Here is a 72,089-nt window from a genome sequence, read left to right as displayed (position 1 = left end):
ATATGATTTGCAACTAATAAAAAAATAATCAACTGGAAATCACATATAAACCCAAATGAATCTGAACCCAGCAAGCAAAACTAAAAAACACCCTAAATAGACAATCAATCAAACAGAACCAAATGGGGGCTTACTAGCTTCAAAAATTTTGTAATAAAGCCAATTACAAAGCACAAAAAGTCACCCAAAAATGGAAAAAGAGGTAAAAGCGAAGCAAAAGTCGAAGAAAAAGAGATGGATACCTTTCTTTTCCACTTTAGATTTCTGGGTACTTTGTATTTCTACGTACAAACCAATAATATCAATCCAATTTTTCCTGTGTATTGACTACGGGACATAGATTCAGGGCCGAAGGGGTAGAGGAAGACCTAGGAAAACTTTGAAAGAGACCCTAAGAAAAGACTTGAGTACTTGGATCTAACGGAGGACATGACACAAAACCGAGCGCAATAGCGTTCTAGGATTCATATAGCCGACCCCACTTAATGGGAAAAGGCTTTGTTGTTGTTGTTGTTGTATTTATAGTAATTTCATCAGAGGTCGCACTTGGTGCGATGGCAAGTGCCTTCGCCCATGAGCGGTAGGTCTCGGGTTCGAGACTTGGAAGCAGCCTCTCCATTAATGGGAGTAACTCTAGCGGACATTCACCTCTCCCAGACCCTGCGTAAAGCGAGAGCCTTATGCACTGGGTACGACCTTATTTATAGTAATTTCATCCCAAAAAGTGACATAGCAAACCAGCATCCATAACGTACTCATAAGAATATATAACTTCTGTAGCTAATTAGTAATATAGTTACCACCTGAGATCCTCTGAAAAAATTAACAAAAACTATAATTTTAAGAAGAAAAAAAAAATTTTCTCCTGTAAGGGACCATGCCAGTATCCGATTCAATCGAGGGTTTTTACAAATCCAAAAAGGTCGTACCCAGTGCACAAGGCTCCCGCTTTACAAATCCAAAACTATAAAAAATTGAGAAACAAATTAAAAGTTGAGATTGATGAACACCATACCTTACTGTTAACACACAGAGCTCTTCAATGAACCCTTAGTAAAAATTCTTTAAATAACCTTCTTGCATAACACGGCCCAAGAAGAACCAAACCATTTGAAAAACTTATATTCCAAACATAACAAAACTAAATGAAATATCAAATCTCAAAAATCATAACGCTTCTATACAGTGAATGATATGAACCACAATTTGTAAAATCCTAAAAGCTTATCACTGGAAGATGGGAATTACACATTTCCATTTGACCTAAGGATCATATACCCAACATCAAACACCTCATCGTGATCAAACCAAACTTTCATTCAATTAAGTCTCAAACACTTTAATTAAGTTAAAAAAAACAGTCCAATTCTACCAAAACTATATACAGAAACCGAGAAAAACAGAATGAACAATGGTGCAAAGGTGTATAATGACACTAAATCTTCAAATGAAATTTAAAAAAAAATACCCAAACCAATATAAAAGCCAAAATCATTCTTAGCAACTGTAAAATAACAATTAAAAAACGAAACCCATATAAGTTCACAACAAATTAAAACACCTAGATCAACATTAACATTAAATTAGCTACAAACCTAGATAAACCAACACTAAATTAGACTAACCTAATAAGACATAAGCTTCAAATCATTCCAAATGAAAAATTTGGATAAAACCAACAACAAAACCACACCTTGTTCCTATTCTATCTCCCTTCTCTTGCTTTTCTCTTTTGCCTACCCCCCCCACATTAAGACTTTTTTTCCTCATTTTTTCTCTTTTGGCTGCTCACTTAACCCCCCTTTTTTTTTCTCTTCACCTTCCTCGATTTCCAGTCCCCCCCCTTTCTTCCACATCTATCTTTTTTTCCTCATTTTTTCCATCTCTACTCTTGACACTAATTCTCCACTCTTTTTATCTCTTAATTATTTCACTCAATCAAAACATGGGATCACATTTTCTCAAGCAGCCCAAAAAAACTGACCAACCCAAAATCAGAAAAACATCCAAACTAAAACATACAATCACCATTGTCCAGCAGCAAACGATAAATTAGAAATACAAAACAAAGAAAGAAAACAAAACAAAAACCCAAATGCAAAAATAAACAAAAGGGTGTTGCTTTGAATGTAAACGGGGAAATACCTGAGCATCAGAAGAAGAGGACTTATCATTTTCTTCATTTGGAAGCGACATGACTGCTAAATGGGATTATAAACCTACACAAAATACAGAAAATTTAGTAGAATTCATCGCCAAACAAAAGAAGAAATCGTCTTTCAAAAGCAATTTTGATATTAAATCAAGAATTTAAGAGTATATGTATATCAGCTCAGAATTTATAAGTATACAGATAGTGTAATTGAATTGATTGAACTGAGAGAGAGAGAGAGAGAGAGAGAGAGAGGGAGAGGGAGAGGGAGAGGGACTTACTGATTATTTCGAAGGGAGAGAAGGAAGTGATCGGAAGCTGCTCCCTTACTCTTTCTCCCTAAACCCATACCTCCCTTGCTCTTTGTTGAAGGGGGAGAGAGAGAGAGAGAGGAAAGGTGGGTTCGTGGTGAGTGAAGGGGTGAAAAGAAATCCCTGGAAATCTGCCGAAAACCCTCTCTCCCCTCTCCCTCTAAATCCCCTCTCCCCTCTCACTCCAACCCGTCAACCCTTCTGTCCCCCTTCCCTCTCTCTCCCGGACTCAAAGTCCAAATCCAGCCCAAACACTGAAAAACCGTTCTTAAGCCCAGTGGCAATCATGTAAATAAACCAATTGATCGGAATAACCGGGGCATTAGAGCATCAGTATTATTTCAAGGAATAAATTTAATTCAATCATCGTTTTGTTTCATTGTATTTTTTTCACATCAAAAAATGGAAAATGAAACTTCCAATGAATTATTTGTGGCTTACTTTAACCCAATATGTTGCAATGAGTTCCAGTGATCTTATGATGCATATCTTTTCATTAACACGTGTACCAAATAGTAATGATAAACGGGCCATAACACTTGTTTAATCTTGTATTTATTGTGTAAATTTCAGCTGCTTTCTACTCATGCATGTCTCCTACAATTTGATTGCTGGACCATTTGCTCACCTGATCCCTTTTATATCTGTAGGTCCATTTTCAAAAGATCGTATTCCGCTGGCAACATTCTTCGAGAAAGCAGCTCACTTATGTCATCCCCACATGTTAACCAGGAGAAATTTACAAACCCTTGTATGCCTGATCGATCACAACAAGAAAGCAAGATTCTTTCAAAGTCATCACCTGATATATCAACTTCTGCCACCCTTTTTTTTTTCCCACATGGCAGACATTTGGCAGCCACGTGGCACAAATGTGGCAGCCACGTCAGCGCTTAACGGTGTTTGGGATAAAATCTGAACTTTGGGCTAGAGAGAAAGTCGGCCCAAACCCAAGGCCCAGAGGAAAACTTAGGAGGCAGGAAAGAGGCTTTCGGCTGGGCACAAGTTACAAAGGCCACCTGCTTACCTGCTCAAAGACCACAGGGGGTAGGCTATTCAGTCACTACACAGCCCAATAAAGTACTTTATTGGTGGCATTCATGTAAAAAAGCTAGTGAGTCATCACCAAACCGCATTCGGGCACCGCTATTGCTACAGGAACCCAAGCTGAAGTCGTCTATAAAAGGAGGAAGAGAAGACATAATTAGGGACACTCAAACAAACAAACAAAAGCCAAAACTCTGCTCAAGCCAGATTTGCCTTCAACGAAGCTGTAGTCAGCACAAGCCTTCATCCCATTCGGGATAAACCTTCCCAAACCCCTGTAATAGCTCTGCTACCTTGTTCATGGTGGTATCGATTCATTTTGTATCCTCTTCTCCCCCGTCAACCCCTCTAAAAGCTTTCAGACCTCTGACAGAGCCACAAAGATAGATTTTGTAAGAAGTTCAGCCTTGGCCAATAAGGTTCAAACTTACCCGACTATCTTTGCTCTGTCTTTGTCTTTTCTTTCTTTTAAAAGCACAATAACATGTTATATATTCCCAGTTATATACAAGTTATTTCTAGCAAAGTCATAATGAAAATGAGTCTTCAGCACTTGAATCCGATCTGAATCGCGTCAGAGTTCAAATCAGATCTAAGTCTTAAGCCCGGCGGGCATGTAATTTAAAGATCAGTTTAAAAGTCCTTGGCCTCAAGGCATAAAAAAGAACTCTATGTGGACTCAACCCATCCACGACAATCCTTGATAAGCGAGAAGTCCGAAGTTACTTGGGGCGCAAGTAATCAATCTATTTCTCCGTTTTGTTGCTATTATATCTTGATTCGTAGAAAAGGCTTAAGCATGGAGTGGATTCTGATAGAAAGCCTCAAGGCCTACACCTAAGGCCCCACGAAGGCATCTATTTAGCTTCATTTCATGTTGCGGTCTAGTTGGTCCGAGTATAAGGATTAACTCTGATGGGAAGCCTCAAGGCCTATACCTAAGGCCCTACAAAGGCACTCATTTGGGTTCGTCCTACCTCTTGGATTCAGATAATCAAAGGTATAATAGTGATAAGACTCTGGCAACCATAAAAGACCAAATATGATACATCCAAGCGCTGGTTTAGTTTGACAGGAAGCCTCAAGGCCTATACCTAAGGCCCCACAAAGGCACCTGTTATATCTAACTTGGTTTCTCGGGCGTATACATATTCAATCAAAGCTTAACACCCATTCAACATCTGCCATACTGAAGATGGCAGTGGCACGCCTGAGCACGACAAAGTTAATCTTGATTGTGAGCCTTAAGGCCTACACCTAAGGCCCCACAAAGGCGCCCTTTCAAATTAACTTTGTCCTTCTCTTTCAGAACTGCCCGACGAGCCTTGCCCGAAGTGTGTCTTGCCCGACCAAGATCTGCCCGACAAAGGCTTGCCCGAGCGAGCCCGAGAAGAAAGCAGAAGTACGACAGATACCCTCAACCGACGCCATTCTCCCAGGGGAGCTGTGTGCTCATCCGCCAGGAGATTCCTGCGACGAACATAGTTTTGGCACGCCCGGTGGGATAAGAAACAGCTACACTTCTAAGATCTTACATGTCCAAAAAGAGAAGCTATAAACTTGCCAAAAAAGAAGCCAAGAAGGATCTTTTCCAGATGACAGAACAATCAGAAAATCCTTTATCCCCATCCGGACAGGTGGTCTCAGGTAGTTCGACTGCATCTGAGAAATCACAGGGGAAAGGGATTAATGAAGAACTGCAAGCTACAATGATCCAAGTGTTGAAAAGCATGGAAAGAATTTCCTTGGAGACTAAGGGAGAAGTAAGCAGACTCTGCATGCTTACAGGAAATCTACAAAGGAGGCTGGACTTGGAGTTCTCTACTCCAAAGGGTGCTCAAGGAAGTGGAATGAGTCCAGTTGTTATAAGAAGTGAGCCAATCATTCCTTTGTTTCCACTACTAGAAGAAGAAAAGGATAGGGGAAAGAAGAAGGTGATACCTGAAAGAAGTCAAGCAGTGATGGAGTCAGCTTCAGAAAAGGAGTTTCCCAGCTTCCCATTATTATCATTCAATAATAGGAGGCAGAGCGAACAAGAAAGAATGAAGTTTGGACTGCCAGCCACGGCTGGAGAAACTAGCGGGAAAGAAACAACCACTACTACGTCAGATAAACCTCTACCTTATAGGCCACCCCCGATGGTCAACAAAGGTGGAGGATCTAACTGGAGAAAATCTGAAACCAGGAGGGAAGCAAACGCGGGCAATGACCGGAGTCCGAAGATTGAGTCAGCTATCCATGGCCAGAATGATAATTTAGCTACTCAGCAACTAAGAGAAGAATTGGCTGAGTTAAGAAGAACGGTGATTCAAAACGCCCAGCCTCGAGTTCGTCCAGTATTCAGGGTTACCTACCAGAAGCCATATCCTGAATATATCGATGAGTTAAATCCATTCCCTCTTAATTTCAAGATGCCCGCATTCCCGACTTTCACAGGGGAAGATAGCAGTGTGTCCTCCAGAGATCATATTTCAAATTTTCTAATCACTGTGTGGCGTATGAGGACAATCCAAACTACAAATTGAGGTTGTTTGGAAATTCACTAGCAGGATTGGCATCTCAATGGTATTCTCTATTACCCCCCAATTCCATTGCTAACTGGGGGCAAATGGAGATGGCTTTCCATGAACAGTTCTACAGGATAGAGCCAGAGCTCACCATTAATGATCTGGTAGAAGTGAAACAATATGATCATGAGTCCACCGAAGATTTTATGATGAGGTTCAGGAGGACAAGGATGAGATGTCAGTTCCCTGTCAACCAGGCACAGCTCATATCCATTGCTCAAAGGGCTTTAAAATTACCTTTGAGAAAAAAGGTTCTATGATGCACAGTTTAATGAGCTACAAGAGTTGGTGATTGCTGCTACTAAGTATGAGAGGCTGTTACAGGAGGAACAGCAGGTAAAACATACTTCCAAAACTCCTCCGTTCTACAAAAATAAAGCTACTATTCACCATGTAGAGGTAGGGGAAGCCGGACCCGAATGCAAAGATGATCATGAGGAGAAGAGTATAGATGTGTGTGCTGCTGAGATGACCACACCCTTCAAGCCATTGACGATCAAAGGGTTAGTCCAACCAGTCAAGGACCAGAAGATCGTGATGAATGATGGTGGGTTCGTACCCATGAAACCCCCAAAGTATCAAAGTTATTCTTTCGATCTAACCAAGGCGCCAGAAATCTATAAAGAACTTGTGCGGGCAAGAGTCATTTTGCCCGACAGCACCAAAAAGATGCCCAAGCCCGAGGAACTCAGGGGGAAGAAGTATTGTAAGTTGCATTATACCTTCAACCACTCTATAGTCAATTGTGTCCAGTTTAGGGATTGGGTACAGGATCTTATAGTGAAGGGGAAGTTACTACTCGATTCACCTCAGGCTAGTATGATGGTGGATACTAACCCTTTCCCCGAAGCTCCTATTAGCATGATCGACCTCGTTTTCAAGGAGTCGGGGTTATCAACAGAGTAAAATGCCATTGAAAGGACCCAGGGGCAGTGGCTAAGATTGCCAACAATAAAGATAGAGGAGAAAAACAGGTAGGCAAGGGGGCATAGAGTTGCCTGAGGCCTATCCAAATGGAGCAGAACAGGAGGAATGTTACATATCCATTCTAAAACAAAAAGAGATTACAAAGTAATTCTATTCCAAAAACTTTACATCTTCACATAAGGTGATTATTCTAGAATGGTATGTTCGCATGATGGTAAAAATCCTATTTGGTTCAGCCAAGACAGTATGGCTGTTTACAAGTTCAGACTTGGTTTGCTCTAACTCTGAAGTCGCTTTTTCCACCCCTTCGATCTGTTGCTCAAGGTTATCCAGAAGAGTTGTTTGCTCCGCCTTAAGGATCATCAGTTGTCTCTCCAACTTCTGAATTTCAGAAGAAACAACTTCAATTCGTTCTTTGGTCTGCATAATCTCTTCCATCAGCCGACTAACTTGGGTAGAGGAGCTCGATTCTCTCTCTATGAAGCATTTTGCCCGGTTAGCCAGCCGGTCTGCTCTCTGATGTTGCTCCCTGAGGGCCCTCAAGTTTTCAAAGAAAGAAAGGAAAGAATCATACTGAGGCTTGGATAAGCGATCGTTTTTAAAGAACTCAGTAATGACTCTCTCGAGGTCATAGAGAGCCTTGAGGATAAATGATGCAGTGAATTCTTTCTTTGCCCATGTTTGAAAGATTTGTTGCTGCTCCGAAGACATAAATTTTGTTGAAGCCTGCTTTGAAGACTTCAACCGCGTCTCAAGTCGCCCGAGTGCTTCGAAGAGTTTGGGCAACTTGGCAGGATCAGAGGAGGAAGGAGAAGGGTCCGGCATAACAGTTTCTTCTGGTGAGATAATGCCTATGGAAGGGGCAATTTCTGTTTGTTCAATCGGTTCATCTCTAGACAGGGAGATGTCAACATCTCCAGAGGAAGAAGGAGGTTGAAAACACCTTGGGTTACGGGCCATTGGAGGAGGGGAAGTTTCTTTTGGGGAAGCTCGCTACAAAACTTCAGGATCAGGACAAGATGAACTATACACAAATCAAAACAAAAGAGGCTTTGGAGAGAAGGAAGTTACCTGACTTAACCCCGGGGTTTCACCAGAGAATGCACTAACTCCTTGTCGAGGTGAAGATTTTTCACCACCAGCGACAGATGGGAAAGTTGTGCCTGAACCTGTGCCTACATCCTGGTTGTATCCGAAGAAAGTAGTGATGATCAGCAAAAGGTCACCAGAGGAAGAAACAAGAAGAAAATATTCCAGCACCTGAGGTTGATCTTGAGGAGAAGAAGGAGGTTCATCGACCGTCTGGCGAGTAAGCGCTTGCGAAATAGTTGTGTCTAAAGCTACAGGGATCTCAGGAACTATGGGTTCTTTATCCAAGGCCACTGACGGGGAAAGGGGTTCATATCCCGAAGATGGCTGCAAAGAACATGGATAGGAGTTACTTGGGTAGCAATGTGCAAAGTTGAAATGAAAAGAAAGAGTAATTCACCAAAGTATCATCCTCATCCACAAAATGCAACATGATTCCTGTGGAAGGATCAAATTGAGAAGAAGGGGTTGCATCTAGGGCAGGTTGCGGAGAAAGACTTTCTTTCCTTGTAGCCTAAGCCAAATTATTCAAAATTCAGAAAGGTTTGAAAATAAGAAAGTATAAAGATAGAAGTCATACCTCTTTAAGCGTAGCAGCCATTCGTGATTCCTTCTTAGAAGCAAGGGTTGACCTTTTAGAAGCTTGAGGTCCTGTTGAGTGATAAAGGGATAATTAGATAAGGGAGAAAGGTAGCCATTTGATCTAGAAGAGGAGAGACTCACTGGAAGATTGTTCTGTCTCTTTACCCGCTTCAGAAACAAGAGCAGATGGGGCTGCTGGTTTAGGAGGCACGGTGACTCTTGCCCGCTTACTCTTTCGGGTAAGAATTGGTCGTGTGGTTGCTGAAGGAAGTGCCGGATCAGAGATTGTGGTTTTAGTTATGGCCACCCTCTTTCGTTTAGATGCTTTGGTCGTATCTTTGGCTATTTCTTTAATTGTTTCTTCGGCTCCTGAATCCCCAAGAGATTCTGAGACGTCTGTCCCTTCCCCGGCTTCCCGCCTTTCAGCTTCTGCTGCAGCACCATGAAGAACTGCGGCATCAGCAGAATCATTCTCTGATTCGATGGCTTCGGATTCAGTATCAACTGAAGCTGCAGAAACAAGTAAGAGTGAGGAAAGTAAACAACAAGGAAAGCAAAATCGGATGGGAAGAAAGTCACCTATTAGGAGTAATCGGTTTTTCTCTTGGATCATATCTTTCCAATTTTCAAGCTCGCTCGAGCTAGGATATGATTTAAGAGAAAGCTGGCTGAAAATACGATCGTGGTTCACTTTCAAATCTCCTCCGTATTTTCTAGTCCACCTTTCCTCCCACCAAGAGGAAAACAGCGAGGTACATTCGAAATTAAGAACAACGGAATGTCGGGCTGCTTGGCTCATCACGTCCAAACTACGGCGGGCAGCTCGAAATATTGCTTCAGAAGGAGTCTGTAACCAAAATGAAGTGCCACAATGGATTGAGTCGAAGAATGGGACAGGTATGGATTGCCTAAATCCTAACTGCCTGCTGCAGAAGTTAGGATGATACACCTCCAAGCCTCGATCATACCGATTTCCCCGGACCCCCCAGGCCAAGTCTCTTGGCTGAATACAGCTGATAAACTTTTCCCTGCAGAAGGGAGCAGCATCCTCACCAGGGGCATCTTGGAAGGCTTGGTCAGAAAACCAAGGATATCTCCTCAATACCGATGCACCCCATTCCAAGTCTGACCGAGTCCTGCAGACTCGGAAAAAGTAGAAGCATGCAAAGGTGGAATGATCTACAGGAGGAGCTTCAGCCAGGATTCGGGCATGAGCCACACCCTCTGGAAACTCTAGATTGATAGCCCGAAATTCTGGAAAATACCATTGTAGCCAAATCTGTATCATCCAGATGGGGCCGTTCAAATTGGTCTCAAAGGGCTCATCCCGGGTCATGTCAAAAAGAAGGTGATAAAGATGGGAGAGAAGGAATGGACCTGTGGCAACGTCATCAAAATTGTGAAGAACCTCTACCAAGGGGATCCATTCTACCCGTACCCCCTTGGATTTGTTGGGGAAGACGTGCTTGTTAAGCCAGTAAAGAAGAAAGTACATATGTTCTTGATCTTTGTCGGCTTGAGGAGAGCCTGCCCCGAAGTTCTTCTTGACAAAAGGGATGAATCCTTTAAAGGAGGTCCCATAACTTTTGAAAGTAACTGAGTTATAGCTGAGAGGAAGGAAGTAGGTGGAAGAACTTGAGCCCCCGGTGGTAGAGGATGGAATCCAATCTTGAGTAACATCTATCACCCTGCCCGATGGCCTCAACCCGAAGACTTGGGCCATATCAAGAATGGTGGGAGACATGGGACCCATACGGAAATCGAAGGTGTTTGTGCCCGTATTCCAAAAGAGGAGGGCAGAAGCAAGCAATTCGGGCTTAGGGGTAATTGAAATCTTCGAAAGCATAATCAGTTCGTAGATGCCGTTACTCATCCATTTCTGCTTGAAGGAAGGTTCCAATTCGTCAATCCACTGGGCCCAGGCAAGATCATTCACCAAGGGAAAGCCTCGACGATGAAAAGACCACTTAGAAGAAGAAATGCCCGAGTCGGCCAAATAAGGATTTGGGGTAAACCAGTTTCCCCTAGGCATATTACTTTCTACTACTGAGGGAACCCGAGAAATCCAGGCAGGACCCAAAGATTGAACCCCATGTATCTCAAAGAAGAGTTCAGAATGCAGACCTGCCCGCGGACGATGCAGCCCGTTGAGCAGACGGCGTAGAGTGGCAATTCCTTCACCAGACTCGTAGGATGGTAGGGTTTGGCCGGATCCTGAGGCCATTTAATGAAGGCCGTGGGGAAGAAAAACAAGGATAACGGTAAAGATGCAACCTCGTCGGACAACGAGAAAGAAATGATGAAAGAATTGGGGAAGTTTTGTTGTATCAGAGAAGGTTTTCTTTTTACGAAACACAGAGAACGGAGAAGTTCACTCACAAGGGTTCTAAGAGTTTTAAGGGTTTAAAACAGGGGTCTCTTTCAATTAATATTGGCGCCTGGGATCCCAACCTTAACATCAATTGAAGGGGGCACTGTTTGGGATAAAATCTGAACTTTGGGCTAGAGAGAAAGTCGGCCCAAACCCAAGGCCCAGAGGAAAACTTAGGAGGCAGGAAAGAGGCTTTCGGCTGGGCACAAGTTACAAAGGCCACCTGCTTACCTGCTCAAAGACCACAGGGGGTAGGCTATTCAGTCACTACACAGCCCAATAAAGTACTTTATTGGTGGCATTCATGTAAAAAAGCTAGTGAGTCATCACCAAACCGCATTCGGGCACCGCTATTGCTACAGGAACCCAAGCTGAAGTCGTCTATAAAAGGAGGAAGAGAAGACATAATTAGGGACACTCAAACAAACAAACAAAAGCCAAAACTCTGCTCAAGCCAGATTTGCCTTCAACGAAGCTGTAGTCAGCACAAGCCTTCATCCCATTCGGGATAAACCTTCCCAAACCCCTGTAATAGCTCTGCTACCTTGTTCATGGTGGTATCGATTCATTTTGTATCCTCTTCTCCCCCGTCAACCCCTCTAAAAGCTTTCAGACCTCTGACAGAGCCACAAAGATAGATTTTGTAAGAAGTTCAGCCTTGGCCAATAAGGTTCAAACTTACCCGACTATCTTTGCTCTTTCTTTGTCTTTTCTTTCTTTTAAAAGCACAATAACATGCTATATATTCCCAGTTATATACAAGTTATTTCTAGCAAAGTCATAATGAAAATGAGTCTTCAGCACTTGAATCCGATCTGAATCGCGTCAGAGTTCAAATCAGATCTAAGTCTTAAGCCCGGCGGGCATGTAATTTAAAGATCAGTTTAAAAGTCCTTGGCCTCAAGGCATAAAAAAGAACTCTATGTGGACTCAACCCCATCCACGACAATCCTTGATAAGCGAGAAGTCCGAAGTTACTTGGGGCGCAAGTAATCAATCTATTTCTCCGTTTTGTTGCTATTATATCTTGATTCGTAGAAAAGGCTTAAGCATGGAGTGGATTCTGATAGAAAGCCTCAAGGCCTACACCTAAGGCCCCACGAATGCATCTATTTAGCTTCATTTCATGTTGCGGTCTAGTTGGTCCGAGTATAAGGATTAACTCTGATGGGAAGCCTCAAGGCCTATACCTAAGGCCCTACAAAGGCACTCATTTGGGTTCGTCCTACCTCTTGGATTCAGATAATCAAAGGTATAATAGTGATAAGACTCTGGCAACCATAAAAGACCAAATATGATACATCCAAGCACTGGTTTAGTTTGACAGGAAGCCTCAAGGCCTATACCTAAGGCCCCACAAAGGCACCTGTTATATCTAACTTGGTTTCTCGGGCGTATACATATTCAATCAAAGCTTAACACCCATTCAACATCTGCCATACTGAAGATGGCAGTGGCACGCCTGAGCACGACAAAGTTAATCTTGATTGTGAGCCTTAAGGCCTACACCTAAGGCCCCACAAAGGCACCCTTTCAAATTAACTCTGTCCTTTTCTTTCAGAACTGCCCGACGAGCCTTGCCCGAAGTGTGTCTTGCCCGACCAAGATCTGCCCGACAAAGGCTTGCCCGAGCGAGCCCGAGAAGAAAGCAGAAGTACGACAGATACCCTCAACCGACGCCATTCTCCCAGGGGAGCTGTGTGCTCGTCCGCCAGGAGATTCCTGCGACGAACAAACAGATCAATTGATGAAAAATGTAATTGAGGTATTATTTTGAAATAAAATAGTACTTAAGGTATGAAAGTGAATTTTTTTAAAGATGTTGTAAGAAATTGAAATAGAATCCAAACATAAGGTATGAAAGTGTAATTTACCCATATTAAAATTTCTAAAAAGAAATGAAGATTTATATTTTAGTTTTTTTCAAGCTTGGATTCTTGTTTAATTCAGTCAACTCAATTCAAGTACTAGCATTCAAATTGTTTAATTGGAAATGTCTCTGGTTTTGGTACATATCTATCCAGAATTATATGTTTTCGCTCAGTTTATGGAAACATATCTTGTATATCTCACTCGATTTATAATTTCGTTATATAGCTAATGTTGATATATAGTTTTGCATACTTAAGCTTAGTCAATTGGCTAGAGCAATGCGCTTTCTCATTTGCACCCGAATTAGAATTTCCTCTGCGTAATTTTGAGAAACTTAGTGACCAAACATTTATACGCACACCATGCTAATACAAGGATCATACACGATTTCTTTCGCACCATATAGTGTATATCTCTCTTTCTTATTTGCTGAAAAGAACCACTCTAATCCATTTTTTTCTCTCTACAATTACCCTCTAATGAGTTTTTAGTGAATGAATAAACAAACCAAGGACCGCTAGAAGATTGAAAGATTAGTAAAATGTTCACTTCCGCCGAACAATTAAATCTTGAATAAAACCCGTACTATTGAGTTGAGTCGGGGGTAACATTGTAGTTGGACCCATCATTCTTAATTTTCCTTTAAACCCTTATGCTAGCTTTGCCAACCACTAATTAACTACATACTACAAGTGGGATGAGGAAAAAAATTTACAAGAGTCATAAATTGTTGGTCATCAGGAATTAGGTTTTGCAGACTTATACCATAGAAATCTAGACAGATCCAATAGGGAATTAATATGCATTTGTCAAATTTCCTTGCATATATGCAGGACCATATATATCAGCTGGCTCATAGGATCCTCTTAAATTCTGCATTATTTACTTATTTTCTATCTTGTGCTATACAATTCAACAATGTTTAACCAATTATTCACTTACCAAAAAAATAAAATAAAAATCATGCAAAATAATTGCCTCCTGCCAGTTGGTTAATTAGTGTAAATGGTTCATACCACCAAGTCAAATTCCTCGTTGCTTGTGTTTGCCATGGCTACTAGCAGGGGTTTCCTTCCCATCTTGAAGAGTGCAATCCCCTCTGTAATAACCCGTTCCAATTTTTAATGAAAATTACATGTTTGCCATCGGGTGGGTTTGTTAATTAGGCCCAAAAACCGGGCCCACACACTATTTTATTCCTTGTTTTCTGACCTCTCACACGTGACTCATGACTCTCTCCCTCTCATCTTTCTCGTTGGAGCTCTCTGTAACTCACCCTCACTAGCTCTAATTTCCCAAGCATCACCACTCACAACCACCATCTCTTACGGCATGGTTCAACAAAAAATCACCAGAAATAGATTATGGGCTTCCTGAGGATCTCAGCCGTGGCTCTGCATGGATCATCTGTGCATGGCAGAGTTTCGAACTCACTGAACCGTGAGCTTCGAGTCTTCCCCGTCCGTTCCAGGTGAAACATCTGCCCCATTTAGTGTTAAATCCAAGATTTATGAGTGATGTGGGGATAATTTCGAACTGAGAAATTGAAGGATTTACAGAATTTAATCTGTGTCTTTGATTCTGTAGTTTTCCGGTGAACTCAAGGCAAAATTCGAAAGGAATCGTTGTCGATTTAGTTGGACTCAACTTCTGCTGCTCTCAGGTTCAATTAAGGTACGCTGCGTGTCGAAATTGAGTGAGAATTTCAGGGTTTTAACCCTTATCAGCGACCTTTTTTGGTCGTTTCCCGATGAACCCAAGATGGAATCAGTCTCAATTTTTACATTTTGTATCCAGGTAATATTCTGGAACACTTCTATGTTGAACTTTAGTGGATTCGAAGTGAAGTTTGAGGCTCAAATCTGTGTTTTTCACGTTCAAATGCATCAAAATCGAACTCCGGAACATTTAATCGATTTCTGGGTTTTTCTCCAGATTTCGGCGACACATGATACCGCTAACTTTAACGGAATATGGTAATGGAGAAGGTATATTTTGTTAACCCCTTTATCCGACCCGGCCCAAACTTTAGGCCATGTGACCCATGAACTCAAGCTCAAATCCATTTACCCTATAGCCCAGGCCCAATCCTTTGGGCCTAAACCAAGCCTAATGCAATTACCCAAAACCCAGGCCTAAACTCGGATCTGACCCGGATCCAAACCCAGCTCCTTTGGGTCGGTACGTGGCCTGCATGTGGGCGCGAGTCATGGCCAGCGTGTGGGGCACACACAGCCGGCGACTTTTCCGGCAACCTATCCCGGCGTGTGCGGTGGTGCGTGGCCCTCCGGACCGCCACCTTGTGGCGGCACGTGGGGCAACCCGAGGTCCCTCCTTAAGTTATTCGATGTGCCGAATCCGAATCCGCTATCCAATTTCCCAAATTCTAATGTGTTAGTGGAGTTTTACTAAATGGTTTCTAATTGTGGTTATGTGCATCGAGTGCGAGTACCACCAACCTTGCTAGTTCGAGCGGCTCCCGGACAAGGGAAGACTTGTGAGTGGATCCCTCCTAAAATGACTATTTTATAAATCTTAGGGTTGCATGCATATCTTATTTCCAAGTTTGCACATGTTTTAAAGTATGTTTTATTTGCATATCTTTGAGATTTGGAGAATTTACTAGTTAGTTAAATTGCTTTATGAAATATTTTGGACCTATTAGAATTACTTTATATTGAAGGTTATCAACTAAGAGTTCATACATTCGAATTTATGGGGATTTATGAGTATAACTAGCATGGATTCATTCGACTTGGTTTTTAGATATATTTTCGGGTATGCATCTAGTGGGTTATCATACATCACATCCACACATAGGTATTAGATGTCTATGGCCATAGGACACGGTGACAAGGAGGAGTGAGATATATGTTATACCCCCAGCTTCACTGCCGAAGAAGTGTCAGACAGCTTCACTAGTCATACATAGGTATTAGATGTCTATGGCCATAGGACACGGTGACGAGGAGGAGTGAGATATTTGTTATACCCCCAGCTTCACTGCCGAAGAAGTGTCAGACAGCTTCACTAGTCATGACTAGTGTCGGTGTGTGATGTTATAGATTCTTTTCCAGTGTAACCCGGAGTCTTACAACTTCATCTTTGGGTGATGGGCTTACCATATTTCTTCACTGGCGTAACCCAGTGTTGTACAGCTTCACCTTCAGGTGATGGACAGGTACTGCCTTCGGACGACTATGATATTATAGTATTATTGAGATTTATGGATTTGCCTTCAGGCAATGATAGTACTAGTTTTGAGCATCAGTATTACGTACATGTTTTATGGATGTATTTCATGACATATTAGAGTTTTCAGAAAACCTATTACGTAGTATTATAAATGTTTTCAAAACATGGGGTTATTATGTTCATAAAGGAAATGATTTTCTTATTATTAGTATTATTATAAACTTTGGACCACTCACATTTTCTGTTTTGTGCCCCCTCAGGGTTTAGATTCGAGGCACATGATTCTGACGTCAGGACACTTCTGCTTAGTTATTCTCGAGTCCTCTCAGTATAGGTATTATTCCGTTGTTTGTATTCTTTCCTAAATATTCTTCCATATTATTCTTAGTAATTGTATGCTTTGAACAAATTCCTGCATTAGTAATTTTATTTTAAGTACATAATTTTATTCATAGGCATTTTAAAAATGGTTTCGTCACCCTTGGGTTTTAAAAATGGTTTCGTCACCCTTGGGTGTCGGCCAGCACGTGCCTACCCATGATATTCAGGGACATCGGGGTTGGGGCGTGTCACCCTCAGTAGAAAATTGATAGAATTAATAACAACTGATATTGAATGGTTCTATACTTAATTGCTCCGAGCCTTTTTGCGATAGAACTCTCTTTTCTCCAACATCCCAATTAGAAATAATGACATATGGGATAATAGAAGAGAAATTAAATATAGAGTAGAAACTTGATAAATTTTGGGATTACTTCAAAGTGGTGAATTTTCTTTACAGATAAAATATTATGCTTCTAAACCACATCGTAATACAACTGATCGAGCTAGAGCAGATGGTTAGTAAAAATGCAGAACATTGCTGATAAAATCTTTATTTTCTCGATCAATCCGAGTGCGAATGCAGATCACTCGAATAGTGTGTACTGTGTAGTAGTATATGGGAGGACATGCAGAGTCCAAGCATCCTTTCATGAAGATGATGAAGTGAAGTGAGCCTATAATTCCATACAATCTGCAAATTCTCATAATAATGGCCAGTGTCAGTTCTCCAAAAATTTAGATTAATTCCCTCTTTGATGGACATTAGAAGGTAAAAGTAGTTTGGTAAGTAGTTCATCACTTTTGATCGGAATAACTGGGGCATTAGAGCATCAGGAAATGATAATGTTAATGGTGCGCTTACAAATGATAAAGTTAATGAGAAGCGCTTAAAGACTCGAACCACAGAAAAAATTACCCTTCAATGGTGCGATAACAGTTGGGTCCCTGGATTTAGTTTTCTTCAAAACAGGGGTTTAAGCATTAACGGTAGTTTTAAGGGAAGCATTTGTAAAGAACCTTAAAATCCAATGCATAAAGCAGCCACAACTTCCACAAAGGAGATATTACTTGATTTTTTTCTTACCCCTTGAAGTGCCTTCGTCTAAAGGACTCTCGGATATCGGTGATGATGAGCAATTGCTCAGAGACTCCTTAGCATCAATCATCATTGCGATCGCCTCCCTCATCGTTGGCCTGTTAACTTGGGATGTACTAGTGCAGAACAATGCAATCTTGAGAAATAGTGTCATTTCTGTTTCCACTCCATTATGTATTGCCCTGGAAACAGATGAAATATTCCAGTCTAGCAAAAACATCTCTGTTCATTTTCACGGAGATGTTCTCCTGTTAGAGTGTGATTATGATTCACACGGTCTAGATATTTCAGATTAGTATAAAGTGATAAGGTCTCAGTTTGTTTATAAGAGTAATCCAGTTTTGGTTTGGATTAGAACTCTGTTTGGGATTTGAGTTTAGTACTCCTGATTGTACAAGGATTTAGTTTCATATTCCTTGTAGGATTGTTATAGGTGATCCGGAACTTGTAGTATAAAACCACAAGCCCCTGCTCTCGCAAAGATACACTCTGAATTTCGTTCCAGTTGCCTATAATCTGGAGAGTATCGAGCTTTGCAGAGAGGAGAAGGTTTTGTGCAGATTTCCATATCTTCTTCGTCTGTGAACATGTCTGCAGGTATGCACTGATGCAATTATTTCTGTTCTTACATTCATATTGCGTACATGATCAAGGGGTTGTGATTTAATTGTTTAATCCTTGTGTTCTTGGTTGTTGAGTTGATCGATAAGTATTTATCTCTTCTTACATGTGGTATCAGAGCCAATGGATTCTTCATTTAAATTCAATCTTGAAATCGATTTAATCTGCAAAACAAAACTGACCTATGGCAACCAGTCTGTTTAAATTCAAAATTGCAAGAAACGACGTCGTTTAATTTATTAACCTTCTTTAATATTATGACTGTTGGACTGGGTTTTTGACTGCAATCGAAGAAAAAAAAAAAAACCTCGATTTTCATTTTGTGTGAGAAAGATCCATAATCAGATATGGCAATATCGTTTTTCTCAAACATCATAAAACAAATTTCTTGTATAACTATTGCTTCCGCTGCGTTGATTATGATATCTGCAAATTGAGGTAATTTTCTGTTTCTTCTCCATCCATATTGCGTTAAAATATAAAGAAGTATTATGGAATTTTTGCTATGTTTGATTAAGATTGGTGAACAAAGATTATGCAATGCATTCAATTCCATGTCTGCAGATTATTAACATACTGCTCTTTTGTTTTCTTGTCACAAATGAAATTCTGATCTGCGATGATGAGTGAGTTTATGCATACACAAATGGGTTGTTTAATCTATATATGTTTTTCATGCTCATGAGAAATCTATATATATTACTAAATTGATTCATTAACATTGTGTATCAACTGGTGAAATCAAGAACTTTTGGTTCTTTTATTGAGATTTCATTTTGTCCATGTCTGCAGTTTCGCTTAAAACACTCAACCTTGCAAGTGTTCCGATTCTCACGGGGGGAAGTAACTACAAGAAGTGGAGGCGAGAAATCGGTCTGCTACTGACTCTTAATGAATTTGATATTGCATTAGACACTCCCAAGCCGCCATTATTGTCAGATAAAAGCACCAAATCAGAGAAAGCTGATTATGAGAGATGGATGAGGGCAAACAAGATTACTTTATCTGTTCTTGAAAGTGGGATGACTGACACAGTGAGGGGAGGTATAAAGAAACATGATCTTGCAGTGGATTACCTCAAAGCCATTGAAAACAAATTCAAAGAATCCGAGAAGGCGAAAATCAGTCTATACATGTCAATGTTAACAACCTATAAGATAGATGGAAACACTTCCATTAGAGATCATATTATGAGGATGACTGATGCAGCTGAGAAACTCAATTCAATGGATGTCACTATTGGTGAAAAACAACTTGTGTTCATGATTCTGCAGGCACTGCCATCTAAATACAGTCAATTGAAGGTATCTTACAATACTCAAGACAAGACTTGGACTATAGATGAACTAATTGCTCAGTGTGTGCAAGAGGAATCTCGGCAAAGACAAGAAAGGGGCAAGGAAGTTGAGGTGGTCAACCTTGTGCATACTGACAATAAACAGACCACTGATGTTTCTGGTATGAAATCAAAAACTCTCAATTTTTCTGATAAATTTAGTAGAACTGCCAAGAATACTAAATCCTCTAAATCTCACAATCTTAATGTTAAACTAAAAGATGTTGCTAAAATAAAATGTCATCATTGCAAACTTAAGGTCACTATAGAAAGGATTGTGAAAGATTTAAGGACTGGCTGAGGAGTAAAGGTAGAACTGATGTCTATGTTTGTGTGGAGTCTAACTTGATTGAAATTCCTGCTAATTCCTGGTGGTTTGATACTGGTTCTTCAGTTCACATAACTAACACATTGCATGGTTTTCAAAAACAAAAAACAGACAAGTAAAGATTCTTATAATGTTTTTGTGGGAGAAGGGTCCAAAGTAGTAGTTGAGGCTATTGGAATTGTAAAATTAAAAATGAAGTCTGGGTTTGTTCTTCAATTAAATGATGTTTTGTATGTCCCAGCCATGAGAAGAAATTTGGTTTCTGCATCAAAATTAGTCAAACAAGGTTTCGGTTTTATGTGTGATGATACCTGTGTTAATTTTTTCAAAAAACATGAGAAAAATTCCTTTTTATGGTCTGCTGTCTTACATGAGGAATTATGGAAATTAGATCATATTGTTGAAGAAAAACCGAGTTTTGTTTTTAATTCAAATGTCAAAAGAATGCATGAAATTGAGTTTTCATATGATTTATGGCATAAAAGGTTGGGGCATATTTCAAAGGATAGAATTTTGCAATTAACCAAAACAAATTTGATTCCTGCACTTGATTTCAGAAATGCAAAGGAATGTGTTGACTGCATGAAAGGAAAGTTGACTAATACTAGAAACTATGAAGCTAAAAGAAGTCAAAATCTTTTAGAAATTATCCACACTGATGTTTGTGGTCCTTTTCCTGTTAAAACCATATGTGGAAATAGCTATTTCGTGAATTTCATTGATGACTTCTCTAGATATGGTTATACTTTTCTCATTAGTGAAAAATCAGCAGTACTTAATTGTTTCATAATCTTTAAGACCGAAGTTGAGAAACAACTAAATAGGCAAATTAAGATTGTGAGATCCGATAGAGGAGGAGAGTATTTTGGCAGGTTCACTGAGGCCGGGCAACAGAAAGGTCCTTTTGCGCTTTACCTCCAGCAACAAGGCATCATAGCACAGTACACCACACCTGGAACACCACAACAAAATGGTGTCTCTGAGAGAAGAAATAGAACATTAATTGGGATGGTCAGAAACATGATCTCAAGGTCGAAGTTGCCTAGTTTTCTATGGGGTGAGGCACTCAAGGCAGCAAACTATATTCTGAACAGAGTCCCAACTAAAGCTGTTAAAGGTACACCTTTTGAAGTATGGACTGGCAGAAAGCTTAGCTTCGGGCATTTCCATGTGTGGGGATGCAAATCTGAGGGTAGATTTTATAATCCTAGTGAGAAGAAATTAGACTCAAGAACTACAACCTGTTACTTTATTGGATACTCAGATAAATCCAAAGGTTTTAAGTTCTATTGTCCACAAGCTCATTCAAGAATACAGGAGTCTCATAATGCAGTGTTCTTAGAAGATCAAGATGTAGCTAGCTTAGTGGTTGAAGAATTTGAATTTGAAGAATTGAATCAAACTGCCGCTGCCACTTCTTCCAGTAATTACATTCAGGTTCCAATTTTCTCCAACACCTCAACCATAATTGAAGAAGAAGACACTCCAATGACTGAAAATAACCTGCAGCCACATATTGATGATCATATTGAGAACGTAGGTGAAGAAGTTCTATCACACAATGATCAACCTGTGCAGCAGCCATTAAGACAGTCAATGAGGACTAGGAAACCTGCGATTTCTAATGACTATGTGTATCTACAAGAAACTGAATATGAATTTGGAGATATTGATGATCCATTAACTTTCCTTCAAGCAATGTCAAGTCCTCAAGCAGCCTTATGGAAGAAAGCTATGGAAGAGGAACTGGAATCCATGTCAAAAAACAGTGTATGGACATTGGTTAATTGTGATTCAAACACCAAACCAATAGGTTGTAAATGGGTTTACAAGACCAAAAGAGATGCTGAAGGAAGAATAGAAAGATACAAGGCCCGGTTAGTGGCAAAGGGGTTCACACAGAGGGAAGGCATCGATTTCAGTGATACCTTCTCTCCAGTCTCTTCAAAGGACTCTATGAGAGTAATCATGGCATTAACAACCTATTTTGACTTAGAATTACATCAAATGGATGTCAAAACAGCTTTTCTCAATGGTGAATTAGAGGAAGACATTTATATGCGACAACCAACTGGATTTGTTGAAAGGGGGAAGGATAATATGGTCTGCAAGCTTAATAAATCCATTTATGGACTTAAGCAAGCAAGTAGACAATGGTATCTCAAGTTTGACAAAGTGGTTACGGCACACGGCTTCACAGAGAACAAGCTAGATGACTGTATATATTACAAGTTCAAAGGATCCAAGTTCATATTTCTGGTTTTATACGTTGATGATATATTGATAGCAAGTTCAAATATGCAATTGATGCATGAAACCAAGACTATGCTCAGTGTCAATTTTGAAATGAAAGATTTGGGGGAAGCTCATTATGTGCTTGGTATAGAGATAATCAGAGACCGGAAAAAGAGGCTTCTGGGACTTTCACAGAAGGGATACATCGAGAGAATCCTGGCTAGGTTTAACATGGAACATTGCAACGGTGCTGATGTCCCTGTGAATAAGGGTGACAAGTTTTCTCGGCAGCAAAGTCCACAGAATGAGTTAGAAAAGGAAAACATGAAGTTAAAGCCATATGCCTCTTTGGTAGGCAGTTTAATGTATGCTAATATTTGCACCAGGCCTGATCTTGCATTCATAGTTGGTTTACTAGGAAGATTTCAATCAAATCCAGGTGAGGCACATTGGGTGGCTGCAAAGAAAGTCTTGAGGTATCTGCAGAGAACAAAAGGTTACTTGTTGACATATGGAAGGCAGAATACGTTAGAAGTTGTTGGATTTACTGATTCAGACTTGGCTGGGGACATGGATGAAAGAAAATCAACTGGTGGATACATATTCATGTTGACTGGGGGTGCCATCTCTTGGAAAAGTGCTAAACAATCCATTATCTCTACTTTTACCATGGAAGCAGAATTCATTGCGTGCTTTGAAGGTATGAAACAAGCAGTGTGGCTTAAGAATTTTATTAGTGAATTGAAGATTGTCGATTCAATTCAAAAGCCATTGAAGATGTTTTGTGATAATAATTCAGCGGTCTTTTTCTTAAAGAACAATAAAAGAACTTCAGCTTCTAGGCTTGTGGATGTGAAGTTTCTTAAAGTTAGAGAGAAAGTGAGAGAAGGTGCTATTGTTGTGGAACACCTGTCGACAGATTTGATGATTGCTGATCCTTTGACAAAAGCTCTGCCAAATGGGATTTTTAAAGCACATGTTACTCATATGGGAGTTATAGATGCTTTAGATAAGTGGGAGTGATTGAAGTTATTTTATGCAGCTTCTGGAAGACAGTTATAGGATGCTTTTCCAAAGGATGAGTGTCGTAGCAAAGTTTTCTGGAGCTAGGTATTGTAATTTATTTAGTTAAAACTTTCTTTGTGATTTAGCAGTTAGTTGAGGTTTCTTTTAGTTCAACCTTTTCAGACAAATCTGTGATTGGTTGTTCACAGGAAACATTTTTGATAGTTCAATAAAATCTTTGAGTCAAAATTTCGTTTTGATAAAGATAGTTTGAGAGTTGAACTTGGTTATTCTTATTGATGAATAGCTCAAGAACTTTTGTTGTATTTCTGGACAACATCAGTGGGAGTAAGTTTTGGTTTACTCCTATTTTGGATCACTTTGCTGAGAGCATGAGTTAGACACTGTGATTTGTAAGTCAATTCTGCATATTGTATTGTAGAGAAGATTATAAGTTCATTGTCTTAGCACATGTTTTCAGTTTTGTGGTTTTTGTTGAGAAACATTGTTATGAGATTTCGGCAATTACTATTGTGTTAATTTGAAATGATTCTTTACTATGGTGAATCATACTCAAGTGGGAGAATGTTAGAGTGTGATTATGATTCACACGGTCTAGATATTTCAGATTAGTATAAAGTGATAAGGTCTCAGTTTGTTTATAAGAGTAATCAAGTTTTGGTTTGGATTAGAACTCTGTTTGGGATTTGAGTTTAGTACTCCGATTGTACAAGGATTTAGTTTCATATTCCTTGTAGGATTGTTATAGGTGATCCGGAACTTGTAGTATAAAACCACAAGCCCCTGCTCTCGCAAAGATACACTCTGAATTTCGTTCCAGTTGCCTATAATCTGGAGAGTATCGAGCTTTGCAGAGAGGAGAAGGTTTTGTGCAGATTTCCATATCTTCTTCGTCTGTGAACATGTATGCAGGTATGCACTGATGCAATTATTTCTGTTCTTACATTCATATTGCGTACATGATCAAGGGGTTGTGATTTAATTGTTTAATCCTTGTGTTCTTGGTTGTTGAGTTGATCGATAAGTATTTATCTCTTCTTAAATCTCCTAGATTGCCATTTTCCATGTACTCATATATACAAGAGAAGATTTGAGTCTTGGTGGCAGCAGAAGCCATAGAGCTTCACGATGTTGCAATGCCTGATCCTCTTAAATTCTTATGTATATCACGACAGAAGCCTCTAAAAAGTGGGGTATTTCCCCAAGTTCTTATATCAAAACAAGAGACCAGCTTATATCAAGGGTATTCATGAATCAAATATGAATACTACTTATTCGATGTATTTATCAAAACGAGTCCTGTAGAAAAGACCTACAGAATAACGAATTCCTTGCAAGGAGTTGAAGGCCTTAACCTAAACCATATTTCATTTGGAAGCCTTTCATCTTTCCACTTGCACATAATTGCATATCCACGAAATATACGATTGACCGAATTATCAAATTAACATGTTACTTCAAGGTAATGATGAAAGGAAGCATAAACTTCTAGGGTGGAACGAAATTAAAATATTCGGGTGCTTGTTTTCTTGTTTTTTTTGGAAACTTATTCGGCTGCTTGTTAACACTTGATTTAATCGTTATCTTATGAAATATTTTATTCTAGTAATAATGAAAAAACAAAAACTTCTAGGGTTGGATGCTTTAATTGTAACATGAGTATGAAAACAAGTTATATATACATTCCAGCCCCAATGATCATACGTTCTCTTACTCCATTTGATATATTACGTGATAAGGTAGTTTTAAGAGTATCAGTCATCCCGTATTAGACTTTATGGTCAAAGGATAAAAGATAATGTTTGTTGATGCACAAAATCAGCGAGGACTTTGATACAATAGAAAGTGTTAAGTTTGTGACATTCGCTAGATTGCTCCGGTATGTAAATGGATAGAGATAGGGAAGCAAACACAAGATGTACGTGGTTCACCCAGATTGGCTACGTCCACGGAGTAGAGGAGTTCTCATTAATTGTGAAGGGTTTACACAAGTACATAGGTTCAAGCTCTCCTTTAGTGAGTACTAGTGAATGATTTAGTACAAATGACATTAGGAAATATTGTGAGAGAATGATCTTTATTTATAGAAAAGAGTTTCTAGTTTCATTCTGACATTGACACGTGTCGTGTTGTGATTGGCTTCTGATGTTGACACGTGTCGTGCTATGATTGGCTTCTGATGTCGACACGTGTTGCGCTATGATTGGCCTCCTGGTTGGAGGGAAACTCTTCTGGATCCTTAACAGTATAACGTTGACCGGTGCTCAGTAGTTTCGGGATTAATCAAGTATTGTACAAACAATGTTTAATTAAGATTTCAATAAGGTTCGACAACATCTTCCATATGGCTATGTCCCCAGAGAGAATTACAAGAATATAATATAAGTTACGGTGAAATCCGAGAAATGACAGTCAGCAGTTGGTGCGTATATGACTTTCACTCGTTTGGAATCTTATTAAAAATGATAACTACTAATATGAGATTCAAAGTTGAATTTTATGATTTTCTGCGCATTCTAAATGTTTCTCTTTCATATAGAGTTTGAAATCTCTCTTTTTTATTTATTTTATGAATCCAAATGAAAGAATTGGGTGTGGTAATTTGTAAAGCAGATACTTCTGTCACAATTCCAAACTTATTACCTACAAAAGGATGTGTAGTCATGTTTAGACTCGTGCAATGCTGAATTCCATAGTGGTAGTGATAGACAATAAGAATGAATTCCTATCGGAAGTTATCCTCTAGAATTATTAATAGAAAGTAATCCTCTAGATTTCCTCTAGAATTATCAATAGAAAGTAATCCTCTAGAATTATCTATAAAAGAATGAACTCCTTTTCAAAGATGTGGTCTCAAAATATGCATGCATGGTTAGGGATGACAACAATTCGGTTTGGGGATGAAAATGTTATATCTATCCTCATAACTATGAAAATTAACCATTGGAGATTGTCTATAACTATACCCAATGGTAACAGATTTCCTATCAGTTAACGGTTATATCCATCTTCGTCGAAACCAAAAATATATTCGTTCAATTGATACATTATAATATAATAAATAGTAATTTCATCATTATAATATAATGGCATTTTATTGGAAATAGTCTCTGAGATATGCATAACTCCTCATTTTGGTCCCTGAGATTTTAAATCAATAGAAGTGGTCCTTGAGTTGTCCACCATCCATCATTTTGGTCCTTCCGTTGGAGCTCTTGGCCGGAAGTTTGGGCAATTTTCAAAGCTTCGTAACTCAATCGTTTCTTAATCAAATTCGACCCATAATATATCAAAATGAAAATAGGAAAGTGTAGAATAAGATTATATCTATTTAGAAGCCCAGTGATTGCCGGAGATGGTCGGAAAATAGCCTCAAAGTTGATTGGTCCGAGGGAAAACTGGAAATCTCGCCGAAAACTGGGTAAACTTTAAACGTTCATAACTTCTTCAATACTCAACGAAATCAAGTGATTCAAAAAAAAAATCATACTTTTTGATGAGAAGAAGATAATGGTACCTTTTTCAATGGCTAACTCACCATGGTTTGGCCGGAAAACGGATCGAAAGAGGCTGTTGAAAAACGAGTCAGCAACTTTCGAGCCATTTTCCGGCCAAACCACGGTTATTTAGCCATTGAAAAAGATACCATTCTCTTCTTCTCATCGAGAAGTATGATTTTTATTTTTGAATCACTTGATTTCGTTGAGTATTGAAGAAGTTATGAACGTTTAAAGTTTACCCAGTTTTCAGTGAGTTTCCGGCGAGTTTTCCAATTTTCCCTCGGACCAGTCAACTTTGAGGCTATTTTCCGACCATCTCTGGAAATCATTGGGCTTCCAAATAGAGATAATCTTATTTTACACTTTCCTATCTTTATTTTGATATATTATGGGTCGAATTTGGTTAAGAAACAATTGAGTTACGAAGCTTTGAAAATTACCCAAACTTCCGGCCAAGAGTTCCAACGGAAAGACCAAAATGATGGATGGTAGAAATCTAAGGGACCACTTCTATTGATTTGAAATCTCAATGACCAAAATGAGGAGTTATACATATCTCAGGACTATTTCCGATAAAAAGCCTAATATAATAGATACATTAGTGATGTTGGCTTATATTTAATAGGTTTTTTTATTAGCACTCCACAAAATGTTGAATGCACCACACATTAAAATTTAATATTAAATGACTTATTTACCCCACTATGCAATGACAATTATGACCTTATTAGGTTTAAAAAAAAATCTAAATACACCCCAAATCACTTTTAACATATTATTTATCTTCTCAACTATCAAAACCCTCCCACCCTCCATTGTTGAACAAAACCCTAATGAAACTACAAACATGTTAATTGAGAAAAATTGCTTTTGATGAATGGAACACGAAATTGATGTTTCGGAAGCTTCACATGAGGTAAGACTTCATATTTTTCATTGTTTTAGTGATTTCGACGACATCAATAATTATTTAATCTTGCGTTTGCAAACTAAAACGATATGTCTTGATTGTGACTGATTTATGTTTTACAAACTGAACTGAGATATATTGATTGTCCGGCGAGAGTACATTTGTAAAAACAAGATTTATTTTTTAATGGTATCTAGCGGGCATGCAAAGCAACCTTGAAAAATATTTGATCAGACAATCGTATTCATGCGTTTCTCGTACGATACTGCTTAATATTTTGGTATAGGCTCAGAGGTGATTTTAATCATTTTACTTTCAACTAATTTGGTATAGGCTCAGAGGTGATTTTAATCATTTTACTTTCAACTGCAAGTCTGTAAGTGGTTTTAAATTTGGACATATAGTGACATATATTCAAGTTCCATTGATATTTGATGCTGTATGATGATTACATATATGACAACTGATCACACGTACATGACAGTCACTGGAGATATTGACCAAAACTGGCAGCATGAACACTAGTGAAGCCCTGACCTTCCTCTTCGGTTATTATCTTATTTGGGAAAATATTTCCGTAATTCCATACATGTTTCGGGTAACGATTTATTATCTTCTTAGATGTCTAGTTCAATTAACAGATCTCGTACAAATAATTAAGTTTAATCAACTCAGAAGGTATGCCAAAGCCCTAATTGGTGATCTGCTGATGTTCATTTAAACTGGCACGCATGCTAAAACCCTAATTGGTGATCTGCTAATAGTTGGTATTTCAAAGTTTACTAACTCAATACTAAAAATATATGGGTGAGAAGTTTTCTAACTTTATCATACCTCTCACTATCACTCTCAATAAAATTGGACAAACAAAAGAAAAGAAGTAGCAAACTTATTGATAACAAAACACTTTAAAATATTAAATCTTAAAGGTTACAAGCTGAAAATGAGAATGGGAATTGGAATGGAATGGGAATTCAAATGGAATTTTCTAAAGCCTTTAATTATACATGCAAAAGTTACAAACCACTCAAGTGCTTTTTAATAAATAAAAATACACACACATGCAATCAATGATGGTGTTTACCATCTTTTAATAAACAAACATCACAACCTTTTGGTTAGTAGCTCACATTTTCTGAAAAGTGACAATTTTTTAAAAGTGTTCCACCACTTTCTGAAAAGTATTCCAACAATTTCTGAAAAGTGTTCCACCACTTTCTGCCATTGTATTTGATTTGAACTTCCAACACTAATTACCCTTAGTCATACCGCGATGAATCGAACATGAAAGATCATAGATTAGTAATTAATCGCATTAATCTTGCAGTTGCGGATGTGTTGTTGTGGAGGAATATAAGGTGTATATTAAGAAATGGGGGTGTATAAAAGATGTGGGGTGTATGTACAAAATATAAGGTGTTATTGAGAATGTGGGGTGTGAGGTTATTATGGGAAAATATGTGGGGTGTATTAAGATAATTTCTATAATACTATAATAAATATAAATTATATTGGGAATTATTATTGGCACTCTAAATTTCTCATTCTACACTCCAAACTTTCTATATTTAGAAAGAAAAATACATTTGTAAGGAGTGTAGAATGAGATTTTTAGAGTGCCAATAACACTTTCCATTATTTTTTATAGGGAAAATTAGGTTCACATCCTTCTTTTTGTTACTCCATTGATTAAAATCCTATTCATTTTCAATTTTTTATCAAGGTCCTTGGTATTAATAACATCATTAATTATTTGAATAATAAAATATTTTTATTTTTAAATATATTCCTTTAGTGTTAAAAATGTTACAATTAGTATATTTATATTTATGGCTAAATTTTTTATCATTTATTTTTATTTTTAGTTTGTACCAATTTTTAATTTGCAAATATTTTTTAATTTGTACTAATTTTCTTTTCATTTTTAATTTGTATAAAATGTACTAGTCAGATCGATTTTGGGGTAGGATATGAACCACGACCCTTATAACCATATCCATTTCATTCGAACAATTATCCACAGTTTTCGGATTTTTGAATTGCCATCCCTATGCATGGATGAACATATCTAATTTCCAACAAGGAAAGTAACGGCACCTTCGGGAAGTAGCTAGGTGGAAGCAGTTTCACGTCACACCCTCCCAAAATCCGCCACATCCTTATTAGCCACATGCAACATCAAACCCTCCCAAAACTCGCCACATCCTTATTAGCCACATGCAACATCAAACACGTGTGTGTGTGTGTGTGTGTGTGTACATATATATCCTCTTCTGCAAGTGTGAATATCTATCTGGAATATTTTAGCATCAGGCTAAACACTATAGCCTACAGCTAGAAGTAGTTTTGTGTGTGTGTCAAAAATGGCGGATGAGGTTGTTCTTCTGGACTTCTGGGCAAGCATGTTTGGCATGAGGGCCAGAGTGGCGCTGGCGGAGAAGGGCATCAAGTATGAGTACAGAGAGGAGGACTTGAGGAACAAGAGCCAGCTGCTTCTGCAGATGAACCCGGTTCACAAGAAGATCCCGGTTCTCATTCACAACGGTAAGCCAGTCTGTGAGTCACTCATCATTGTGCAGTATATTGATGAGGTTTGGAGGTATAAAGCTCCTTTGCTTCCCTCTGAGCCTTACCAGAAAGCTCACTCAAGGTTCTGGGCTGATTTCATTGACAAGAAGGTAACTTAAATTGTCTGAGTCGTTTTTTATTCTAATTAATTGTTTGTTTTTTAGGTTCATGTTAGGATGTGATTTGGGGTTTTCATGATTTTCATTAAAATTTGATATATATGCGGTAGAGCCCACTTTCTTTTCTTTTGGATGAATAGTTAGATGAGGTACAACCGTCAAGTCTGTATCCTTAGCATAAACAAGAGTTTTACATGAGGATCAAAATATAAATTTTTATAGGCTATGTGTAGGTGAGGATTTCTAAGTCATGGGTTGAAGTCAAATTATAAAGGAAAATATCACAAAGTGTGGGATAGGAGGGACTAGGAGTAGGAAATGTATCATATAAGCATTTCAAAGGCATAAGAGATACAAGAGAGCTAATCCGTCCTTGAAAAGTGTCTTTTGTCACCTGCAAATCTCTCTTACATGCATACCTTCGTAATTTTCATGAACGGCTTTTGTAATCTCTGCTATATATTTTTTGTGATCCATTTCTTACTACTCGAGTTCAATCATTGGAACTTACAAAACCCTACCCATATATAGCCGCAGGAATTAGAAATAGAAGTCAAAATTTAATTAATCCCATTGAACTCGCTATAGCAATGATCTGATGCAATCTTGTCTTAAAATTGCAGCTATATGATGCTGGGAGGAAGATATGGTCCACAAAGGGAGAGGAACAAGAGGCAGCTAAAAAGGACTTCATCGAAATCCTGAAGCAGTTGGAGGGACAGCTGGGAGACAAGCCATATTTTGAGGGTGAGAAATTTGGGTTCTTGGACATTGCTCTCATCACGTTCTACAGCTGGTTCCATGCATTTGAGACCTGTGGAAACTACAGCATCGAGGCCGAGTGTCCCAAGCTCATTGCATGGGCCAAGCGGTGCAAGAAGAGGGAGAGTGTTTCCAAATCTCTTGCTGACGAAAAGAAGGTGTATGAGTTCGTTCTTAGCATTAAGAAGATGCTTGGTGTGGAATAGAGGGGGAGATATCGATAGGCTGCTAGCTAGAATGTCGAAGTCCTAGAGTGAAGTCTCAAGCTGTGTCCAGTTTAATTCGTCTAATTTCTATCCTTTATATGTCTTGTTTTAGTTTCTAGTAAGATATTATGGTGAGAAACTTTGATGCGTCTTTCGAATCTTGTGTGAGAAAGAGTCTAGATGTATGAGTCCAAGGGTGGAAATCAATATTTGGTGCAGGTCCACTAACAACCTTTTTGGACGTGATCCGGTATGGTGCAGTATAAAGTTGGGGACTCAAATGCGAGTCCATTATCATTGGCGGAAGGCGGAAAAAAATAAAGGAAAATTAATGAAAATGACTTGAAAATTTTGAGTTTTAATGATAAGGACAAAATAAAGGGTAAAGTGAATTGTACCATGATTGACTTTTTAGTGTAAAAATGTGGTTTTTCGTTAAAGTGAACAGTACCGGGTGTTTTTCGTTAAAGTTTTCAAAAAATAATTGACCTCATACATATAAATGAATAATTAAAAACAGTGAGACCCAAATGTGAGTCTCTCTAGGTCAATTTCTGAGTCCATTATCATAAATTGAGGACTCAAATGTGAGTCCATTATCATTTGTGAAGACTCGATCATCAAATTGCAAGAATAATAGCCACAGTAACAGCAATTACTATCAGTATTTCAGTAACAAATTGGTCAGTAAAAGTAGTCAAGTTTGAAACGAACGAATTGGTTGTGGGGGTAAAGGTGGAAATTCATTGGAGTTTGTATAAATAGGTAGTGCAGCAGCAGCAGTTTTGGCAGAGATGTGATTTTGTGAGGGACCTTTCTGTGAATTTAAATGTATATGAATCGGAGTTAAGCCATAAAGATTTATATTTTAATTTCCAAAAACAAAAATGAAGATTTTTTGTCTAGTCAGTAAACTCAATTCATGAATCTTCATTCAATTTATGGAAACTTATCTTGTATATCTGTATTGTTTTTCACTTACTTTGAGAGTTGCGCAACAGATAACCGCCCATACCGCACATGAGTCGTATAATTAATGTTGATGTGTGTCTATTAGTCTTATGGTGTGTCAACTCATTGTATTCATTACTCACGCACCACCCAGATGTCGTGACTATAGTATATTATCGCATATTTAAACTTAATCAAATTGGCTAGAGCAATGCACTCTTTCCTTTACGCCCGAATTCAACTTCCCTCCGCATAATTTTGATGAACTAGTGACCAAATATTTATAGGCGCACCATGCTAATGCAAGTACCATACACCATTTCTTTTGCACCCTATAGTCTCTATCTCTCTTTCCTATTTGCTAGAAGAACCACTCTAATCCAGTTTTTTTTACCCTACAATTGGCCTGTAATGAGTTTTTAAATTAATGAAAGAAAAATCTGATAGCAGCCCGTATGCAAAGAGTCCATTTTTCAAAGTATTTTGAGAGAATAAAAACCGGTTTTGCAGCCGGCCGTTCGTTTTTAGAAAAAAAAAAATTAGTTTTTGATCATTGGTTTTTCCTGCATTAAGTAAAACTCAATTATAAAAATGTGCTTTGTAACTTTCATAATTGATTGCTCTTCAAAAATTATTTCATCATACATAAATTCTACATTATTAAGTTAGGATTCTGCAAAATTCGAGGATATAGTGATTGACGGACGTATTAGTATTGTGCCACTCCCACTCAAGGATTGGAGAGATCGAGTAGCAAAAGTGTAGAGACAAAATTGTTTTCTTGTTGTGAGTCTAGTAAGATGAGTTTTGTAAATCTTTTGAATTCATTTGTCTTAGTACTGTTTGTCCTGGCTTTGGAGCCTAAAGATTTTTTCAGGATTTTACCTCATTAAATCCTACATCTTGTGTGCACATTTTATTTATCTTTTTAATTGCATATGTGTAAAATAGTTTGGTATGTGATGTGCATGTGGAAGTTAAATTGAAAATTGAACTTGAACTGGACTTTTAATTTGTCACTACGATCATCCTAGAACTTCCAGTCATAAATTGTTGGTTATCAGGAATTAGGTTTTGCAGACCTGTACCATCGACATCTAGACTGATCCAATGGTGAATTGATATGCATTTGTAAAATTTCCTTGCTGGATCATATGTCCTCTTGTATTCTGCATTATTTACTTATTTTCTATCTTATGTTCAAGGTTTTAAAATACGCTAGGCGCTAATTGGACGGCGGTTTAGAATCTAGCGTCTAAGTGAATTTAAGTAAATCTATCATATTTCGTGTAAATAAACGTCTGTTTATATTTAAAATATAATTTCATCATAAACTACAAAATAAAATAACATATATATTATGAGGTATTGGAACATAATGAAAACATAGAGAACAAGCATATAATGTGTGTTCATTTAAGTATTCAACAAGTCTCTTACAATTTATTGAAAAAAAATGCAAATGCAAATGAAAATTATCTATTTTCTGTGTAAACAAGTAGCAACCTAAGCTGGTGTCTAGACGGGTCTGGACGGGCTAGGCGGGCACCTAAACAAGTCTAGACGCCTTTTTTTTTCTTAAACATCTAAGCATTAATCGGGACGATGGCCAGCCGCCTAACGCCTAAGCAGGTCCTAGGCGGGGATTTTTAGAACAGTGCTTGTGTTATACAATTCAACAATATTTAACCAACTAGTACTGATCTCACATCTTGAGATAACATGCAAAACTATTCATTTACCAAAAAATAAAATAAAAATCATGCAAAGTTTTGCCTCCTGCCAGTTGATTAATTAGTGTAAATGGTTCATACCCACCACCAAGTCAAATTCCTGGTTGCTTGTGTTAATTTAGCATGGCTACTAGCAGAAGGTTTCCTTCCCATGTTGAAGACTGCAATCCCCTTGGCAGAAACTTGACAGAGTTAATATCAAGTTGCTCTTTGATGGAAATTAGAAGGTAAATGTCGTTTGGTTATGCAGTTCATCACTTTTAATCAAAATATTTGGGGCATTATAGCATCAGGAAATGATATTGTTATTGGTGCGTTTAGAACGATAATATTAATGAGAAACACTAAGAGACTCGAATACTGCCATTTGAACAACTCTTTTTTCCTTGTTTTGTTGAAGGAGCATTGCTCAAGCCTATTAGCTTCAGCAGCACCTGCACCACCAAAGAGAAGTTGAGAAATTACACGCACAAAAAATGCATGCATGTCCCCCGTTCCGTTTTTAGATTATACTAGTAAATATGCCCGACATTGCTACTTAAATACACCAACCTTAACTACATGAATAAGACACATTTAACCTGAAAAAAATTCAACATAATCATGAACTAACAAAAGGGATAGATGAGTGAACGGTGTCGGTAAGATAAGCAGCTTGACTTTTATATACATTCAACCGAGCTGATTACAAAAAGATGTGGTTGCAAAAAAAAATGCTCTGTTTCCCTAAGCAACATGCATTTTACACATATATTACCCTTGAAGTTAAGATGGCAAAATATATGCCATGCAGGCCAGCCACCTGTTTTAGCAGTTAAACAAAAAAACATAAAAAGTGTTTCGTTGTTGTTTCAGCAGCTAAGCAACTAAGTAGAAGAATGTTTGTTCAAGTTGATGCAATGGGAGTTCTCCTTATGCATCAACACCAAGCAAAATTAACTGGGTTAGTATGTGGATATGCAACCCAAAAGCGTATGATAGGGTCCCTAGAGACATTCTTTGAAGGATTTTAGAGAAGAAAGGAGTACGAGTAGCATATATCCAAGCTATACAGGATATGTATGAAGGAGCAAAGACTGCCGTAAGAACTCATGAAGGACAAACCGAAAGCTTTCCCATAACTGTAGGATTACATCAAGGCTCATCCTTAAGTCCTTACCTTTTTGCGTTGGTAATGGATGAGTTAACAGGACATATTCAAGGTGATATTCCTTGGTGTATGCTTTTCGCAGACGATATAGTGTTGATAGATGAAACTCAGGAAGGGGTAAATGCAAAGCTTAACCTTTGGAGAGAAGTGTTGGAATCTAAAGGTCTTCGCCTAAGCCGATCAAAGACAGAATATATGGAGTGCAAGTTCAGTGCAAATGGAGGCCAAAACGAGTTAGGGGTGAGGATCGGAGATCAAGAAATACCAAAGAGCGACCATTTTCGTTACCTAGGATCTATCTTGCAAAAGAACGGAGAATTAGATGGAGATCTCAACCATAGAATACAAGCTAGATGGATGAAGTGGAAGAGTGCATCCGGCGTGTTGTGTAACCGCCGTATGCCACTGAAGCTCAAGGGAAAATTTTATAGGACGGCAATAAGGCCGGCGATGCTATATGGCACAGAATGTTGGGCGGTGAAGCATCAACACGTACACAAAATGGGGTAGCGGAGATGAGGATGCTTCGTTGGATGTGTGGGCACACGAGAAAGGATAAGATTAGGAATGAGGATATCCGGGGTAAAGTAGGAGTAGTCGAAATTGAAGGAAAGATGAGAGAAAATCGGTTACGGTGGTTTGGACATGTGCAAAGAAGGCCTACTGACGCTCCGATTAGAAGATGCGACTATGGGACAGAGGTTCAGGGCCGAAGGGGTAGAGGAAGACCTAGGAAAACTTTGGAAGAGACCCTAAGAAAAGACTTAGAGTACTTGGATCTAACGGAGGACATGACACAGGATAGAACACAATGGCGTTCTAAGATTCATATAGCCGATCCCACTCAGTGACTTGGATTTTCCAAGTCTCCAACCGAGAAGTTTTCCTCACTCGGAAAATTAAGGGAACACTACCTCAACCTATATGCTTCACTCACAAAGCTTCAACATACAAGCTTCAACAAAAGAAAATTCAAAGAACTTAGCGAAGAAGGCTTTGGTGTATTTAACACAATACGTTGAAATGAAGGAAAACTTATTTATTGATATTCCCGATAAGTTACAAATATGTACATATACTTGAGTCAAAATAAACAAACAAGAGGGAGCCTTCACAAAGGTTGCTTAGGAGAAGTCTCAGCAGTCGGTAGAGCCCCAGAAAGAGAAGGCACCGGAGGGGGATCATTCGGAGCCTCAGTACTGGACAAAACCCTAGAAGGAGGAGGCATCAGAGGTTGATCATTTGGAGCTTCATTACGCGGTACAGCCCCAGAAGACGAAGACAATAAATGCCTTTGGAACAAACCCACAAATCTCTGATGATCAAGTAAAACCTGACCATCAGATTCCTTCATCTGGTCAAGCTTCCTCTTCATGTTTGTAGCATAGTCATGTGCGAGCCGGTGCAACTGTTTATTCTCATGCTTGAGCCCTCTAATCTCCTGTTTGAGACTCATCACTTCAGCCGCCAATGATTCAACTTGGTGGGTTCGAGCAAATAGGCGTTGGGCCATATTAGACACAGAACCTGCACACTGAACACTGAGAGCCAGAGAATCCTTAACAGCCAACTCATCAGACCGTTTGGAAAGTAGTCTGTTATCTTTGGGAGTGAGAAGATTCCTGGCCACTACCGCAGCGGTCATATCATTCTTCATCACGGAATCCCCAACGGTAAGAGGACCAGTAGGGGAGACGAAGGATGGGCGCCATATGTTGTCTGGAGAAGGCGGGGCTGCCTCTTCAACAAGGTTCAAGTCAAAACGACGGTCGGAGGGGCCAGACATTTTCAAAGGTGTTGAAGAGAGAAGAGGTCGGACAAATCAAGATCTTAGAAGTGCAAGAATGGAGCTTTTACTGGTGGATATTCAAGTGTGCTTTGGAACTTAATGTCAGCCCCTATAAAAATCTGCACTCGACGAAGCTTCAGAAATCGAAGAGGCGCCTGCTCAGAAATCGAAGAGGCGTTTGCTTTCTCAAAAGCTGGGCTGCTCAAAGACCACGAAGGCCGATCTCAGAAATCGAAGAGGCTTGCTTTCTCAAAAGCTGGGCTGCTCAGAGACCACGAGGGCCGATCTCAGATATCGAAGAGGCACCTACTTTTCCAGCCTTGTCAGCACCTGTCACACGCATACTCAGCTTTACGGAAATTATGGGCATTCTGTCGAAGATTTCTGGCGAAGTAGAAAGCACATGAATCGTACTGTTCAATCGCCCACTTCCCACACGCAACAGTAGCTCATGGGTACCACAGATAACTTTGCCAAAGTTCTCTGACAAAGTTGAGACACGTGAAGCTTGCAGCTCCCACTACATCGCTCTGAACAAGAAGGGTAAAAGAATTGCAAAGAAACAACACTAACAAAGTTTAGACACATAAATTTTGAAGGTCTAGCTACCATATTATTACCCACAAGGGTAAAGGAACAGTACCACTGCTGGATAATTGGAAAGTCCCGATGTGTCAACCTCTGTACTTCGTGGCAAGGTAGACTAGCAAACATGCCCAACCTTTACTCACATTCGAGAAAACACTCCCAACAAGATTGCTTGCTCCAAAATCGAAGAGGCACCGCCCTCCGAATCTCGAGAGCCAGACTCCCAACATGATTACTTTCTCAAAAATCGAAGAGAGGCTAAAGGAACAGTACCACTGCTGGATAATTGGAAAGTCCCTGTGTGTCAACCTTTGTGCTTCGTGGCAAGGTAGACTAGCAAACATGCCCAACCTTTACTCACATTCGAGAAAACACTCCTAACAAGATTGCTTGCTCCAAAATCGAAGAGGCACCGTCCTCCGAATCTCGAGAGCTAGACTCCCAACATGATTACTTTCTCAAAAATCGAAGAGACACCGCTCTTCGAATCTCGAGAGCCAGACCCCCAGCAGGATTGTTTTCTCAAAAATCGAAGAGGCATCGTTCTCCGAATCTCGAGAGCCAGATCCCCGACAGGATTGCTTGTTCGAAAACCGAAGAGGCACCACTTTCCCAACTTCAAGAGCAGGATCTCCTTGGATAAAGCTTGTCTGTAATCTTCACACGCAACATCAGCTTTCCAGATACCACAGACCACTTTTTCAAAGTGCTCTGACAGAGTTAAAACATGTGAAGCTGGCAACTCCCACTACCGTGCTATGACCAAGCAGGGTAAAGGAATAACATTATTACTTGATGTTAGGGAGACTCCTATATATGTCGACCTCCATCCCTAACGGACAGGCAGACCTGCAAAAATGCTCAACCCTTTCTCTTATCTGAGAGGGCACTCCCAACGAAGCCTTTCGAAATATTCAGCTTTCTTTCCCCCCGATAATACCTCTGTAAACAAGCTATACTAGAGCAAGAATATCTCATATCATCAGGGTTAAAAGCAAGAGTATCCCATATCATGCTTTTTCCCTGTCTTTTCCTTTGGCCTTGTTCTTACCTGCAAGACAAGGAGAAAGAGAGCAATCAGTCAGCACTTGGAATCAAGCTTCCAGCCAGGAACTGACTGCCTGGAACCCCTTACCTGATTACTTACCTGGCATTGCTCTCGAGTACTCATCTTCAACATCTTATGCTTCCAGGGAAGATACCGCATCTGCCTGAGGAACAGATAGGGCAAGTGAGAAGGATACAAGGAAGCATGTGGAGACAAGCGTAACAGCACACGTGCCGATACATCCACTATTCTGTCAAAAGCAAAAGTATCCCATATCAGCAGGGTCGAACGTACTCTAGATTTGATGGACTTGTTTTGACCCTCAAATTCTTCAGTCGGCCTTATACTCTGGAGGAAACCAGAAAACCCTCCAGCCCAGTTCAAGAATAAGCCTGTGGAAAGTTACTTCTTCAAAAGCAAAAGTATCCCATATCATCTCTTCTCATTTTTCTTCTCTTTATCCTTCATGCTGCCTGCAAGATAGGGAGAATGTGAACAATCAGCCGGAGCTCTGATTGCTTACCTTGTCTGTCACCTCTTTCAGCATATCCCCTAGCTCGGCGACTTGGAGGACTCTTACTACATGGTTTGTATCGCGCTTGACCAAGCATGAAACTACAAGTAAGCTTCAAGTGAAATTGATACATTACCTTGTGCATCTTCACCAGTTACAGATACCACCCCTGGATGGAGGAAGAGTACTTCCAGAGAAGATGCCACATCTACCTATGAGACAGATAAGGCAAGTCAAGACGATACCACACTCCGGTACTTAGAAGTTTCGTGGCTACGAGATCATTCTCCCACAATATTTCCTAATGTCATTTGTACTAAATCATTCACTTGTACTCACTAAAGGAGAGCTTGAACCTATGTACTTGTGTAAACCCTTCACAATTAATGAGAACTCCTCTATTCCGTGGACGTAGCCAATCTGGGTGAACCACGTACATCTTGTGTTTACTTTCCTATCTCTATCCATTTATATACTTATCCACACTAATGACCGGAGCAATCTAGCGAAGATCACAAAAAGTGACCGTTTTCGCTACCTAGGATCTATCTTGCAAGAGAACGGAGAATTAGATGGAGATCTCAACCATAGAATACAAGCTGGATGGATGAAGTGTAAGAGTGCATCCGGCGTGTTGTGTGACCGTCGTAGGCCACTGAAGCGCAAGGGGAAATTTTATAGGACGGCAATAAGGCCAGCGATGTTGTATGGCACAGAATGTTGGGCGGTGAAGCATCAACACGTACACAAAATGGGTGTAGCGGAGATGAGGATGCTTCGTGGGATGTATGGGCACACGAGAAAGGATAAGATTGGGAATGAGGATATCCGAGGTAAAGTAGGAGTAGCCAAAATTGAAGGAAATATGAGAGAAAATCGGTTCCGGTGGTTTGGACATGTGCAAAGAAGGCCTACTGACGCTCCGGTTCGAAAATGTGACTACGGGACAGAGGTTCAGGGCCGAAGGGGTAGAGGAAGACCTAGGAAAACTTTGGAAGAGACCCTAAGAAAAGACTTGAGTACTTGGATCTAACGGAGGACATGACACAAAACCGAGCGCAATGGCGTTCTAGGATTCATATAGCCGACCCCACTTAGTGGGAAAAGGCTTTGTTGTTGTTGTTGTTGTTCAACATGTACGTTTCAAGAAGAGACATACACTGGCACACATACAATGAAAATCATATGAAAAAAAAAAAGCCAAGAAATCACATAAAAGTATCAATCTTTGAAATTTTATTTTCCTTTCCCCCAATTATCACAGCCATCAAACAAAGGGTAAGTCTACAAATGTCAATTTTCATGCCATAAATTTGTGATACATTACAATCTAAAATCACACACATACATCATACATACACATACATCAGATGAAAGGAAGCAAATATTATCAACAAACGCGATGGAATTCCTTTCCTGGGAAAGGTTTGGCCCGGTGATGTGTACTATCCAGACTTCGCACATCCAGAAAGTGAAAAATATTTTCAACAAACGCGATGGAATTCCTTACCTTCGAGTTGTTAGAAGCTCTGATGGGTGTTTCTTTTCATCCAGCCCTCAAAACAGAACCCACAATTGTAATATAATATCCAATCATAGGTGAAGAATCAAATTAACCCAGCCCTGTGTATAGAAAAATTGAACAAATTTAGACATTTATATGTATGTATATTCCAGTAAAAAAGATTGAAATGCACTGAACCCTAAATTGCAAAACTACGTCAGACTGATTGAAGAAGAGAAACAGAGAGGGAGACGGAGAAAACCCTAGAAACAGAACCCTCTCGCAACCTAATACAAAATCAAGCCAACAAATTCCATTTCAATTTTGACAAAAGAAATCGAAGAAGAATAATGAAAAACTAAACGAATTACAGAGGAACTGATGGGTTTATGCATCAGCAACGTGAACTGAAGATGAGAATTAGAAGGGGAAGAAAAAAACGACATACCTTCCCGACGCCACCTCAACCCTTCACGTTGTCCCCATCACCTCGATCCGATCGAATCATAGACGCTCGGCCCGATCGAAACGAAGCACAGCCTCTCTCCCCCCTTGAAATCTGAAATCCCTAACCCCATGCTTTTCTCTGACTGTACCCCCTTTCCCACTCATGAAATCGAGGATCCCCTCTCCTCCCTCAGACCCGGCTTCTCTGCCCTCCCGCTTCTCTGCCCTCTCGTCTACGTTCACGATTAGTACATTAACCTTTTATATTAATTTTTTTATAAAGATAATAAAACAAAAAGCAATAATCCTCTCTCTTTGTCGCTCTGTCTCCCCTCTCCCACTATCTCTCTATATCGTATAAATGTTGAGAAATATTCATGCAAATCAGTCCCAAACAATAAACATAGGCTCCATCTTTCATCAATACCTTACCTTAGCCGATTTGCCATCACTTTCAACCGCAATCTGTTGTGGTATATCGAAAGGATGTGTAGAGCTCTGGTGTTCCCACCGGCACGGTTGTTCGCACCACCTCCTTCTCTTGGTCTGCCTTTGTTGGCAATGTCGCAAATGGGGATCCCACTAGCTTCCTTCGTTTTTTCTACCTGGTGGCTGCATTCGGAGAGGTTTTCTCTGATGGATGATGGCATCTTCCTTCCTTCAACCTCTGAGGCGTCGGTTGGTCGAATCTATGGATATTATATTACAATTTTTTTTTAAATATTGAAATGTGGAAAAAGAAAAAAAAAATTAATAAAAAAAAGAAAAAGAAAAGTGTGTCTCTGTCTCCTACCCTTTTTCAGCAATGACTCAGTGAATAAATTTTTTTGCACGCTTTGCTCTATTTTTATTAAAAAATTAACCTTTAATATTGTGACCCTAATTATTTAAGGGATGTGCTATCCACACACATTTTGTTAATTTTCGTCATTTGATCTTCTTTAATTCATCTGATCCGACTGCCGAAAATTAAAAGGATGTGAGAGAAATAAAAAGAGATGTGTGGATATCACACCCCTTATTCAAATCTTGAATCTACCACTATTGACTAACAATAACTCATCGCATATTTCAAACATTATTTATTTAAATAGTGTTGCTTGTTACTATCACATAAAGTTGATGGTTGAAAAAAAGAAGAAAACTAATAAAAATAGTTTGAAAATTTTAACTTTTAACGAAAATGACAAAAAAGTGTTATAAGTGAATAGTACTATGATTGATTTTTTAATATAAAAATATAATTTTTCGTTAAATGAACAGTACTATAAATTTTTCGATAAAATTCCATTGAAAAAACCAAAACAAAACAAATAATGCATGCATCACTTTGTTGTGCTTTTCACATAAAGCTGTAGACTCTTTGTAAAAAGGTTTTTCTACCCCTACTTGGCCCTTTCATAAATAAAGTGAAATTTGAATTCAAACACTACACATTCGTACAGTGTAATTTCTTTTATTACAAAATTAATCTTTAACATTGAAACCCCAATCATTCAAATCTTGAATTTGCCATTGTTGACTGAAAGTAACTCATCGCATATTTCAAACATTATTTGCTTGTTACCATCAAATAAAGTTGAAGGTTGAAAAAATCAAAACAAAACAAATAATGCATGCATGACTTTGTCGTGCTTTTCACATATAGCATGCCACGTCACCGAAAGTAATGGCATACAGCATGCCACGTCACACCCTCCAAAAATCAGCCACACCCTTATTGCCACGTATGTGTATATACGTAAATATATTACCGACCCTCTTCGGATTCTTTTAACAAGAAACTTGAAAAATTATGAATTATATATGTTTATTGTATTTGCGAAATTTAGAAATTCTTACAAAAAAAATCTAGCGAGAATCCGGATTCCATATATATATATGTGTGTGTGAATATCTATCTGGAATATTTTAGCATCAAGCAAAACACTCTAGCCTACAGCTAGAAGTAGTTGTGTGTGTGTCAAAAATGGCGGATGAGGTTGTTCTTCTAGACTACTGGGCCAGCAAGTTTGGCATGAGGGCCAGAGTAGCGCTGGCGGAGAAGGGCGTCAAGTATGAGTACAGAGAGGAGGACTTGAGGAATAATATTAAGAGCCAGATGCTTCTGCAGATGAACCCGGTTCACAAGAAGACCCCGGTTCTCATTCATAACGGTAAGCCGGTCTGCGAGTCACTCATTATTGTGCAGTATATTGATGAGGTTTGGAGGGATAAAGCTCCTTTGCTTCCCTCTGAGCCTTACCAGAAAGCTCACTCAAGGTTCTGGGCTGATTTCATTGACAAGAAGGTAACTTAAATTGTCTGAGTCGTTTCTTATTCTAATTAATTGTTTGTTTTTTAGGTTCATGTTAGGATGTGATTTGGGGTTTTCATGATTTTCATTAAAATTTGATATATATGCGGTAGAGCCCACTTTCTTTTCTTTTGGATGAATAGTTAGATGAGGTACAATCTTCAAGTCTGTATCTTTAGCATAAACAGTTTGACATGAGGAGCAAAATACAATTTTTTATGGGCTATGGAGGCATTATTCTAAAAATTCTCCTTTAATGCTATCTAGCCCACTTAAGCGTTAGACCCTTAGTCATCATTCTGATTAGTTTTTAGATGCTATGCGGCCGTTCACCGTTTTAATTAATTTTTAAGCATTTAAAAATTAATAAAAAAACACATAGATCCACTTCAATAAGTTGGATCACTCTCCATATTGCTAATTAATTTTACGGTAGAATTTCAATTTTTTTCATGATAACAAAGTATGGTCCTTGTGTGAAGTTAAACGGGCACACACACTTCACGATATCTTGTTGTATTGTTTATGTGGTAAGTTTATAAATGTATCACACGTAAAGAGCGTGTTGAAAATTAATTCTACATTAATAAAAGACCTTGCGTGACCTTGCGTGGGCTTATAAATAAATTGAGCTACTTTCCATATTATCAATTAGTTTTATTGTAGAATTCCTGACTTTCTTTACAAATCTATCTTGCATGCCTCGTTAATTTTCATGAACGGCTTTTGTGATCTCTGCTATTTTGTGATCCATTTCTTGCTACTTAAGTTCAATCATTGGAACTTACAAAACCCTAAACAAATATAGCCGCGGGAATTAGAAAAGAAGTCAAAATTTAATTAATCCCACTGAACTCGCTATTGCAATGATCTGATGCAATCTTGTCTTAAAATTGCAGCTATATGATGCTTGCACGAAGATATGGATGACAAAGGGAGAGGAACAAGAGGCAGCAAAAAAGGACTTCATCGAAATCCTGAAGCAGTTGGAGGGACAGCTTGGAGACAAGCCATATTTTGAGGGTGAGAAATTTGGGTTCTTGGACATTGCTCTCATCACGTTCTACTGCTGGTTCCATGCATATGAGATCTGTGGAAACTTCAGCATCGAGGCCGAGTGTCCCAAGCTCATTGCATGGGCCAAGAGGTGCATGCAGAGGGAGAGTGTTTCCAAATCTCTTGCTGACGAAAAGAAGGTGTATGAGCTTGTTCTTGGCCTGCAGAAGATGTTTGGTTGGGAATAGAGGGAGAGATATCAATCTAGAACGTCAGAGTCTTATAGTGAAGTGTGAATCTGTGTCTTGTTTAATTTCTTTCCTTTAGGTATCCTGTTTTAGTTTATAGTGAGATATATTATGGTGAGACACTTTGATGCGTCTTTGGAATCTTGTGTGAGGAGAGTATAGATGTATGGCTGTGTCCGGTTTAATTTGTTTAATCTCTTTCCTTTATATATCTTGTTTTAGTTTGTAGTGAGCACTACTAGAAAATGTGTTATAGGGCACCATTTTGAGGACATCCTTCTTCATCGGTGGCTTTGTAAATCGAAGTGTCACTATTGTCAAAATTTGGTGTCTTAAACTTTTGTAACACCAATGGTTTTAAGGAAAACTAATGAAAATGGCTTGAAAACTTTGAGTTTTAATGATAAGGACAAAATAAAGGGTAAAGTGAATAGTACCAGGATTGACTTTTTAGTGTAAAAATGTGGTTTTTCGTTAAAGTGAACAGTACCATGTGCTTTTCGTTAAAGTTCCCATGGTTTTAACCCTTATAACACCATTCATTGGTGTCAAACTATAAAAAAATTTACACCAAAGATACGTTATGTGTTTTTCAACTTTGGGAGCTGATTTTTTTTATTTTTCTTTTTCAGTTTTCTTCTCCTTTTTTCTGTCAAAGATATTTTTATTTTTATTTTTTTTTAACAAACGATATTATCTACAATAAGGAGGAGGGGTGGGTTGCGCCTCACAATGAGCTAGCAATAATATGGTTCAACTTCACATTTGGCGAGACTCGAACCTAAAATATCTCACTCATAAGCGAAAATGAATATTACTAGACCGTGGTACTAAATGACTTATTTTTCATTTAATAATGCTATTCTACAGTACTTCACCCCTCATATAAATACAAAGTTTGCCCAACCCTAATTTTCAACTAGCCTTTCTCTCTCCCCTCCCTGCACTGAACTCCTCGCCTTCTCCCTTAACCCTAGCTCCTTAACCTTTCAATTGTAAAGCTTTCTCAACCCAGAAATTAAAATCCATTTCATTTATCTTCAATTTTTTGCCCCATTACTACAAGAAAACATGGTATAATTGACGGAATTGTAAGGATATAGACAGTGGCTAGGATTGTGCCACTTGTCACACGATTGTAAGCCTTAGTTAGTTTGTTAGAAAGTGTGTTCTCTATATAAATACATCATTGTAATAACTTAATGATTAAAGAAAAAAACCAATATAACAATTCTGTAGATTTTCTCTCTCTTTAAAACCTTTCTCTATCTAGTTCTTGAAATTCTGATCTTCTCTCTCGATCTCTCCCTCTCTACATTAACATGGTATCAATCGCCATTGTTGCTTACGCTGTTTTCTCCGATCCTTCGGCCACTTCCGCTCGACTTCTCGATCTCTAATTCTTTTTGTTTCTCGACGAAAGTATATTGTTGTGTTATTGGATGAATTCTGGTATTTTCTTCCTTTGTGATTTCTAGATTTCTTCATCTCCTTCTTTCTGCGATTATAAGATTGTGCACACCAGGTATTTGTGATATTTCCTCTATGACTTTTCCATCTCAATTATGCAAATATGGTTACTACATCTCAATTACAAATTCTCCAATCGTCTATTACTGGTCTTATATATACAATTTCTACATCTGTGAATGTTAAGCTTGATGATTCTAATTACTTGAATTGGCAATTCCAAATGCAATTGTTGCTTGAGGGACATGGTATCATGGGATTTGTTGATGGCTCCACTCTTGTCCATCTCGCTTTATTACTTGTTATGCTACTTCCAATGCTTCTGGTGTTGATGCTGCACATTCTTCTACTCAAACTGAGAATGAAGATTACATTGTTTGGAAGATGCACAATCGTGCCCTTATGCAGTTGATTACTACAACTTTGTCATCTGTTGCAATTTCATGTGCTATTGGAAGCATAAGTGCTTATGATATTTGAACTCGGTTAAAGGAACAATTTTCTGTTGTTTCTAGGACTAGTATTTTTCAGCTCAAGTCAAATCTTCAAACTATTAAGAAAGGGGCTGATTTTGTGTCTCAATATCTACAAAAGATTAAGAAAGCTCGAGATTATCTCTCTGTTGCTGGAGTTACTTTTGCAGATGAGGATATTGTTATCTTAGCACTCAATGGTCTACCTCCTAAGTTCAATACTTTTCGTAGTGTTATACGGGGTCGTGAAAGTGTTATTTCTCTCCAAGAATTCAGGGTGCAACTTCTTACTAAAGAATTGATTGTTGACAGCAATGTGAATTCTCAGTTTATGTCTGCCATGGTGGCTAATAACGCTGGTGGTTCTAAATTCTCTACATCTCAACATCAATATGGTGGTGCTAATCCTGGTTTTTCAGTTCATAATTCTGGTCCCTCAGGTGGGTATCGTTCTTTCCACAATAACAAGAAGGGTAAAGGAAAATACAATCAGGGATATAGGTATCCTAATCCTAATTCTAGACAACATTTTCCAAATCATGGTTCACATTCAGCACATGTATTCTCTGGTGTTCTTGGACCTTCTCCATCACAGTATCTTGGACACTCTTCTACACAGCAAGTTCCTTGTCAATTGTGTAATCAGCTTGGCCACACTGCTCTATTTTATCATTCAAAATAGTTGGGAAGCCAGGGATGCCAAATCTGTGGCAAGACAAATCATACTACCTGGTATTGTTTTTTCAATGATAAAGGTCCCCAACTTGGGTGGTCTATATTATCCTCAAATGTCAAGCAATGCTTATGCTCCTTCAGCACCAACCTTTTCTCCTCAGTCCAATATCCAGGCTATGCATACAGTCTCTTCTCAGTCATCTTTAGCTACCACACCTCATCATCAACCACAAATTTGGCACACTGACTCAAAGGCCATAAACCATATGACTACAGATATCAGTAACTTGTCTTTGACATCTCTTTATCCTTCTAATGAGACAGTGTAAACTAGGGGTGGGTTCAAAAAACCGAAATCCGAAAAAAATAAAAAACCAAACTGAACCGAAGCTGAAAAAAATTGAACCGAAACTACCAAACCAAACCAAATCTGGCTGGTTAAGTTTCAGTTTTTGAGGTCCAGAAATCGAACCGAACCGAGAAAAAATATCATATATAAATACTAAAAACGTGTTGGCGTCAGGGTTTAAACCCCTTCCCTGCAGGTTGGGGTTAATCGTTGCAAGCTAACTTGACTGTAGGCTTTGAGTTGTTATAATTGCACCAATAAGTTATTTATAGGTTTCTTAAATTTAATGCTTTATAAAATTTCTTAACTTTACAAACCCTAGCCGTCTCACTCCTATCCCATTTCCCATTTCCCATTTCCCATTTCAGATCTCAAACACTCACACTCTCTCTCCCCTCCGCTGCTTCCTCTCTGCCTTTGCTTCCTCAGTCTCTCTCTCCTTCCTCTCTTCCTCCAAATCACTCTCTCTCCAGTCTCCAGTCTTCTCCTATCCTCCTCTTCTTCTTCTTCCAAACCATGATTTTCCCTCGCCCCTTTCAAATCGAAACCCCCTCCAAATTGGAAGATTCTAATCCGGGTTTTCCAATCTCTCACAAGTAATTTTCGAAACGAAGCACAGCCCCTCTCGTTGTCCTCATTACCTCGATCCAATCAAATCATATAGGCTCGGCCTGATCGAAACAAAGCACATCCTCTCTCCCCCCTTGAAATCTAAAATCCCTAACCCCATGTTTTTCTTTTACTGTACCCCCTCTCCCACTCATGAAATCGAGGATCCCCACTCCTCCCCTATCTCTCTTTCTCTCTCTCTCTCTCTCTTTGTAACTCTGTCTCCTTCTCCCTCTGTCTATCTATATCGTATAAATGTTGAGAAATATTCATGCAAATCGGTCCTAAACATAGGGCCATTAGGCTCGTCTTTGAAAACTAATATTTTAAATGATTTTAAAAGTGATAGATTTGATAGAATTTAGAATGATTTAAGACTCCTACAAAATTTATATAGATTTTAAAGAATTTGAATGGATTTAGTTTGTAGATTTAGTGGATTGTGGTGGATTTTCATATAATTTTTTTATTGAAAATAAAAAAAGGAAAACTCTTTCCCCTTGCCCTATTGTACTCGATAGCCACTTTATCTCCTCCCTTTTCGGATCCCCTTCACACAACCACGACTCCATCTCTTTCTCAATTGATAGATCAACATAACTTTGGTGAGCTTTTGAGCACTACACCACCAACAACCATCACCACTGACTACCCTTTTGCCACAAATGTAGGTTGTGGTACTTTAGTAGTGCTTGTAGTACCACAGACAGTAAAAAATCAGAATGGCGAGAGAGTAATATTAACCAAAATCCTAGATTGATCATGTCCTTCAATGATCCTAATTGAGGTCTAAGAGTCGTAATAATACATGAAACTAGTATCAGAAACTGTTACATGCACCCTTGCACACCTTGCAGTCAACCAAGCCTATCTCTAGCTTTATTTTTCCATTGTTGCATACTACACATTTTGTACCACCTACCGATCGCAAGTCTCAGTGATTGAAGTGGAAAAATGTTCAAAGAAATAAAAGAATTATTGAATGTCGAAATAAAGAAGCATAACAGATGATGTATATATTCGTATTTTATATGCACTACTAATATTTTTTGTTTGTAGCACTGTGATCCTAATCCTATGTATGATATATCCTTGAATGCTTCAAACTAAAAGTGAGAGAAAGAGAATTATGCAGAAGAAATGGTGGAGATCCACTACAGGCTGTTGACAAAGAGAGCTGCAGTGTGACACACCGTACCCGATCCCCTCCTCTTACCTTTCATCACCATGAATTCCTTCTTTCCGCCAATCGAAACTCTGCTAAAAAAACCAGAAACGAATGCGTTGCATGCAGAGCTCGATTGATATATGAAGCTTTGAGAGTGAAATTACGAAATTGCCTGAGAGGGTTGCGGTGTTGAACATTGGATTAAGTTCTAACCGTTGAACATCAATGTGATTCTCCTCTGACTCGAGAATTCGAGAACTCGTCCAAAACCTAGCTCAAAGTGTGTATAATACTGTGAAATGCTTACAAAAAGATATTCCACCAAAGTATATGATGGTTACCTGTGTGTGGCTGGGGTTGGTAGAGATTTGAGAATTGCCCAGATGGAAAAGGATTTGAAATCCTAGGGGGTGAGGTTGGATTCTTTTTAAAATCCTCCAAAATCTTAATTTTTTTTAATACACTTAGATTTGGATAGATTTTAAAATCCTTTAAAATCTTTTAATTGACTACACCTATATTTGAATGGATTCTAAAATCATTTAAAATCTTTTAATTGACTACACTAGAATTTTAAAGTCTTTTAAAATCCTCTCAAATCCAAGTTTGACTACACCCCCTAAGCAAACCAATCGTTAATTTTCAGAAAAACAAATAAAATGCATTATTTGATAATAAAAAAATAGTAACACAATCCATTTATTTTTAGTGTAATGCTAGAGGATCAAATTTTTAGACTAAATTTCGAAGAAAATTTTCATTGTGGCAATAACACAACTTAGAACACCAAGTATCATAATACATTTGTTTAAAAAAATGCACAAAAGGTGAAAACGACAAAAGGTGGAAAAATGATAAGGAGAGAGGAAATGTTTGTGGCACCATGTGGAAAAAGAAAGGGAAAAAAAATTAATAAAAAAAGAAAAGATTTTTGAAACTGTTAAAATGTGGAAAAAGAAAAGAATTTTTTTTTAAAAAATAAATAAAAAAAGTGTGTCTCCTGCCCTTTTTCATCAATGACGGAAGGAAGAAAAAAATGTACAAAATGTGGAAGAAAACGACAACAAGTGAAAAAGAAAAGAAAAGAAATAATAAGAAAAGAAAAAAATAATAAAAAAAGATTTTTTTTTTTGAAATACTGAAATGTGGAAAAAGAAAAGAAAAAATTTAATAAAAAAAAGAAAAGAAAAAGTGTGTTTCCTGTTGTAGGCATAATTTACCGAACAATTATAGAGGCCATAGAGAAAGAGAGTGCGGCATAAAGAGAGAATAAGAGAGAGATGTGTAATTGTGGGTGTGTGTTATTCTACCCCATTGTGTCTTTATTTATAGTAGTAGGATAAGTAAAAACCTTTCCCTTTAGGATTACAACATTTAATAGGTAATCTACTCCTAATAGGAATATAAGATACATTCTCATATCTACTAGGATTTACACAATCACATTCCTAATCTAATAGGACTGCAACACTCTCCCTTGAGTGTGTAAATACTCAAGTAAATGGCGCATCAGGTCTTCATTGATGAAGTAAGTACAGTTGATGAAGTCATCGGCACAATGAGCGAATGCGAATCTCAGATCAACGGAAGAATGCATAAAAAGTAAAACTCACAAAATCTCGCTATGGTAAAACCCAAGGTGGGGAAAAACCCATAGTCTAAGGAGAAACGTGAGAAATTGCATTAAGTCAAAACTATACGTCTTTTAGACGCAAGTAGAAGAGCTCACAAGGGTATGATCAGCCCAGGATAAGTGCCTCGTTAAAACCTAGTCAGGTAGCAAAAACCCAGTAGGAAAAATGCTCCTAATCGTAAGGAAAAAGAGTATATTAAGATCAAGTAAGTATACTTCTGAATACTCCCCCTGAGTTTGACATAACTTCCAAATGAGAACTACAAGCATTGCATATAAATAGTTAGGCATACCAATTCCTCGGATAAGCTTCTGGAAGGTTGACTCAGTAACGTCATGTAGAGGTCGGCAAGGTTGTCTAAGATCGGCTTGCATGACTTCAATCTCCTAATGCTTTGCTGATGTAGATGTGGACGCAATATGTCTTGGTGTTGACTTCGTTGATGTATCATAGCTTGGTCGGGTTGATACATGCGGCATAATCTTCATGAATCGTTGTTGGGACTCAACGATGGATGAAAACACAACAAGTACTTCGAATATGCTCAACAAGAACTCCTAACCATGTCTCACTTGTGGGATAGTGAAGTAAGGTGAGTCTTGGAATGATTCGAAGATTTCACAACTAATGTAATATCATGGGCCTCCATGATATTGCAATATCCATAATGGTAACGACATAACTATTTGGGGATTTTGCCTTGTGCGAGTTTGATAAGTAACCTACGTCAGCATAACAAACAAGGCAAACATCATTTTGAGGATCAGGGGGGTTAGATCTGCTCAAGATGCATTGGGATTTGCCCATGTAGTACCTTCAGGGTACGTCTTTAATACTAATTCAGTGGATGCGTGTAGGTGCGGTGCTGCATCTTTATCAAGATCAACAACGAATGACCTATCTAAATACAATGAGCTAAGTACAACGAAATGCAAAGTTGAACTTAGATATGAAATTTCGGATTCCATAACCTCTTCAAGGGTCACATTTGCATATAACGTATGGACGATCAAAGGTATACTTAAGGGTGACACATTCGGGGTGTAGTTCGACTGGTAGACAAAAATACCGTCAGAACAATGTTTTAACTTCAGGTCAAGGCATAAACGAGTTTTCCCAAGATCATTCATCTCAAATTCCATCTTCAGGTGCGAGGCAGTTTTCTCAAGCTCTTCCAGAGTCTTAGTGAGATTCGTGTTAACGACATAAACTGTAACTCTAGCAATTTGGAATTAGACTTCATAGTTTAACACGTAAAGACATAATTCATCCCTCACTGGTTAATCCGTTAGATTTTTCAATCCATAAGTGAACGCCTCAAAACAAGTTAATAGGGTGTTCCATGGTTTTGGAACTATTTGAACGAGTCCATGTAATTCTTCCAGAACTTACATGTAAATCTCCGTATCTATATCCCCACGGAGAAACATTAACCATATTTCATAATGCTGCTATCAATCACAGGACGTTTGAGAGAAACCTTGCGCCTTAAGGCGTGCATCATATTGCACTATTTCATTCATCCCATAACGCTTCCTTTCCCATTTGGAACACAACAAGGTTACCTTGGGCAGTGTATGAACGACAGGTCCAATACACACTTTGGTATGGAATTTGACTTGGATTGTAACTTTAGTTGTCCAATTATTTCTACGTTGTCACTTAATCAACGGAACATGGTTCGATATCGTCGCTTTTCATTTATGTCGGTAACTACCATATAAGTGAAAACATCATCGATGATAATCTCATTTCAATTCCATTTAGCTCATCCAAACTAGTATACTGGACCAAACTTTAAGTCTCAGAACAAATCCGGATTAATCTCATGAGATGGAAATGATTTAAGACATCGATCGAGTTTAGATTTTGTTGTGCTGTATCTTCCTCTTCTAGGGAAGTGAATCCTACGAATAGAATGATATGTCACTCTCCAGGCCAAGACAGATTGATTTGCTATCCGTCCTTATACCAGACCGTCCAATAGAGGTGCCCAAACCATCCAATAGGGGCGGCACACCCTCAAGGGATGTTGACTCGACGTCCGTTAAATACGTCTATCCTTGCAGGCATGTTTGCAGCTGGTATATGACCTCGTCACTTTAGCTAGATAAGAGGAATGCGTCTAGAGCAACATTTTGAAACCTAGAATTCATCGCACTTACTTATCATACATGTGCGGTACGGGGATCGAGATGAGACATAGTGGGTAACGTCCACGCAAATTCGCGCCGTTCTCCGGGAACGTTGACGTTCTTATCTCCCCCTAACGGCGGGAAGACTGTCTCATTAAAGTGACAACCCGTAAATGAGCAGTAAAAAGATCGCGTGCAAGGGCTCAAAGAGAGCTAGTGTGAAAAAGAATCATGATCGACAAAAGATACACATCTTTCTTTGAGAACCCATGGTGGTACGTTGCGGCGGCGCAACTTGGCACATGGAATGCTCACCCAAATGTGTAAATACGAAAAATCGTCAGGATCGTACCCAGTGACCAACTGTAACGTCGTATAGGTTAGGTGGCAATAGGCCTCAAGGCGAACCAACATAACTGCGTACAAGGATTGCATAACCCTAGGTAGAAATCGAAAACTTGGTATGTTTACCAAAATTCGGGCAATCATTTAAATTGCGCTTTATGATCACTAAGTGAGACTATTTGGGATGAACATGGGAATTCGATGTTCAATTATAAACCCAAAATACATGCAATACTTTATCGAAAATCGTCGATATAAACTCTCCGACATTATCCAGTCTCCCAGACCTTAAGAGATAAGTAAGGTGGTGAACCCTTAATCGGCTAAGAGGTTTAGCAACAATGTATGTGGACAAACATGTGACCAGTTTGTCGATTCATCAACCATAACCATAAGTATTTATATGGTCCGCATTTTGGTTAGATTAGTCCACGTATATTCCCTTGAATCCATTGTGAAAAGAGAGTCGTGTCGTATCTTTGCAAGGAATAATATAAAAATCAGTCCCAAATGAGCGGGCTTTGGCAAAGTGTGCTTGTAGGTACAAGATCCTTACTTCAGGTAAGGACATGCATCGTAGCATCATTGTTCGACCTAAGTGTCCCAAAAGGTCGTGCCAAAGCAAGTAAATTGCTCAATCACCAGGCTTCAGGCCGGCCACATGTGGTGTATTCCCGGTTGGGAGACAACCCATTGGCCCCAAATCAAAGCTTCAGGCTTATTTTTGGAGGTGGTGCAAAGATATTCACTCTATTTTCTTCAATGGTTTCATTTATGATCATTGTCATCTCGAATATCCTTAAAAACTCAACTTTAGGGAGAATTTAAAGTCCCTTAAATGGTGATTCAATACCATTCATACAACGAGGAGCGTGCCAATGCTCTTAATCAGGTTGGATAAACCTGAATTCATTGTTAGAGATGTGATTTAGGTGTCAAGTTAGTGTGCGTAGTACGCATTCGTCCAGACAACTAACTTTCCCACATTCCTACCTAATCACTTGTTTAATTGAATTGGTCACATGTATTAAGAAACATGATTTAATTAACTCATATTCGAGGACAATATCAATAAGATTATCCATAAGTAAAACATACACCAAACTTGAATCCAAGAACATGGAAAAATGTTCACAAAGTAAATGGTTTACTAAGGGGATTCAGCCAACAAGGCCATCCATGTCAAAATTCTGCTCTTCCAACGATGTTTGGTGAAGCAAAATTAGTCTCACGTATTGACTACTAGAATGGTACTCCTTAACAACATGGTAGGGGTACGAACATGTGCATAAGTTAACCAATTGTCTATTCCATCGAGACGGAAATAGATTTTGCAAGGTTAAGGTTCGGGAATATTTTCCCTTATTCTTGAAGTTTTAGGTCTTAGGTACCAATCATGCTTCGGGCATGATGCCACACCTTGGCATGCCCTGATTCTACTACATGTTGTGAAAACAAACTCAAAATTGGATTGTGAGAGAATATGCCATTTGATGTATCCTTGCTGAAACAGTACATCACCATTCGGTAGGCTTTGACCGAACTGGGTTGAGCTATTCGGTAGACTCCAGTCGACTAAGTCCATACCGTTCTATCACATTTGTGGTAGTAATCAGGTTCGAGAATTTGGTAAACTTCCACTTTCTACACTACTGCTTCAGGAGCTAGGTAAAAACATAAAAGAACGAGAAAAGTATTCTCCAGTTAAAATTTAATCGGATTTATAAACTTCAGAATTGTACTCATTCATGGACGTAATCATGGTGTGCTTTAGGTAATGTTTTTCATGATTAGACAGTCCGTATAAGTGAGCCAAAGAGCCATGGAATCCTCGTTCAAGAGGTACTTCCGTTGGTAATGCTTCAAGCATAAGTCTTCGAATGAAGATCATGGCGAAGGCTTATTCAGTTCTTCCTTGCCATTGTTGGTTTCAATGGTGTCTTAGCTTCTTAATAGTCAAGTGGAGATTCACGTCTTGTACCCTACATGAAGTGATTTATATTAGAAACGTCCAAATTAGGAAAATCGAACTTGTGACAGTTCGACAATCCACTGAATTGGAGGGAACAAGATTGTGATTGGTGCTATGGGAATGAATCATCCATAAGCATCAAAGTTAGAACATTCGGGGTTCTAAGACATGGTTTACATGAAAAACGTCGAGTTTTCATGGGTGTATTGTTTTATGAAATCTTCGGGTTTCAAAGGCACTAAATTTGAAACTACAAGTTCAATTTAGTTTATGAACGTTTAGTTTATAGAAGAGAAGTTCATGTAAGAACACAAAATGCAATATGCTGATTTAAGTTTAGTGGATTTGGGTTGCTTCAGGAACTTAAGTGTGAGTGCTTCGGGACTACGAAAGTGAGTCAACGGTTCAAAGTATAAAAATAAATTATTGAATCGTTAATGTCCAAAAGTGGGCTTCAGGCCAATAATTTTGGATTCATTATCAGATTAATGGACTGCATGTCACTTTTAATTAATTCAATAAATTAGACCATACATGGTCGATTGTAGAAGCAAAATAATAATAAAATAATATTATTGGATCGAAAAAATAGCATAGCCCAAAAAAAGGTTGGGTGTCGTGAGTCGGCAAGGCCCTATGGGTATATGGGCTTAGGGAAAGGCTGCAAAGGCAGTCCAAATATGGATGCAGGCCACGACCGAGAGACATAGGCAGGCCCAAAAGCCTACGGGGTTGGGAGGAACCCCAGCCTCAGCTGGGTTCCTGTTTGGGTCAAATGGGGGGTAGGGGCAGGTCCAACAAGACGCTGGCCTTGGGTCGCGTGGGAAAGAAACCCAGCCAACTAGGCTGGTTTAATATGTTGCGGGCTAGGGCAAAAAAATCTAAGCCCAGCAAGAGTATAGCTTTGCTGGTGAGTCAGGCCGAATTGCAGGTGGTGTTCGGGGCTTCAAGCTCGTCGAAACTACCCCAGGCCGAAGCCTAGTTCTTGTGTGCAGGAACAGGAAACCTAAAGGGCTACTGCGGTGATCCATGCAGCTGGGCTTCAGGCCATCGACTGTGCATGGGTGGCCGATAGTGGTGCCGCGGTGGTGATGCCGTATCATGTCCACTTTTTTTCCTTATTTTTTTTGAAATTTCTAGGGTTTGAAAAACCCTAACATGCTTCTAATTTAAATTTGTACTTTGACTCACATATTCCACATAGCAAATATAATTGCACAATGCATGAAACAAATATATATATATATATATATATATATATATATTGACAAATATATGAACATATACAATATATATATCGGAAGGAAAATATAAACATAGGGAGTTCATGCATCATGGGGAATGTTTTCATGCTTCATGGTTGTTTCAAATATCTTACTTTATTTGAAGCGTACCTAATTGGCAGAAAATTACAAAAGCCTTTGAATTTGTAGAAGATCCTTCTTGGAAAGCCGGAATTGCATCTCCAATGCATTGTATCACGTTCAACATAGAAAAATTAAATTGAATCAATAGCATGTAGATCAATTCAATAAAATAATTAATTAATCATAAAAAGAGTGTAAAACGTAATACTCACCTAATTGAATAATAAACTCTCTTGTTAGCGCAGCGTCAATAGCGTGTTAATAACGTGTTGTAGGCATAATTTACTAAACAATTATGGAGGCCATAGAGAGAGGGAGAGAGTGCGGCATAGAGAGAGAAAATAAGAGAGAGATGTGTAATTGTGGGTGTGTGTTATTTCACCTTATTGTGCCTTTATTTATAGTAGTAAGATAGATAAAAACTTTTTCCTTTAGCATTACAACATTTAATAGGTAATCTACTCCTAATAGGAATATAAAATACATTCCCATATCTACTAAGATTTACACAATCACATTCCTAACTAATAGGACTGCAACATCTCCAACCTTTTTCTTGAAGAAAAAATGCACAAAAGCAGGGGCAAAGAGACTCAATGAATAAATTGAATGTTTTGCATGCTTCACTCTATTTTTATTAAAAAAATTAATCTTTAACACTGTGACTCCAATTATTCAAATCTTTTTTTTTTCTTTTTTTTTTGTCAAATGATGGATTATTTCAAATTAGATGTTAGATTTGTTAATATGTATGCAGATATATCAGAGAGAGAATTATCAAGAACTTAGAGAGAGAAAGTAAGCAGAGAGAGAGAGATGAATATCTTGTGTTATATATTTCTTACTCATGAAGTCATTACATTTAGACGTATATAGAAGCTCAAATACATGTAACAAACTAACTAACTAAATGCACAATCTATTGACAAATGTCATAATCCCACACACTAATATATATCCTATATATCCTAACATCCCCCATCAATCTCAGGTTTGGATGAACCAAGCATGAGATTGGTACAATGAGACCGAAACAAAGGAGAACTAAGTCCTTTTGTTAGAATATCCGCAAACTGCTCCCTGGAAGATACAAACTGAACCATGAGACGATGTTTGGCAACCATTTCACGCACAAAGTGAACATCTATCTCAATGTGTTTCGTACGCTGATGTTGAACAGGATTGAAGGACAAGGCTATGGCAGACAAATTATCACAAAAGAGAACTGGAGCTGTGGGAAGTTGGATGTGCAGAAACTGAAGAAGCTGCTGGATCCAATCAAGTTCAGCGGAAGTGGAAGACATAGCCCGATATTCTGCCTCTGTAGAGGATCGTGACACGGTATTCTGCTTCTTAGATGACCAGGAAATGGGATTGCCACCTAAGAACACAATTAAGCCCGTTGTAGATCTTCAATCATTAGGGTTGCCAGCCCAGTCTGCATCACTAAAAGCTTTTAACTGTAAGTCACTAGCAGAATATGATATACTAAAGGTCATAGTACCCTTTAAGTATCACAATATTCTTTTGACTGCAGTATAGTGAGAAATCATAGGAGCCTGCATAAACTGACACACTTGATGAACAGAAAAAGCAATGTCCGGCTTAGTGAAAGTAAGATACTGCAATGCACCTACTATACTTCGATAAGCTGCATGATTGTTGAAAGGAGAACCATCATCCTTGAGTAAGCGATTGTAAGGCAAGCAAGGTGTATCACACGGCTTGCAATCAACCATTTCTACTTTCTGTAATAACTCTTGTATATACTTGGTCTGAGACAAGAAAAAACTTGTACCAATTCGATCAATTTGGATGCCAAGGAAGTAGTGCAGATTTCCCAGATCTTTAATATCAAATTCAACTGTAAGAGAGTCAATGACTTGTTAAATGACAGAAGAAGCACTGCCGGTGACAATTATGTCATCAACATAGAGTAGTAGAATGACAATCTCAGTACCAATGTGCTTAACAAACAGAAAAGAATCAGCATAAGTGGAAGCAAAACCAAAAGAAGGCAGAAAATTGGTGAACCTTTCATTCCATACCCTTAGGGCCTGTTTCAAACCATATAAAGATTTGTGCAGTTTACATACAAACTCAGGATGAGTTGGATCTTCAAACCCCGGAGGCTGAGCCATATATACCTCTTCGTGCAACAAGCCATGTATGAAGACATTTTTAACATCGAGCTGCCTTAATGACCAATTAAAATGGGCAGCCAAAGCTAGTATTAATCGAATAGTAGTAGGTTTGATGACAGGGCTAAAAGTTTCCCCATAATCCAAGCCAGGTTCTTGACTAAAGCCCTTGGCTACCAGCCGAGCTTTATGCCGAGAAATAGAACCATCAGAGTTCTTCTTAAGCTTGAAAATCCATTTGCAGCCTACTAAGTTTTTCTGAAAAGGTAATGGAACCAAACTCCAAGTGTCTTGAGTATGCAGTGCTTCAATCTCTTCTTGCATAGCTTTATACCAAACAGGGACCTTAATGGCAGATTTGTAAGTTGCAGGCTCACACAGTGACAAATCAACATAACTGGAATCACTGAGAGAGCTGAGGAAAGCTTTCTTCTTAACAATACCATTCTTGCTCCGAGTTTGCATAGGATGCATATTTAAAGGAGCAATAGGCAACACTGGTTGTAGATGATTAGGACCAAACTCAGGATCCACAGGGAGTAAGGAAGAAGAGCTTGCTGAGACAGTAATGGACTGAGGAGATGAAGCATCTGTAGGATTCAAAGTAGAAGAGTCTAGGGTGGAAAGTGGTTGAGGAGGTATGATATATGGTATTGATGCAGCTGCTAAGGATAATGAAGGATGAATATCAGAAGAGGCAGGTGATGAGGCACATGTTATGACACACTTAGACTGAGCTAGTAATTGTTGATACGGAAAAATGGATTCATCAAACACAACATGCCGAGATATAAAGATCCTCCCCTTCAAGACATCAAAACAAATAAAGCCTTTATATTTAGAGGCATACCCCAGAAAAACACACTGAGTTGTTTTAGGTTGTAATTTGGAAGTGTTATAGGGATTTAGTAAAGGAAAACACGAACACCCAAAAACTCTAAGATGAGTAATCACAGGAGATGTACCAAATAGTAACTCAAATAGAGACTTATGATTTAAAACTGGTGTAGGCATCCTATTGATTAAATAGGCAGCAGCTTGACAAGCAAAAGACCAAAACTGAGAGGGAAGCTTAGCATATTGCAGCAGGGTAACAGTAGTTTCTATAAGATGCCTATGTTTTCTTTCGGCTAAGCCGTTTTGCTCAGGAGTGTATGGACAAGAAATTTGATGTAACATCCCTTTGACTTTGAGAAAAGCTTGTAGTTTATGACTTATATACTCTCCCCCACCATCTGTTTGTAAACTCTTAATGGTTGCAGAAAACTGAGCTTTAACAAAGGCATAAAAGGAGACAAATGTATCAAAAAAGTCTGATTTATTTATAAGTGGGAACACCCAACAGAATCTAGTACATTCATCAATGATAGTTACATAGAATTTGAAACCATCAATTGAATTACAGGGTGCAGGGCCCCAAAGATCACTGTGTACAACTTCAAAAGGTATTTGAGATTGATGAGTACTAGATTGAAAAGGCAATTTTGTAAACTTTCCTTCTAGACAACTATGACATACTATGGGTACATCATCCTTGGAACACCTGATATTAGCTTTATGGAGCATAATAGAAACAATATTATTGGTAGGGTGACCTAACCTACTATGCCAAAGAGATGAACTAATGAGCTGTCCCAGATATGCAGAAACCTTGAAATTACTTGGTGAATAAGAACCAGGATGTTTGGCAAGGGATGAGATGGGATAAAGTCCATTACTGCATAGCCCTTTGTAGAGGATCCTCCCTGTGGCCTTGTCCTGAATCCAAAAACAGGACGCATCAAAAATCAATCAGCAATTGTTATCAAGACAGATTCTATGCACTGATAATAAATTCTGAGACAATTTGGGCACATATAAAACAGAATTTAATTTGATAGGATGAACTGATACCATGTTAATATGTATGCAGATATATTAGAGAGAGAATTATCAAGAACTTAGAGAGAGAAAGTAAGCAGAGAGAGAGAGAGATGAATATCTTGTGTTATATATTTCTTACTCATGAAGTCAGTACATTTAGACTTATATAGAAGCTCAAATACATGTAACAAACTAACTAACTAAATGCACAATCTATTGACAAGTGTCATAATCCCACACACTAATATATATCCTATATATCCTAACAAGATTAGCCACCAACGGGGTTTGAACTCACGCTGTCATGCAAGAGCTTAACACATTTCCACCACTGTGGTAAAGAGCCACTTGCAATTATTCAAATTTTGAATCTGCAACTGTTGACTAACAATAACTCATCACATATTTCAATGAGGCAATCGGAAGATAGCCCACGTGGTAAAAAAAAACTATGATTTAAACCCTCATGGTGTAATCCGTTAGCAAATTTAGTCCAAAACTATTTTTTTTGTTAATTGTCCTTTAAATGCAGAGATAAATATGTATTTTAACGTGTTCTTCTTCCTTGTCTCTAATGTTTATCTCTCACCAAGAAAATAATGAAGATGGTGAAGATGTTTATAACTCATCTTTATATAGCACAAACATCATAGCATCTTGTAAATTTTGAGAAGTGTGTCAAAACAAATCAGAAAATGAATGAAAACCTTGTTAACCAAATCAATCAACAATAACCAAGGTATAAGTCTCACCAATCGTAGCAACCCAAAAACCAAACCAATCCGACATAGCGAAATCCAGTCAATAAACAGAAAATTACTCTGAAACCCATCAGCCAATATACAGCATGTAGAAGCAAAGCAGCTCATGCACCCTCCCTATCTTGTCAGTGTTCCATCTAGGGATGGCCTCCCTTTGCCCTCTTCTGTATAATTCCCAAGTTGGGGTGGGAATAAATAACCCATCCATCTCGGCTGTAGGTAGATTTTTTTTTTGTAGCTTTTTTGGCTTGATAGTTATTCATCATACTTATGGGAACATGCCTGTTCCTGTTCTACATAAGAGTTGTGCTTATCTTCTCATTTCCTAAGGAGTCTTTTTGTATTTTTCTTCTCCCTACTGTTTGTTAATGGAATTCCTATTGACAAAAAAAAAATTCCTAAAAAACCCAAATTCACAATGATCCAGCGGCAAAGTGGCCATTGCAGAAAAACGCAGCTGGATCTTCCTCATTTACCATCGCTTACTCCCCCAACATAATCAAAACCCAACTAGACGAGGAATCGCAAAGAGAAGAAGAACAAGTGAAAAGTACATTTTTACCCCACATTTAACGAACAACTAACGAAAAAATCACTTGTGAACTAAATTTACTAACGAACTACACCACAAAAGTTTAAATCCTATTTTTTTTAACATGAGGACTATCTATCCGATTATGCCAAATCCAAAACAAAACAAATAATGCATGCATGACTTTGTCGTGCTTTTCACATAAAGCGGTAGATTCTTTGCAAAAAGGTTTTTCTCCACCCCTTCCCCTACTTGGCACTTTCGTAAATAAAGTGAAATTCAAATTCAAAAACTACATATTCGTACAGTGCAATTTCCCCCCTTACTTTTAGACTAAAGTAATTAATTAGACTATCATTTTTTTTTACTAGAATAATCTTATTAAAAATGATAACTACTAATATGAAATTCAAAGTTGAATTTTATGAATTTCTGCATTCTAAATGTTTCTTTTTCATATAGAATTTGAAATCTCTCTTTTTTATTTATTTTATGAATACAATGAAAGAAGAATAAATTGTAGCAATGGTTCCTCAATTTTAATCCAATTGGAGTAATGGTCCCTCAACTAAAAATTCATTGTCATGGGTTCCTAAACTCATCAAAACGTGCAACTATAGTCCTTTTCATCAACTCTGTTAGAACTTTCGTCAAAATGAGGCACGTGTCATGCAAGTGAGGCTAAATCAAAGGGCAAATATGGAAAATCAAATAAGAAAAATTGTATCAATAGTCTGTTAACTTTAATTCAACTGGAGAAATTGTCCCTTAACTTTAACCCAATCAGAGCAATGGTATCTCAACTTAACCAAATCAGAGCAATGATCTCTCAACTTTAACTCAATTGGAGCAATGGTCCTTTCAATATAACTCATTTTGACAAAATTCTGACGGAGTTGAAGAAAATGACCATAGCTAAACATTTTGATGAGTTAAAGGACCAATAGTAATAAATTTTTAGTTGAGTGATCATTGTTTTAATTTAATTAAAGTTGAAGGCCATTAAGAATTGGGTGTGGTAATTGGTAAATCAAATACTTCTGTCACAATTCCAAAGATTATTACCTATAAAAGGATGTGTAATCATGTTTAGACTCTAAGAATGAATTATATATAAGAATAAATTCCTATCAAAAGTAATCCTCTAGAATTATCAATAGAAGGTAATCCTCTAGAAAGTAATCCTCTAGAATTATCTATAAAAGAATGAATTCATTTTCAAAGATGTGGTGTCCAATTTCACCAAGAAAAAGAAAGAACTCCAAATATGCATGAAAATATCAAAAGGGGATATTCGTCGGATTTTTTTATGTGAGAATTTCTAAGATCTTTCAATTATATGTATTCATCGGATATTATGCAGTTAGGTTTCATTAAGTATTGTTTATATTTAATTTTAAATAAAAAAAATTATAATAATTTCTAATCGTATGATGAATGAATAAATTAAAGAATTTCCAGAATCCTCACAAAAAAATAATCAAGTCAGAATACTCTCTCGAAAATATCTAACTTACATCACCGAAAGTAATGGCATACAGCATGCCACGTCATACCCTACAAAAATCAGCCACATCCGTATTGCCACGTATGTGTAGATACATATATATCTTACCGATCCTCTTCGGATTCTTTTAATAAGAATCTTAAAAAACCGTGAATTACATACGTTTGTTGTATTTGCGAATCTTCGGAATTCTTACAAAAAAAGATCCAGCGAGAAATCGGATTCCATATATATATCCTCTTCTGCCTGTGTGAATATCCATCTGGAATATTTTGGCATCAAGTAAAACACTATAGCCTACAGCTAGAAGTAGTTGTGTGTGTGTGTGTGTGTCAAAAATGGCGGATGAGGTTGTTTTTCTGGACTACTGGGCAAGCATGTTTGGCATGAGGGCCAGAGTAGCGCTGGCGGAGAAGGGCGCCAAGTATGAGTACAGAGAGGAGGACTTGAGGAATAAGATTAAGAGCCAGCTGCTTCTGCAGATGAACCCGGTTCACAAGAAGATCCCGGTTCTCATTCATAACGGTAAGCCGGTCTGCGAGTCACTCATCATTGTGCAGTATATTGATGAGGTTTGGAGGGATAAAGCTCCTTTGCTTCCCTCTGAGCCTTACCAGAAAGCTCACTCAAGGTTTCTGGGCTGATTTCATTGACAAGAAGGTAACTTAAATTGTCTGAGTTGTTTCTTGTTCTAATTAATTGTTTGTTTTTTAGGTTCCTGTTAGGATGTGATTTGGGGTTTTCATGAGTTTCATTAAAATTTGATATATATGCGGTAGAGCCCACATTCTTTTCTATTGGATGAATAGTTAGATGAGGTACAATCTTCAAGTCTGTATCCTTAGCATAAACAGTTTTACATGAGGAGCGGAATACAAATTTTTATAGGCTATGTGGAGGCATTATTCTAAAAATTCTCGTTTATCGCCGTCTAGCCCACCTAGGTGTTAGATCGCTAGCCATTATTCTGATTAGTCTTTAGATGTTAGGCGATTGCTCACCGTCCTAATTAATCCTTAAGCATTTAAAAATTAATAAAAAACACTTAGACCCACATAAATAAGTGGGATCATTCTTCATATTACCAATTGATTTTACGATATAATTTTAATTTTTTTCATGGTAACAAAGTATGGTCCTCTTGTAAAGCTAAATGGTCACGCGCTTCACATTATCTTGTTGTATTGTTTACGTGGTAAGTTTATGAATTTACCACATGTGCAGACCTGTTGTCACTCCGACTTTCTTTACAAATCTCTCTTGCATGCCTCGTTAATTTTCATGAACGGCTTTTGTGATCTCTGCTATTTTGTGATCCCTGCTATTTTGTTATCCATTTCTTGCTACACTTAAGTTCAATCATTGGAACGTACAAAACCCTATCCAAATATAGCCGCCGGAATTAGAAAATAAGTCAAAATTTAATTAATCCCTCTGAATTCAAAATTTAATTAATCCCACTGAACTCGCTATAGCAATGATCTGATGCAATCTTGTCTTCAAATTGCAGCTATATGATGCTGGCTCGAAGATATGGTTGACAAAGGGAGAGGAACAAGAGGCAGCAAAAAAGGACTTTATCGAAATCCTGAAGCAGTTGGAGGGACAGCTTGGAGACAAGCCATATTTTGAGGGTGAGAAATTTGGGTTCTTGGACATTGCTCTCATCACGTTCTACTGCTGGTTCCATGCATATGAGACCTGTGGAAACTTCAGCATCGAGGCCGAGTGTCCCAAGCTCATTGCATGGGCCAAGAGGTGCATGCAGAGGGAGAGTGTTTCGAAATCTCTTGCTGACGAAAAGGTGTATGAGCTTGTTCTTGGCGTGCAGAAGATGCTTGGTGTGGATTAGAGGGAGAGATATCAATAGCGTGCAGAAGATGCTTGGTGTGGATCAGAGTCCTAGAGTGAAGTGTGAATCTGTGTCTTGTATAATTTCTTTCCTTTATGTATCCTGTTTTAGTTTCTAGTGAGATACTAGATAGTAATGCCTGCGTGTTTTTGCGGGATTACAAATAACACGAACAATTATGTAACTTCAAATATTTCCGCCAATGACTACACAATTTTATTAAACAGGGAATAAGATGATTTTCTTGTTACAAAATTAGCATTTTCAATGCATCAAAGCAAGTGGTAATTATTAAAATGAATATGCTAACATATATGATAAAATTTAGTAACCTGAATATCAACAATCAGAAACATAATTGTAAATATAAAGTTAGGTCATTTAATGGTTACAAACCAGGTAAATCACCTAGACATTAAGAAACAAAAAGTAGATGAAAATTAAAAGGATTGAGTTCCTTGTAATGAGATACTCTTCTCTAATATGAATGAAACTGAAGCCCCGGACAACAAATTGATAGTTGGAAAGAAAGGAAAAAACACACATGAATAAAATTCTAATTTTCAACCATCCTTAATTTATAATTAAGCTAAGCAAATACCCAACAAGCACAACACAATCACAACAATAAGAATTTTCAATAGCATTATATTTATCAATTAATTTGTACATGAATTTCCAAAAATTATGCAGTTTTATAGGTCACTAAACCCAAATTACAAATTATGCAGTCAACCTCACTACCCTTTTTATTTATTTCCTCCAATTGCATTAGAACATACTTTGAAGTCCATTCAATCAAGAAATTCAACATATCATAAAGAAATTCAGTCCTTAATTAGCAACAACAACAACATGATATTAAGATACATCAGACCCCCAATAATCCATTAAATACACAGATTAAGTATAGACAGTCAAATCTCACAGACTAACCAAACGGCATTAAGTAATGATCCACAATGAAGTAGCCAAAATGAAAACAATTAAGAGATATTTAGGTGATAAGAAAAAAAATATGAAATACTGTGATTAAAATCTTACGCACAATTAAGCGAGTGAAAAATGAGCTGATTGTAAATTCAAACTCACCAAGGAATCAAATTGAAATCAATGACAATTGACAATACATAGACCCAAAATCACCCGGCTCCTGCAAAAACAAACATAAGATACTTGTTAGACATCAAAAGTTAAAAAAACAAACAATACTGAAAGCCTTCTGGAAGCACTACCAGACCTTTTGGAACGTCAGCATCATTATAGGTATGAAATATAACCGTTAGAATAAGGGATTAAATATGTTGTAAGCATTGAAATGTGTAAAAATTATTTACATAAAATATATTAGGGCTGGGCAAACGGGTCCTGGACCAGCGGGTCGGTTCTTAATTTTGTAAAAACAAATCAGGGCGGGGCGGGCCGTGTACTTGAAGTTTTCAATTCGGGCCGGTTCCAAAAGTATAGGAACCGCGGGTACCCGGACCGGCCCGTTTGTGTTACAATGGACGGACGAGATTTAAGATATCATCCCTAGCCAATCTCAACCGTCGGTTTCAACCTTAGCCAATTCCACCTCCGAGTTCCAGAAGCACCTTCAGACTTTCAGTCTCTCGGATTCTCGGATTCTCGGATTCTCACTCTCCCTCGACTCGCAGTGCTCACCGCCGTCGAGACCAACACAACAACACCACCAACTCCGCCGTCGCGACCACCATCACTCACCCCATCACCACCGTCGAGCTCCAACTCTCAGACTCTCACAGCGCTGTCGCGACCAACGCAACGACACCACATTTGCCATCGCGACCACTATCATCACCCAAACAGACTGGTTTTTGCCACCAAAAACACCAACAAAATGGGACCTTGTTCCACAACTCAATCCCTCACTCCCCAAAACCCTAATCCTCTCCCCAGAGTCCCACTCTTCATCCCTGCAACTTTCAAATCCCAAGAGACTGAAATCCACCATTACAATGAGAGACAAAAGCAACAACCCACGACTGTTGCAGAAGGGGAGGTTCCTCATCATCGAAGCCATCCAGACCGTGTAGGCGTTGAAGAGGGCACAGAAAGATCAGAGCATTTTGGGCCAAGTTTTCGATTCCAAGTTCCGGCGGTTGTTGAAGCTCGATATGATGGCTGTCCTCCGCGACCTCCTCCGCCAGAACGAGTGCATCTTGGCCTTCAAGGTTTGCTCTTGAAGTCTTACTTTCAGTTCATGTTTGTTTTCGATTCGTTTTTCCATGAATTTACCTTGAATGTCGAATTGGGTAGTCTTCAATTTCAACCAGTTGCATAATTTTGATGGAAAAAAGCTATCTTTTTGTTTTTGTTTTCTTTAATTTTGATCATATTTACATAGAATCCCAATAAACGAGTCCGACTTTGTGTTCCATGTCATGTCTACACGTCGAGAAGGCCTCAGTTCTTCTCAATTTTCTTCAACTTTGATCCCATTTATTGGCATGGTTTATTGTTTTAGGATGTGGAATCGTCGATTCAAGCATAGACCTATGTTGTCAGTTGGTTAATTGCTTCGTTTTAGGTTTTAAACCCAAAGCTTGATACTTAAAACCGAAATCAAAGCTCTAGAGGACCATTTCATACTCAAAATAATCAACATTGTCAATAAATGGGATTAAGGTTGAAGAAAATTGAGTAGACATGAGGTTTTATCAATGCGTTTTGTACTTTAGAAAGAACCAATGTCTTGCACAGAGAATCATCTGCTGCTAATTTACATGGCTCATGATGACTGATTGTATTTCTTGTTTTGATCATTACCCATTTCGTTTTGGGTTTTGTTTTGCATTTTCCTAGAAGAAGGATTCAGGTTTTCAATTTGTTACTCTTGTGATCGATTTGATAGGCTTTATTGCTTGTTGCATGTCTTTGAAGACATTCAAAAGGAACATTGGTACAGGCCACATGTTTCATTGTATTCCGATATGATTAGAGTAATGGCTAGCAATGGATTGTTTGAACAAGTTGAACTTCTTTGCTTGTGCTTGAAAAATGAAACGAATTTACAGCCTGAAATTGAGGCATTTAATGCTCTAATGACAACATTGATAAGTTTTAACCTCCCTAAACTTGCAATCGAGTGTTATTACTTAATGAAAGAGGTGGGGTGTGAACCTGATAGGCCATCCTTTAGAATACTCATTAATGGTCTAGAGTTGATGGGAGAGACAGGTCGTTCGGGTATTGTAAGGCAGGATGCTCAACAGATTTACAGGGAATCTCTGGAATCTGTGCAAACTGTAAACTTGAATCTGTGCAGTTTTTTCAAACTGCAATCTGTGCAGCAAACATTTTTAAACAGCAACAGAAAAAAAGGACCCGTGTACCCGAACCGAACTGGCCCGTTTCAACCGGGCCAGGTAAGGTTCGGTTCCTATTTTCATAATTGTAATGCCTAACCCGGCCCGCCCCATCTCCTTTAATTCCGGGTCTGGTCCGGTCCCTTCAAAAATGGGCCCGGCCCGGCCTGTGCCCAGCCCTAGTAGAACCTCAACGCATGGGCTTATAAGAGGTTGCAGCTACTCATATTGCCAATTGGTTTTATGGTGGAACCTCAACTTTGTTCATATCCTCCTTCATGTGAGAATTGTAGCTAGCATGCTATGATTAATAAAAACATTGTTTTGTTAGAAGCTTAAAACCAACACAATTTTGCAACCAGTAATTAGTAAATGACTAAAATTAAACAAAGGGTTCTTTAGAAAAAGATCTTTGAAACTCCTATTTTCCAAACAAAAACCCACATAATATTAAACATCCAAATAAAACCTAAATTTCAAATAGAGTACCATGTAGACAAATATGTAACCAATTATTATCACATATTTACAACTTATGCCACAAAACTCTAATTATGTCAATAAATATTATTACTCACCCTAATTATGATTAGCAATTAACCCCATATGGAAATTTTACCTTTCTTGTATGATAAATATTAGGAATATATATATATATATATATATATATATATATATATATACATATATACATACATACATTTAGTCATGTTCATAAACAATTATGGGCACATTTTTCGTATGGAAAAAAAAATCCTTTGTACAATTAGTTATTTTGCATCAAATAATAATATTATTTGATAAAAACAACAAAGAACCAATTAATATTCTTTTATGTTGTAGGTAAATTATTTTACCTAGATTATTACATACATTAGGCATTTTTTGTTTGTTATCATATATGCTTGTTAAAAATAATTTATCTATATTTATATGTAAAATATAAGAAAATTAATTTTGAATCAAATAGCATTTATTTTGTAGGTAAATTAAAATAGTAGCTCCATTATTTTGGTAAAGTTAAATAGTGCCTAAATTATTTCGTAAAAACTAAACCAAGACAAATTATCTCCATTAAAATAAAACAGTACATATTCGACAAAAAAAATAAAAAATAAAACAGTAGATGCATTATTTTCTTATAAGATTAAACAATAGGTAAATTATATTGTAGGTACATTATGTTTGTAATATAAAAAAAAATTGAAGTTCATAAACAAAAAGTAGTAGATATTTTATTTTTTTAATCAAATTTCCTTATTTGTAGGTGAATTATTTTCATGTATTATTATGTATATTGGGCACATTTTACTACTAATATATATGTGTGCAATAATTTACCTATATTATTATATAAAATATGGATGAATTTATTTTGAATCAAATAACATTTTTTATTTTATAAGTTTTTTTTTTTTGAGTTGAAACGATAGCAATCTTATTAATGTCAAGAAGACGACATACAATCATCCAAGAGGGTACCCTAGAGTTAATTATTTTGCGTGTATCATTACATATATAGGGCAAATTTATTACTAATACACATGTCCAAATAATTTACCTATATTTTTTAAATATAGGTAAATTATTTTATAGTGCTCTTTCAGATTTTCATTTGGTAAGAAAATGACAAGATTAAATTAAAATTGTCTAATTTTATGCAAATTTTTAAAAAAATTACAAAATCTTAAGGAAAGTATAACATTATTAGTTCTTTTTTACCTTAACATACAATTTGTTTTGATATATTAATGCAATGATTATAAACATCAATACATTTTTTTCATTAATCTCTCTCTTCAAATCTGCATAGAATTAAATGTCTACATCAAAACTGTAATTAGGGGTATTTTAGGCATCTGAAAAATGCAAAATGTGTAAAGGCAAACAAAATTAATGAATTTGCTTATGTGGAGCCTAGTCATTAGGTTTTATTCAAATAAAAAGACTATGTCGGATTTTATGTAAAGAAACTTGAGTTTCAAGGGTTAAAGTTATATTTTCAGTTAAACAAAGTCCAAACATAAATTAGTAAATGAGTAAAATTACCTTATTGTCAACGAAGTCAGCCCAGAACCTAGCTTGGGCTCTAAGGTAAACATCAGAAGGCAACAGTGGAGCTTCATCCTTCCAAACTTCATCAATGTATTGAACCGCAATGAGAGACTCAGAGACCGGTTTGCCATTGCGAATGAGAACCGGGATTTTCTTGTGAATCGGGTTCATCTGCAGCAACAGTGGACTCTTGTTGCTCACGTAGTCCTCCTCTTTGCACTCATACTCGATGCCCTTCTCAGCCACTGCAATTTTCACCCTCATCCCAAATGGGCTTGGCCAGAAGTCTAATAATACCGCCTCATCCGCCATTGAAGATTGAACGGTTTGAACTGATTAATTGATAAAACTTTAAAGTTTTACAAGCGAATAATTACAACAACAAAAAAAATTAATTTTCAATATGAAGCTGTGATTGGTGATGGGGTGTTTCAGGGAGACCAGTATTGATGGACAGAATGTCAAGCATTCAAATTAAGGCAGAAGTCGGACATGGAGACCAGAGTGCTGATGGAGAGATTCTATTTTGCTTCATCTTTGTACATATACATATATATATATATATATATATATATATATATATATATATATATATATTCTGGTCGAGGCCAGATAACAGTGTGTATTTTGATTAAAATATAATTAGTATGTTTTAAGTCTTAATCTTCGGTGGAAAGAATTTAGACCCGATCAAAGTTCATTATTTTTTTGGTAAAAAACCTGATCAATTGTACGTTGACCAACATGAACAAGCAAAACAAAGGCCCGAGACTAGAAAAGTAAACCAACATCAATTGTACGTAGCTCTTATGGCATGTCTTCTGTTCATGTTATAGAATTAGAATTATTTTGAAATATGAATTTCTTTGCGTTTATTAATGCATTGGTATTGAAATTATTCTAATTTCGAACTTCTCATGCGTTTAACAACAGATAATGAAATCAAACGATTACATTAAGATCTGCAATTTCAACACGAAAAATTAGAAATTAATAAGGAGTAATTAATTGCATATCACAAAACTATCGTAATTGAATCGATATATGGACGTAGAATTTGAATCAAACTAAAGCACCAGAAATCTATTTTCGCACGTAATTATTTTTTCATATAATAAATTTAGCAGACAATCCAGTCAAATTAAAGAATAAAAAAAATCTTTAGTGCAATATGACGAAAGCAATGACAATTCCAAGCAGTAGAATTAGTAGAATATTACTGGCTAATTCCACATGACGATTGGTTTAAAAGAATCCAAAAGGATCTTTTTCGGATTTTTTTTTGTGAGGATTCAGTTGAATATCAGAGTGTGTCATTAGAAAGACTACAAAATAGAATATTATTAAATAAATGAGAATGCCGGCTACAAAACTCCAAAAGGCTATAAGCAATATTTATAGAGAACTAAACCTAAAAAGCTCTAACTCCGATAGGCTAGGCCAA

At 38.0% G+C, this 72,089-nt stretch overlaps 4 protein-coding genes and 1 long non-coding RNA gene across 19 annotated transcripts in view; 2 read left to right on the top strand and 3 right to left on the bottom strand.

Moving 5' to 3' along the window:
- The window catches only part of LOC126585992 (uncharacterized), a 4,724-nt gene extending 2,100 nt beyond the window's left edge, over positions 1-2,624 (bottom strand). For 2 of the 8 annotated variants that reach the window (XR_007610714.1, XR_007610716.1), the window contains exons 1-3: positions 2,434-2,617; positions 2,146-2,219; positions 243-281 (exon numbers count right to left, since the gene is read on the bottom strand). This is a non-coding gene — a long non-coding RNA (uncharacterized LOC126585992). Of the gene's footprint in view, positions 1-242; positions 317-693; positions 915-2,145; positions 2,220-2,433 lie in introns of those variants that run through there. The other 6 variants (XR_007610718.1, XR_007610715.1, XR_007610717.1 and 3 more) reach the window with 5 other exon arrangements.
- Positions 2,625-3,401: 777 nt separating this feature from the next.
- LOC126585989 (uncharacterized) lies at positions 3,402-8,682 on the bottom strand. Of its 4 annotated transcripts, XM_050250640.1 has the most exons (4): positions 8,494-8,682; positions 8,265-8,420; positions 8,081-8,186; positions 3,402-3,640 (listed from the first exon to the last, which is right to left on the bottom strand). In XM_050250640.1, the coding sequence occupies exons 1-4, from the start codon at positions 8,524-8,526 to the stop codon at positions 3,549-3,551; spliced, it is 387 nt and encodes a 128-aa protein (XP_050106597.1). In that variant the 5' UTR covers positions 8,527-8,682; the 3' UTR covers positions 3,402-3,548. The 4 variants fall into 4 exon arrangements, with proteins under 4 accessions (XP_050106597.1, XP_050106595.1, XP_050106596.1 ...); XM_050250638.1 differs by having other exon boundaries at positions 8,081-8,420; XM_050250639.1 differs by having other exon boundaries at positions 3,445-3,640; positions 8,076-8,420.
- A 21,063-nt stretch (positions 8,683-29,745) lies between these two features.
- Positions 29,746-65,485, top strand: LOC126585983 (probable glutathione S-transferase). 5 transcript variants are annotated; one of them, XM_050250633.1, is made up of 3 exons: positions 29,746-30,167; positions 30,800-31,047; positions 44,312-44,796. In XM_050250633.1, exons 1-3 carry the CDS (start codon positions 29,853-29,855, stop codon positions 44,406-44,408), a joined length of 660 nt encoding a protein of 219 aa, XP_050106590.1. In that variant the 5' UTR covers positions 29,746-29,852; the 3' UTR covers positions 44,409-44,796. The 5 variants fall into 5 exon arrangements, with proteins under 5 accessions (XP_050106590.1, XP_050106588.1, XP_050106589.1 ...); XM_050250632.1 differs by lacking the exon at positions 30,800-31,047 and adding an exon at positions 43,080-43,158 and having other exon boundaries at positions 29,750-30,088; positions 44,064-44,796; XM_050250629.1 differs by lacking the exon at positions 30,800-31,047 and adding an exon at positions 42,821-43,158 and having other exon boundaries at positions 29,752-29,837; positions 44,064-44,796.
- On the top strand, positions 46,744-47,355 carry LOC126585988 (uncharacterized). The gene is made up of 2 exons (XM_050250637.1): positions 46,744-47,061; positions 47,188-47,355. Exons 1-2 carry the CDS (start codon positions 46,744-46,746, stop codon positions 47,353-47,355), a joined length of 486 nt encoding a protein of 161 aa, XP_050106594.1.
- Positions 65,486-70,413: 4,928 nt separating the features above from the next.
- On the bottom strand, positions 70,414-71,534 carry LOC126584467 (glutathione S-transferase U19-like). The gene is made up of 2 exons (XM_050248835.1): positions 70,640-71,534; positions 70,414-70,449 (listed from the first exon to the last, which is right to left on the bottom strand). Exons 1-2 carry the CDS (start codon positions 70,955-70,957, stop codon positions 70,414-70,416), a joined length of 354 nt encoding a protein of 117 aa, XP_050104792.1. The 5' UTR covers positions 70,958-71,534.
- Between the last annotated feature and the right edge of the window lie 555 nt (positions 71,535-72,089).

The sequence above is a fragment of the Malus sylvestris genome, chromosome 10, assembly GCF_916048215.2.
Source record: "Malus sylvestris chromosome 10, drMalSylv7.2, whole genome shotgun sequence".
Lineage (NCBI taxonomy): Eukaryota > Viridiplantae > Streptophyta > Magnoliopsida > Rosales > Rosaceae > Malus > Malus sylvestris.
Note: the sequence above shows the minus strand (reverse complement) of the source record. Positions and strands in the feature narration are given on the sequence as shown.

Excerpts from the sequence above, each read along its gene's own strand:
- LOC126585983 (XM_050250630.1), top strand. The coding sequence starts at position 42,838 with ATGGCGGATGAGGTTGTTCTTCTAGACTACTGGGCCAGCAAGTTTGGC. Across the intron at positions 43,159-44,063 it reads CTGATTTCATTGACAAGAAG|CTATATGATGCTTGCACGAA; the intron begins GTAACTTAAATT and ends TTAAAATTGCAG. Across the intron at positions 44,361-65,213 it reads CTCTTGCTGACGAAAAGAAG|GTGTATGAGCTTGTTCTTGG; the intron begins GTGTATGAGCTT and ends GCTGACGAAAAG.
- LOC126584467 (XM_050248835.1), bottom strand. The coding sequence starts at position 70,957 with ATGGCGGATGAGGCGGTATTATTAGACTTCTGGCCAAGCCCATTTGGG. Across the intron at positions 70,450-70,639 it reads CTGACTTCGTTGACAATAAG|ATGCCTAAAATACCCCTAAT; the intron begins GTAATTTTACTC and ends TGCATTTTTCAG.
- LOC126585988 (XM_050250637.1), top strand. The coding sequence starts at position 46,744 with ATGGTGGTGCTAATCCTGGTTTTTCAGTTCATAATTCTGGTCCCTCAG. Across the intron at positions 47,062-47,187 it reads CCAGGGATGCCAAATCTGTG|TCCAATATCCAGGCTATGCA; the intron begins GCAAGACAAATC and ends TTTTCTCCTCAG.
- LOC126585989 (XM_050250638.1), bottom strand. The coding sequence starts at position 8,526 with ATGTTGCATTTTGTGGATGAGGATGATACTTTG. Across the intron at positions 8,421-8,493 it reads TGGATGAGGATGATACTTTG|CCATCTTCGGGATATGAACC; the intron begins GTGAATTACTCT and ends TGTTCTTTGCAG. Across the intron at positions 3,641-8,080 it reads TGGTGAAACCCCGGGGTTAA|ACGACTTCAGCTTGGGTTCC; the intron begins GTCAGGTAACTT and ends CTCCTTTTATAG.